Source organism: Meriones unguiculatus, chromosome 6 (genome assembly GCF_030254825.1).
Source record: "Meriones unguiculatus strain TT.TT164.6M chromosome 6, Bangor_MerUng_6.1, whole genome shotgun sequence".
NCBI classification, from domain to species: Eukaryota; Metazoa; Chordata; class Mammalia; order Rodentia; family Muridae; genus Meriones; species Meriones unguiculatus.
In genome coordinates, this window is record NC_083354.1 from 65,226,321 (window position 1) to 65,298,409 (window position 72,089).

The following is a 72,089-nucleotide window of genomic DNA, read 5'->3' on the forward strand; positions in this document are numbered from 1 at the left end:
AGTCAAAGTGGATCAAGGACCTCAACATAAAACCAGATACCCTAAATCAATTGGAAAAAAAGTGGGGAACAGCCTAGAACTCATTGGCATAGGAGACAACTTCCTGAACAGAACACCAACAGCACAGGCTCTAAGAGCAACAATTAATAAATGGGACCTCATGAAACTGAAAAGTTTCTGTAAAGCAAAGGATACCATCATCAAAACAAAACGACTGCGTACAGATTGAGAAAGTATCTTCACTAACCCTTTATCTGACAGAGGACTAATATCCAGTATATACAAAGAACTAAAGAAGCTGAAAAGCAGCAAACCAAGTAATCCAATTAAAAAATGGGGAACAGAACTAAACAGAGAATTCTTGACAGAGGAATATCGAATGGCAGAAAAACACTTAAAGAAATGCTCATCCTCATTAGCCATCAGGGAAATGCAAATCAAAACGACCCTGAGATATCACCTTACACCCATCAGAATGGCCAAGATGAAAAACTCAAGTGATAACACATGCTGGAGAGGTTGTGGAAAAAGGGGAACCCTCCTCCACTGCTGATGGGAATGTAAACTGGTACAACCACTCTGGAAAGCTATCTGGCGCTTTCTAAGACAAGTAGGAATAGTGCTTCCTCAAGACCCAGCTATACCACTGCTAGGTATATACCCAAAGTTTGTTCAAGTACACAAAAGGGATACTTGCTCAACCATGTTTATAGCAGCTTTATTTGTAATAGCCAGAACCTGGAAACAACCCAGATGTCCATCAACGGTGGAATGGGTACAGAAATTGTGGTATTTTTATACAATGGAATACTACTCAGCAATCAAAAAGGAGGAAATCATGAAATTTGCAGGCAAATGGTGGGATCTAGAAAAGATCATTCTGAGTGAAATATCCCAGAAGGAGAAAGACAAACATGGGATATACTCACTTATATAGACCTATAAGATATGATAAACATAATGAAATCTATACACCTAAAAAAGATAATCAATTGAGCGGACATGGGGTAAGATGTTCAATCCTCGTTTAGAAAGACAGATGGGATGTGCATTGAACATATGACAGGAGTCTACTGAGCGCATCTGAAAGACTCTAACTAGCAGTGTTTTCAAAGCAAAGACTCATGACCAAACCTTTGGCAGAGTACAGGGAATCATAAGAAAGAAGGGGAGTTAGTCTGATGGGGAAAGGATAGGAGCTCCACAAGGACCAAATATATCTGGGCACAGGGTCTTTTCTGAGACTGACATTCAACCAAGGACCATGTATGGATATAACCTAGAACCTCTACTCAGATGTAGCCTGTGGTAGCTCAGTAACCAATTGGTTTCCCAAAGTGAGGGGAACAGGGACTATTTCTAACAGGAACTCAATGACTGGCTCTTTGGTCTCCCCACCCCCGAAGGGAGGAGCAGTCCTGTTAGGCCACAGAGGAGGGCTTTGCAGCCATTCCTGAAGATACCTGATAAAACAGGATCAGATGAATGGGGAGGAGGTCTCCTCTATCAGTGGACTTGGAAAGGGGCACGGTGGAGATGAGGGAGGGAGGGAGGGACTGGGAGGGAATGAGGGATCGGGACACGGCTGGGATACAGAGTTAATAAAATGTAACTGATAAAAAAATAATAAAAAAAAGAAAAAAAATTAAAAATAAAAAAAAAGAATATAAGATGGAGCTGATTCCTAGTGGGGAGTATTTCTCACCCTGGTACTTCGCTAGTGGACTTCAGTGGGGTAAGTGTTTTTACTGTAGAGTCATTGCAAGTGCTTCCTGTGGTTAGCCACTAGAGTTCAGGCAGGCAGCTGGAGAGTCGGATTTGACCATATGTCCTGCAGGCACAACCAGACTGTTGTGCCTTCAGATTGTTTCTCCCAACCCATAACAAAGGAGACTGAGAGCTGTGGTAAAAATTTCCCTGATGCATCACCATCTATCATACCACTCAGTTACCTTAGCAATAATCTTAATGACTGCTACCCTTGATTCTGTCCTTTCTCTCAGCCCCACATTCATCATTCAAGTCCTGTTGCTCCTACTTTCCACATATCCACTTCACCCTCATATCATTGTTGTCTCCCATCTTGATAGTTTACAATACCTTCCTTACCTGTTTCCCTGTTCATTGGTTCCAGGTATGTAAAAGATGGCTTTATATATGTAAAACTTATTTTTTAAGATCAAGTTTTTTTAAATTTTTATTAATTACACTTTATTCATTTTGTATCCCCCCATACACCCCTCCCTCCTCCACTCCCGTTCCCACCCTCCCCCCCCTTTCTGCATGCATGCCCCTCCCCAAGTCTACTGATAGGGGAGGTCCTCCACTCCTTCTTTCTGATCTTAGTCTATCAGTTCTCATCAGAATTGGCTGCATTGTCAGGGTTCTAGGTTATCTCCATGAATAGTCCTTGGTTGGAGTCTCTGAGAAGTTCCCTGTGTTCAAATTTTCTTGTTCTGTTGCTCTCCTTGTGGAGTTCCTGTCCTCTCCAGCTCTTATATTTCCCACTTCTTACATAAAATTCCATTCACTCTGCCTGTCAGTTGGCTATCAGGCTCAGTATCTGCTTTCACAGTCTGCATGGCAGAGGCTTTCAGAGGCCCTCTGTGGCAGGTTCCTAGGTTGTTTCCTGTTTTCTTCTTCTGGCTTTCAGAGGCCCTCTGTAGCAGGTTCCTAGGTTGTTTCCTGTTTTCTTCTTCTTCGTATGTCCATCCTCTTTGCCTTTCAAGATGGTATTGAACATTTTAGTTAGGGTCCTCTCTTTTGTTTACTATGTTTAGATATACAGATTTTAGTGGGTTTACTCTATGTTGTATGTCTATATGAGTGAGTATATACTGTGTGTGTCTTTTTGCTTCTGGGACAACTCACTCAGGATGATCCTTTCCAGGTCCCACCATTTACCTGCAAATTTCATGATTTCCTTATTTTTCATTGCTGAGTAATACTCCATTGTATAGATGTACTACAATTTCTGCATCCATTCTTCAGTTGAGGGGTATCTGGGCTGTTTCCAGCTTCTGGGTATTACAAATAAAGCTGCTACAAACGTGGTTGTGCAAATGTCCTTTTTGTGTACTTGAGCCTTGTGGTAAGACCTACTGATTGTTTGGATTTCTTCAGTGTCTGTTGTTATGTCCCCCTTTTTGTTTCTGATTTTGCTGATTTGAATAGTTTCTCTCTGTCTTTAGTTAGTTTGGGTGAACGTTTGTCTGTCTTGTTGATTTTCACAAAGAACCAGCTCTTAGTTTTGTTGATTCCTTGAATTGTTTTATTTGTTTCTAATTTATTGATTTCAGCCCTGAGTTTGATTATTTTCAGTTATCTACTCCTCTTCAGTGTGTCTGCTTATCCCCCCCACCCTTGGGCTTTCAGGTGAGCCATTAATTTGCTTGTATAAGATGTTTCTCATTTCTTTTTGAAGGCACTTAGTGCTATGAATTTTCCTCTTAACACTGCTTTCATTGTGTCCCATAAGTTTGGGTATGTTGTACCTTCGTTTTCATTGAATTCTAGGAAGTTTTTAATTTCTTTTTTCCCTAACTCAGCTGTCATTGAGTAGTAGTTTCCATGTGTGTGTAGGCATTTTGCTATTTCTGTTTTTGTTGAGGTAAAGCTTTAGTCCATGGTAGTCAGATAGGGATTATTTCAATTTTCTTGTATCTGCTGAGGCTTACTCTGTGACCAACTATATGGTCTGTTTTGGAGAAGGTTCCATGAGGTGCTGAAAAGTTTGAATTTGGGTGAAAAGTTCTGTAGGCATCTATTATATCCATTGCATTTTGGAACTCTGTAAGTGCCTTTATATCCCTATTTAGCTTCTGTCTACATTATCTGTCCCTTGGTGAGAGTGGAGTTGTTGAAAGCGCCCACTATTAAGGTGTTGGAATTGATGTGGGATTTAAGCTTTAATAATGTTTCATTTACAAATGTAGGTGCTCTTGTATTTGAGTCATAGATGTTCAAACTGTGATGTTCTCCTGGTGGATTTTTCCTTTGATGAGAATGAAGTGCTCCTCCTCATCTTTTCTGATTAATTTTCGTTGAAAGTTTATTTTATTAGATATTAGGATAGATACCAGAGCTTGTTTTCTGGGTCCATTTGCTTGAAAAACATTTTTCCAGCCCTTTACTTTGAAGTAGTGTTTATATTTGTTACAGAGGTGTGTTTCTTGGATGCAGCAGAATGTTGGATCCTGTTTCCACAACCATTCTGTTAGTCTGTGTCTTTTTATTGGAGAGTTGAGTCCATTGATGTTGATAGATAATAGTGACCAATGAACGTTAGTTCTTTTTATTGTGGAGTTGGTGGTGTTATTGTGATTCATTGCTTCTTTTCTCTTAATTTTGTGTTATGGAGTTATCTATATACCGTGTTTTCCTGGGTGTAGTTGTTTTTGTTGGATTGGACTTTTCCTTCTAGTATCTTCTATAGGGTTGGGTTGCTTAAGTTTAGTTTTGTCATGGAATATTTTGTTTTCTCCATCTATGTTGATTGAAAGCTTTGCTGGCTATAGTAGTCTGGGTTGGCATTTGTGATTCCTTAAAGTCTGCATGACATCTGCCCAGCCCTTCTGGCTTTCATAGTTTCTGTTGAGAAGTCTTGTGTAATTCTGATAGGTGTTCCTTTGTACATTACTTGGCCTTTTTCCCTTGCTGCTTTTAATATTTTTTCTTTATTCTCTAGATTTAGTGTTTTGACTATGATGTGACAGGAGGAGTTTCTTTTCTGGTCTAGTCTATTTGGTGTTCTGTAGGTCCCTTGTATGTTTATGGACATCTCTATCTTTAAGTTGGGAAAATTTTCTTCTATGATTTTCTTGAAAATATTTTCTGGACCTTGGAGCCTGGGATCTTCTTTTTCATTTATTCCTATTATTCTTAGATTTTGTCTTTTCTTGATGTCCTTGACTTCTTGGAGGTTTTGTGTTTGGAACTTTTCTGATTTTACTTTTTCTTTGAGAGTAGTATGAATTTCTGCAAGTGTATCTTCAGCATCTGAGATTCTCTCTTCCATCTCTTGTATTCTATTGGTGATGCTTACCTTTGTGGTTCTTGATCTTTTCTCTAAGTTCTCTAGCTCCAGAGTTTTCTCTGTTTGTGTTTTCTTTATGATTCTAATTCTGTTTTCATGTCTTGCACCATTTCCTAAATCTCTTTGAATGTGTATTCCTGTCTTTCCATGATGGCCTCTATTTTTCTTTTTTTGCTTGTTTGTTTCCTCTCTGTATAACACTAATTGTGCCTCTATTTGTGCCTATATTTGTTTGGCTGTATTTGCTTGTATTTCTTTGAGAGCTTTGTCTGTTTCCTCTTTCTTTGCCTCCATTTGTGTGGCTATTTCTTTGAGAGATTTTATTGTTTCCTCTTGATGTGCCTCTAATAAGTGGCTAAGCATAGCTTTAAAATCATTTTTCTGTGTTTCCAATGAATTAAAATATCCATTGATTTTTGGGTTTGCTGGTGAAGCCATGATGTTCTGATTTTTGTTGGATGTGTTCTTACACCACTCTCTAGCTATCTGCTTATCCATAACCTTTGCTGTTTGTTCCTGGAATTTGTATTTCAGACTGGGTCCATCTTTCTCAGTTGTCTGGAGTATTCTTCAGGAAAGAGTGGTCCACTGGTTTGAGATCATGTGTTCGTGTTTCAGCTGTAGCTAAGGGAGGAAGGTCATAGGAGTGGTTGCACAAGTGCAGGCGAGCAAGTGCAGGAGTGTGCATGAAAGTGTGTCTTGAAGGACAGGGTGCTAGAGTGTGTAGATGCCTAGAATGTGGGGCTTAAGCACAGGAGGGGGTGTGGGTGCTGGCACTGTTTGTGGGTGCAATGCACATGCACAGGTTCCCTGAATACCTCAGTGGCCTATAGGCCTGTTGTACTGTCCTCCTGGTATTCAGATCTGTCTGAGCTCCAGGAATTATTTGCCTGGACTACACTGGTAGACCCACAGAACAAGGGCTTGAATGCTGAGAACACTGTCTCAAGAATTCCTTTGTTGCCCACATTGGGTGTGTGGGTGTGAGGGATCTGATGTCTGGCTACTACCATAATAGGACCCTGGATCTGGGGCTCTGCATGCATTCACTTTAAGGTGTATTCACTTGCTAGTAGCCTTAATTGGAAAACACAGTGGTTCCCCATTCTCTGCTCTCATATTTGGGCCTACAAGAGCAAGTGAGAGTGTAGGAGATTCATCAGCTCAGTGGTGTCCATGTTTTTTCTGCTGGGCAGGGAGATCCTTACTTGGGGTAGCCCCTTCAGTTGCCTCATTCATGTAGCATGGAGGCTCCTGTTAAGGCTAGTTGCCACTCTGCTGCCACTGCCACAAACCTGGCAGGCTGGTACAGCTGCCCACTGGGGGGCCCTAGAGGTGCGTACAGCTGCCAGCCACTGCTGCAGAACTGGGAGGCCGGTACAGTGGCCTGCTAGAATGTCCTGGGTACTGGGAGGCTGGTATAGCAGCCCACTGCAAGGCCTACACAGCCACCTGCTGCAGTCACCGAACTTGGAGGCAGGTACAGACTCCCGCTTGGGAGACCCTGGGAGGCCCATACAACTGCCTGCCACTGCCTGCTCCCTGCTTCCATTGTCTCAGTTACCAATCCAGGCTTGGAGCAGTGAATGCTGTGTGCCACCTCTGCTGAGGAGGCAGAAGGGAGGCCAGTCAAAGGGAAGTGTACAAGGGTTAAATATTTGCTGCTCTCAATCCCCAGAGACATCCCTGGACCTAAAAGTCTTAGATCACAGGTTTTCCACTCTCACCCAGGAAGAGTCAATGTCCATGTTCTGGCTTCAGTTGCCCCTCCACTCACCAATTTTGGAATTTCAGATCCTGTGCCTCTCAGACAGGGTGCTTGCTGGTTGCCGCCATCTTAGATCTGGGCCTGCCTATTTTTAAGCTTCATTTTATTTTATGTGTAGAAGTTTTTATGCATGTGTGTCTGTGTGTTTGTTTCTTGTATGCCTGGCTCGTACAGAGGCTAATAGAGTGTATGTGACTTACCACATGGATACTGGAAAATGAATCCGGTCCTCTGGAAGAACCTTGAATACTTTTGCTTAGCTGTTTCTCCATTCCCATCTGTCTAATTTTTTGAAATGTTATTTTACATTAATTTTGATAGTTTTTATCTATGTAGAAATTCATACATATCTTTTAGATTTTTTCAGCTTAGTGGAATATGTTTTAAACACTAACAATTCTGTGAAATTCATCTGTCATAATTATTCCCTTGTCCTATATTATAGTATCAATTTTGCCATTTATACTTTCTTTTGTTTAATTTATCTAAAGCTTTGTCAGTATTTTTTATATTTTGGAAGAATCAACTGTGTTTCATTGACTCTGTACTGGTTTTGTTGTTCTTTCTAGTTTGATAATTTCTATAATGATGTTACTAATTTTTTTCTAGCTATTGATTTTGGTATTTGGCTTTTTTTTTCTCCCAAGGCCAGGCCATAAGGTGAATCATTAGCTAAACTTTTAGAAATCTTTCTATTCTACATTTCTTCAAAGAATTTCTTCATTAAATTGTTAGTAGTTTATTCTCCATTAATTTATTAAAATCTAGAGTTTCTCTTATTCTTTATTAGTAGTCTTTACATAGTAGTCAGGAAGAATATAAGGAATTACTTCAATTTCCCCGTATTTGATAAGACTTTCTTCATGTCCTAATATATGATCTCTTTCAGAGAAAGTTCTAAGGAATGAGGACAAAGTGTATCCTTCACTGTTTGGATACCATGTTCTATATTTGTCTGTTGTCTTTTTATCTGTGATGTCATTTGATTCTGTTTATTTTCTATTTGGATGGCCTGTCTGTTGTTGAGACTAAGACTATCATGATGTATCTGCCAGCCTGTGGCTTTATATCCAATAGTTATTATTTTTTTTTTAGCACAACACAGTGGAACTATGTTTAGAATTGTAAAGTTTTCTCCAGGTTTATCCTCTTACTTACCAGGAAGTGACATTTACCATTACTTTCTAAATTTGATTTCAAGTCTATTTTGTCAGATTCAGAACAGCAACACTTGCTTATGTTTTTGCTCCATTTGCCTGAAGTTCCTTTTCCCCACACATTTCATGGTCAGGTAACACCTGTCTTTTTGATGAAATGCAACAAATATATTAACTCTACTTTTTGATCCAATCTACTAGTCTTTTGATTAAAAAATTGGCACCATTGCTATTTAGAGTTACTACTGAAGGGTATCTATTAATCCCCACCAATTTGATAATTTTCCAAGGAGAAAAATCATCAGAAAAACTTGATCGGTTTTTCTTTTGTTTCTTGTTTAATTATTGTGCCTTTTTGATCCCTTTTGTTTCTTGTTTAATTATTGTGCCTTTTTGATCCCTGGGTTCAAATACTCTTACCAGAAGCAACTTAGGAGAAAGAAAATGTTTATCTGGCTTACATTTTTAGGTCACAATTTACTTATGGGAGAAATCAAGAAAGAATCTTGAAAAGGAACTGAAGCAGAAACCATTACACAATTGTCTTTGATAACTCACTCATCGTCTCTTGCTCATATAGCTGTGGCTCACCTGCCTATAGTATGGTCTCTATGACATTAAACATCAATCAAGGCAATCATCCAAACACATGACTGCAGGAAAATCTGGTGGTGACTGATGGGGACAATTAATAAATGATGAGGCACACAACAGATTTTTTATGAAAGACATTTATTAGATAGAGATGAAGAGAGAGAAGGGAGAGCAGGACATGATGAGGGGAAGAGAGAGGGAGGGAGCCCCAACAGAAAAAGGGGAGAGGGCTAGGAGGGAAGAGAGCAAGAGGGGCTAAGAGAGAGCAAGAGACAAGAGAGAAGAAGCCTGCTAACGCTCCCATGCCCGCCCATTCCTTCAGATGATTCATGGCTGCAGCAATCCATGTTGATAATCCTGTGGCTAGTCCTGCGTCCACTCTGGTAGAATTTACTGTGACAATGGCCACTCTCAGCTGCTCCATCATAGTATCGAATTCTCCAGTCCAATTACCTAAAATATAGCTCGACAATTGTTTAGACAGATTTGCAGCACAGGAAAAATTCTCATGTTGTATGCTAGTGACACAAAGTCCAGCATACTTTCATTGACAGCCAGGTTAAGCGATTTGCCATAGGGTATCAATTGGTCTCCTTGGTTTGCCTGTGGTATATATGCAAGATTAGAGTCTCACAACAGTGTGATGCAGCCATGATCATTCAGGCCTTTACAGCCATTGAAGCAGGACATTCTCCCCAAGCATGGTTGGATACCATAAAAAGCTAAAATGATACGCTCAGGATGCGAGGCTAAGTACTGCACTCAGGGTCAGCCGCTTTCGACCCAGAGAAGAGCATGTCTGATTGCATGCGGGTTGATGCCCCAGGTCCCGCCTCTGAGAAAAAGGTATCAGACGGGTCTGATGCTCTTTGGGTGGATGACACCTAAATGAACATCGGTACAAAGTCCCAATTTATTTCTAATATCAGAGATCAGACCTCTACTCTTGCCTGATGTGTCTAAAACAAAAAGGGGGAACTGTAGAGAGCTGCAGAATGCTATGCCTTAAAGATGGAGCTGGTTTCCGCCTTCCACCTTCCAGATGGTGAGTGCTCTCTGTCACGAACAATTCCACATTTGGCTAAGGCTGAGGATCTGGCTTGCTTCCATGTATGTGGACCTATCTGCATTGCCCACGTGGCACGCCTGGTTTGGCTACCCAGAGGCTATTTAAGCTGTGGGCTGGCTTTCCCCAGGGTCCGAGGATTGTTCAAGGTTCCTGAATAAACTGCATTGAAAAAAAAAAAAGAGAGAGAGAAGAAGCCAAGAGAGAGACCACATGGCAGGCTGGTCCCTTTAAAGAGGAAGGTAAACACGCCTTCCAGGTGGGGCCACCTGGCCAGTGACACATGATGACATCATAGGTTGGTAGGCAATGCAGAAGCAGGTTCCTATATACTAACAGTGACAATCTCTCAACTGAGAGCAGCAGCCTGGGTTGGCAGTAGCTGTCTTCTTAGAACTTGAAATTCAGCATTGCACATTATCCTGCCTTTTGAAGTCTCAGTTGACAAAAAGAAAACTGTTATACCTTCATTTACACTTGGTGTTTCTCTCTTGCCAGCATCTATGTATTGTCTTTATTTTAATTATAATATTACAAAGATAGGTTCTTATCTGGTTTTCTCTAAGTAACGTCCTAAATTTCTCATGTATCTGAATTGGTATCTGTTCTGACAACAACAACAAAAAATCTTAAAGAAAAAAGGTTTTATTTTATTAACAACTCCGTGATAAAGCTTATTACTGAAGAGAATGCTTGGAAGGAAGTTAAAACCCACATTCGCAGTCAGTCACATACGGAGAGAGTAAACATGTAGACCTTGCATAATTTCCCTAAGCTAGCTTTCTCCTCATTTGTAGTGTTATGCACAACCACCACCCTGAATAGAGAATGGTGTTGCCCACAATGTGCTTCTTCCTCCTATCATATCAATGTACAGGACAATTCTTTTCAAAGAGATTCCCATAAGCCAGTTTGATTTAGATTTGATTGACTAAGACTTTTTCCAAGTTAATTATACATTATGTCAAGATGACAGTAAAGACTAAGCAACACAGCACCTCTTTTCCTAACTAAAGAAAATAATTTTTAAAATGTTTTCTATGCCTATGAACTTTAGATTTAGTCTTTTCATGAGTTATTGACATCTTGGAATTTCCACTTCTATCTTATTATTTTATATTTTTTTCTTGTTGAATTGTCCCAAGTCCATTGCCTTAATGCTGTGATATTTCTTTGAATTCATATAAAATATCTCAAAACTTTATTTAATACCTTCAGGAGAACCGACACTCTTTTCAAGAGTTACTATACCAACCTTTTACATACACATGCATCTTCACATAAAATTACACAAACAGAAACATAAAAATAAAGTAAATATTTAAAAATCATTGTATTACCATCAACTTGCAGTTCTTTGGAACACACAATTGTAAAATAAGCCATTCCTTTAATTGATCTTCAATATTTTTGTCCTGTTTCATCTACTTAGTTGAAGAAATAATGTTGTTTGACATTCATGGCACTGCTATCATCCATCTTTGTATGCATTTTCTTTAAATATATCTTATTAACCTTTTGATAATCTCATTCATTGTACTTTGATTATATTAATTTCCCTACCACCTTCCTCACATCTCCTTCTTTCATTCCATTGCTTCCAGCTTTGTGTCCTTGTTTTTTTAAGATTTATTTTTATTTTCTATGTAGGTGTGTTTGGCCTATGTGTTTGTCTGTATGTGCATCACAATGCTTATTATTATTATCATCATCATCATCAAATTTTTATTTTTTAATATTTTTAATATTAGTTACAGTTTATTAACTTTGTATCCCTGCTGTATTCTGCTCCCTCATTCCCTCCCAATCCCACTTTGCCTCCCTTATCTCCTCCCTGCCCCTTTCATCTGACCCTGGTTTATCAGGAATCTTCAGAACTGGCTGCAAAGCCCTCCTGTGTGGCCTAGTAGGACTGCTCCTCCCTGGGGGGTGGGGTAAAAAAGCCAGCCATTGAATTCATGTCAGAAATAGTCTCTGTTTCCCTTAGTAGGCAACCCACTTGGATACTGAGCTACCATGGGCTACATTCGAGCATTTATTCACTTTATATCTTGATTGAAGCCCCTTCCTTCAACTCCTCCTGGTCCCACCCTCCCTCATTCTTCCCCCTATCCCTATTGCCTAATCCACTGAAAGGGGAAGTTCTCCTCTCCTGACATCTAACCTTAACTTATCAAGTCTTATTAGGGCTGTCTGGATCCTCTTCCTCTGTGGACTGTGAGGGCCACATTGCCAGGGGTAAGTGATTAAAGAGCAAGCAACCAAGATCATGACGGAGGCAGCCCCTGCTCTTTTTACTGGAGAACCCACAGACAGACTGAGATGTCTATGGGCTACATCTGAGCAGTCAGCATGGGGCAGTCTAGGTACTCTACATGTATGGTCCTTTGTTGGTGCATCAGTCTCTGCAGGACTCCCTGGGTCTACTTATGGAGCTCCTATCCCTCCTCCTTGTTCTGTTCTCCCCCCTTCTTCCATAAAATTCCTGGTGCTCTGCACAAAGTTTGACTTTGTGTCTCAGCATCTGTCCCTCCCTTACTGGGTGGAGCTTTACAGAGGACCCTCTATAATGGGCTCCCATCCTATTCCTTCTCTTCCACCACTTCTGGTGTCTATTCTTTTTGACATTCTTCAATTTGTGGTCCTGAAAAAGTAGGCTGCCAGGTTCAATGGCACCTTAAGATAGCTGACCCAGCTGACCCCAGGTCCCTGGAAAATGCTTTCCACTCTGTGGATTCCAGAGGTGAACAGCCACACTTGGAGAAAAATGGCAAGCATTTTTACCTAACTTGCTGTTTTTTCTGGCTTCTGATTATGGGGTACCCTATCTGATGAACAGGGGAAATCTGAAGTAGTTGGTACACCCCTGTTTGCACACAGGTAGGGGAGGTGTCCCATAGCCCACTGGTTATTTATGACTATTTTTATTTCTGGTTAACTGAGTTTGGAGTCCTGTGGATTGTTTTGTGCTTGAAGATGTTTGATACCTTCCCGTCAACAGAATTTAAAAACATAGGGTGTTATGACATAAAATGCCAGTGCCGAGGCATGCCCCTGAGTAATTATGCCTGCAATTGACTTAATGTAAAAGAGGCTTATTGGGGAAGGAAAGGGAGCAAGACCTGGTGAAATGGTAGAAGCAGACAAGAGGATATGTTGACAGGCAGACAGATGGGAGCAGAGCCATTAGGGCAGAGAAATGGAAAGGGGAAGAAAAAGGAGCACACACTGAGGATGGAGAGAAATGCAATAGTACAGAGAGTTCTGGCATGGCCTGGGATCCTTTTTTCACCACACACGGCAAACTTGGCAGCAAAGGTAAGTGACAGCGTAACTTGCTGCTTGGTTCCCAAGGACAGGCCAGTGGAATTGCTTGTATGCTAATATTCCTCCATTTTGTTTAATTAAAAACTAGGAACTAGGAAGGAATAATGTAGCAGAAATGAGGATATTGTGTTTAAACTGCTGGCTACTTTCTGGGGTATCAAAATCTTTGTGGATCCTATGTAAATCTGTACGCTGGCCAACTCCTGGGAGAACTTTTACTTGCTGTCCATGATGTGGGCCCATGTGGGGTTAGGAAAATTCAGGTACAGTTAAAGGAGTCTGTGAGGCTGGCTAGAGTACTTGGGGCTAGCTGTTGTGAAGCTGTCCTGGATGCAGATTTTGAAGAAACACCTGGACTTGGAAGGATGCTGGAACAGATTAGACAGATAGATATTTAGATATGCAGATAGATGCACACATAGATAGAGACACAGATACAGGTATAGATACAGGTAAACATACGGTGCTGTTCTAACTGGATGTCTACATGTAGAAAAATACAAACATATCCATATTTATCACCTTGAACAAAACTCAACTCCAAGTGGATCAAAAACTGCAACCTAAAACCAGATACACTAAATCTAAAAGAAGAGAACAAGGGGAATTTCCTTGAACTCACTGGTACGAGAGACAGCTTCCTGAACAGAACACCAGTAGCTCAGGCACTAAGATCAAGAATTAATAAATTGGACTTCATGAAACTGAAAAGTATTTGCAATGCAAAGGACACTGTCAGTAGAATGAAACAGCAGCTTACAGAATGGGAAAATATTTTCACCAACCCTACATCCAAAAGAGGGATATTATCCAAAATATATATAGAACTCAAGAAATTAAACACCAACAAATCAAATAACCCAATTAAAAATGGGGTGCAGAAATAAACAGAGAATTTTCTACTGCGGAATCTCTAATGGCCAAGAAACACTTAAAGAAATATTCAGTGTCTTTCTTTTTCAGTGAAATGCAAATCAAAATGACTATGTTATTCCATCTTACAACTGTCAGAATGTCTAAGATCAAAAACTCCAGTGACAGCATATGCTGGTGAGGTTGTGGAGAAAGAACCACCCCTCACTGCTTTTGTACAACTTGTACAACCACTTTATAATCTATCTGGCATTTTCTCAGATAATTAGGAATAGATCTACTTAAAGACCCAGCTATACCACTCCTGGGCACATACAGAAAAGATTCAGTCATTATAAATCCTTGCCTACTCAGTACATGTGCTTTAATTCTCTTTCACTCCTGGAGTTTACCATGACTTCTTGGGCTCCTGTCACACATGTCTATGTCTCTCTGGCTCCTGAAGCCTGCGAACCCTCTTGGACACTCACCAGATGGACATTTCTCCACAACAACCCCTTGTTCCTCTTTGTAACCCATCCTTTCCCCAAAATCCTTAACCAGTCCACCTCTTCAAGTTTCTAACTGTGGTACCTATTAGCATACTAGACTCTAGAGCCTCTTAGTATCTGTTACAGAGACCATGCTGGCATTCTGGCTCCTCTTAGCTCTTCTCTCCCATCCCATTCCCCTAAACTGCTCCAGCCCATGTACTGCCCTTTACCTAGCCTCTGATTGCTTGCCCTAACTCTCTTGTCTGCCTCTGTCTTGGTCCTTGCCTCTACTCCCCCCCCCCCCCATCATGTGCTGACCTTTTTCTGCTGGTTATGCTCAGTGTATTACTTTCTCTTCCTGCTCTGGGATCTTCCAGGTGCCTCTGGCTGTATACTCCCTCATATCTTCAACAAAATTATTCCCTCAGCCATAAAAAAGAAAGACAATATTGCACTTATTCTCCTTTTTGCACATCTAGATGTAAGTATAAGTGTGTTTCTATGGCATTTAAATTGAGGGATGCTATGTTGGAGGAGAAAGTACTAACAAGAGGGGAAAGGACAGGCTTGATGAGTAAAGGAAAAATACTGAGTAGTTTACAATGATATGCATATATATAAAAATTTCATAATGAAACCCGTTATTTTCACACTTATTAAAAATTATCAAAAAAGAACAAAAAGCAAAATCCAAGTAGAAGATACTGTAGCAGACATGGAAGTTTATAAACTTTTTAGTCCATATGTTATTTGTATGAGGTTTTAAAGTCTTTATTAATACAATTTTCTGCCACAGTGTCACAGACAAAAACAAAAACAAAAACAAACAAACAAAAAACAACAACAAAATCTGATCCTCTGTCCAAAACAGCATAAATTGTGAAAATCCATGGTGCTATGAATGGGAGACTTAGATAAGTCTAGATTTTATGTCATATGTTAAAATTTTACAAAAGTTTAGATTATACCTAAATTTTTCTATAGTGTTTTTTAGACTGTTTTTAGACCAGGTGATGGTGGTGCACATCTCTAATATAAACCCTTGGGAATAAAGGCAAGTGAATCTCTTATTTCAAAGCCATCCTGGTTTACAGACTGAGTTCCAGGACAGCCAGAGAGAAACAGAGTCTCAAAAAAATAAAAGATCATTTTAATGCTGGAATTCCATGAAGTGAAATGGAGTTTGCTGATGAGACATAACAAACCCGAAATAAAAGAAGCAAACATTTGATGAGTCAGGAGTCCAAGATTCTGGGCAGGAGAGAAGACTCAGAAGTTAATAGCACTGCACTGCTAGGTGCAGGACCTAAGATCAGTTCCTAGGACCCAAAGAAGACAATACATAGAACTGCAGCTCCCTGGGAACCAGTGCAATCTTCTGGCCTCTGAAGGCACTACAAACAGAAATGTACACACACACACACACACACAAATACACACTACTACTATGACTATTACATAAAAAAAGAACTTTCACAATCCTTGAAGAGGATTTATTTCATGACTATACCCAGCCATTCACATTAACAATAGGAAAATGAACACTGGTATCCACACAAGATTTAAAAGTTTTGAGAACTTATTCCCATGGGAAGAGCCCCAGAGGGAAACTGGCCATCTTGTCTTAGTATACTTTATCGAAGGCTTCAGTTTGGGCTACGGTGAAGTGATTTTTCCAGTCCGCAGTTGTGCCTGGAGAATGGGAATTGGACACATAGATGGGTTAGTAATGGTCCTAACACTGCTTCTGCTCCTCCCTTTTCATGTTGTTACCATCTGCTTGACAAGGAACACACAGTTAATACAGTGGAACTACCAGTTCCGGAAGAACCGTCCTTATGCCTTGAGATCATATACATACAGACTTCTCCCTCTGTGGAAATTGTGTGGCATCTTTTCCTCACCCAACCTACAGCTAGACAACCTAAAAGCAGCATCTCTGGTTCTGCTTTTCTATGTTTCCAGAGTGTTTCTTCTTCCCGTGACACCTGCTTCTGTCCCACTACCCAACCACACAGTGCTCATCATCTCAGTGATCCAAAAGGACTTAAATTGTTCTTTCTATATTTCAGTGTTTACTTACAGAAGTTCTTCACAACAGGCAAGCAACTTTTAAATATTTTTTCTTTTCTGCTTTCTTTTTTTTTTTTCAATGCAGTTTATTCAGGAACCTTGAACAATCTTCTGACCCTGGGGAAAGCCAGCCCACAGCTTAAATAGCCTCTGGGTAGCCAACCCCAGCGTGCCATGTGGGCAATGCAGATAGGTCCACATACATGGAAGCAAGCCAGATCCTTGGCCTTAGCCAAATGTGGAGTTGTTTGCTTTCACTTATGCGTGTGTCTGTTCACACTGAGCGCAGCAGATTTATACAGTTGTGATCAGCATGTCAGCCATCTTTATTCTTCCAGAAGATGAAGGGGACCCTACCACTTCCAGCTGAGAACATGCCAGAATTCTTGTTTTTACATAGTCATGGTGTTTTGTGGTGCATGAAGATTTATATAATTTCACTCCCTATTCTTTGTAGCACTGTCCCATATGGTCATATGCTGTCTCTCATCACTCCATTCCAGTAGGTGTTTACTTTTGGCATTAGAGATGTCAGATTGTCTAACTTCTCACACTGTACTATTTTCCTTCACCCTGGAGGGGAGATGTCTTTCATATAATTAAATCTTTTTCTTGTGTCTCTTTATTGACACCACTGTAGCCATCTCTTTCTATCTGTCCTCCATGCACAACCCAGTGGCCCCATCCTTGCTTTCTTTAATTTCATAGCTGTGGCACTATGATTGTTCCATGCATTTCCTTTTTTAATATATTCATAAAATATGCATGTAATATATTTGAAAAGTAATTTGGTTCTTAAATTGTCAAACACTCCATTTCTCAAAGAGTGCCAGACATACAGGACAGGGACTGTCTCTGACAGGAACTGATTGGCCTGCTCATTGATCACCTCCCCCTGAGAGATGTGCAGACTTACCAGGCCACAGAGGAAATCAGTGCAGCCCGTCCTGATGAGACCTGATAGACTAGGATCAGAGGGAAGGGGAGGAGGACCTCCCTTATCAGTGGATGGAGACAGGGGCATGGGTGAGAAAGAAGGAAGAAGGGTAGGATTGGGAGGGGAGGAGGGAGGGAGGAACTGGGGGTTTACAAAGTGAATAAACTGTAATTAATAAAAAATAATTTAAAAAGAATATTCTCAGTGTGCAATTGTTGAATGTATTCATGGATAACTGAGGAAAGTGCTGGCATTGTTTGCTGATGAGGAAAAACTATTCTTTGAGATGTTACCCAGAATGACAGTAATGGAGATGGATTTGAATTTAAAATATTGACAACAGAAGACATTCTTTTCTGTATAACATTACTCTCTTTGTTATTTCTTTATTTTTTAACTTTTATTAGTTACACTTTATTTACTTTGTATCCCCCCATAAACCCCTCCCACCTCCCCTCCTAATCCCACCATCCATCCCCCTTCTTCATGCATGCCCCTCCCCAAGTCCACTGATAGGGGAGGTCACACTCTCCTTCCTTCTGGTCTTAGTCTATCAGATCTCATCAGGAGTGGCTGCATTGTCATCTTCTGTGGCCTGGTAAGGCTGCTCCCCCCTCAGGGGGAGGTGATGAAAGATCAGGCCAATCATTTATGTCAGAGGCAGTGCCACTTCCCATTACTATGGAACCCACTTGGACACTGAACTGCCTTGGGCTACATCTGTGCAGGGGTATTGGTTATCTCCATGCATGGTACTTGGTTGGAGTATGAGTTTCCGGAAAGACCTATGTGTTCAAATTTTCTGGTTCTGTTGCTCTCCTTGTGGAGTTTCTGTCCTCTCCAGATCTTACTATTTCCCACTTCTTTCATAAGATTCCATGCACTCTGCCCAACAGGTGGCCATAAGTCTCAGCAACTGCTTTGATAGTTTGCAGGGCAGAGCCTTTCAGAGGCCCTCTGTGGCAGGTTCCTAACTTGTTTCCTGTTTTCTTCTTCTTCTGATATCCATCCTCTTTGCCTTTCTGGATGGGGATTGAGCATTTTAGTCAGAGTCCTCCCTGTTGATTAGTTTCTTTAGATGTACAGATTTTAGTAGGTTTATCCTTTATTACATGACTATATGAGTGAGTATATACCATGTGTGTCTTTCTGTTTCTGGGACAGCTCACTCAGGATGATCCTTTCCATTTCCGACCATTTACCTGCAAATTTCATGATTTCCTTATTTTTCATTGCTGAGTAATATTCCATTGTGTAGATGTACCACAATTTCTGTAGCCATTCCTCAGTTGAGGGCCATCTTGGTTGTTTCCAGCTTCTGGCTATTACAAATAAGGCTGCTACAAACATGGTTGAGCAAATGTCCTTACTGTGTACTTGAGCCTCTTTTGGATATATGCCTAGGAGTGGTGTGGCTGGATCTTGAGGAAGTATTATTCCTAGTTGTCTGAGAATGTGCTGGATTGCTTTACAGAGTGGTTGTACAAGTTTGCATTCCCATCAGTAGTGGAGGAGGGTTCCCCTTTCTCCACAAACTCTCCAGAATGTGTTGTCACTTGAGTTTTTTATCTTAGCCATTCTGATAGGTGTAAGGTGAAATCTCAGGGTCGTTTTGGTTTGAATTTCCCTGATGGCTAATGAGGTTGAGCATTTCTTTAAGTGTTTCTCTGCCATTCAGTATTCCTCTATTGAGAATTCTCTGTTTAGTTCTGTTTCGCAGTTTTTTAAATTGGATTACTTGGTTTGTTACTTTTCAGCTTCTTTAGTTCTTTATATATACTGGATATTAGCCTTCTGTCAGATAAAGGGTTGGTGAAGATTCTTCCCCAATCTGTAGGCATAAGTTTTGTCTGATGATGGTGTCCTTTGCTTTACAGAAGCTTTTCAGTTTCATGAGGTCCCATTTATTGATTGTTGCTCTTACAGCCTGTGCTGTTGGTGTTCTGTTCAGGAAGTTGTCTCCTGTACCGATGAGTTCTAAGGTCCTCCCCACTTTTTCTTCTAACCGATTTAATGTGTCTGGTTTTATGTTGAGGTCTTTGATCCATTTGGACTTTAGTTTTGTGCAGGGTGATAAGTATGGATCTATTTGTATTTTTCTACATGCAGATATCCAGTTAGACCAGCACCATTTGTTGAAGATGCTATCTTTTTTCCATTGTATGGTTTTGGCATCTTTGTCAAAGATCAGGTGTCCATAAGTGTGTGGGTTTATTTCTGGGTCTTCTGTTCAGTACCATTGATCCACCATTCTGTTTCTATCCAGTACCATGCAGTTTTTATTACTGTTGCTCTATAGTACAGCTTGACATCAAGGATGAAGATAACTCTAGAAGGTCTTTTATTGTAGAGGATTATTTTAGCAATTCTGGGCTTCTTGTTATTCCATATGAAGTTGACAATTTTTCTTTCAAGGTCTGTAAATTGTCTTGTTGATTTGATGGGAATTGCATTGAATCTGTAGATTGCTTTTGGTAAGATGGTAATTTTTACTATATTAATCCTGCCAAGCCATGAGCATGGGAGATCTTTCATCTTCTGATATCTTCTTCTAATTCTTTCTTCAGAGACTTGAAATTTTTTTCATACAAGTCTTTGACTTGCTTGATTAGGGTTACACCAAGGTATTTTATGTCCTTTGTGGCTATTGTGGAGGGTGTTGTTTCCCTAATTCCTTTCTCAGCCCTTTTGTCTTTTGTATACAGGAGGGCTACTGATTATTTTTTAGTTAATTTTGTATCCAGCCACTTTGCTGAAGGTGTTTGTTACCTGTAGGTAGAATTTTTGGGGTCATTCAGGTATAATATCATATCATCTGCAAATAGTGATACTTTGACTTCTTCCTTTCCAGTTTGTATCCCCTTTGATCTTCTTCAACTGTCTTATTGCTCTAGCAAGGACTTCCCGAACTATGTTGAATAGATATGGAGTGAGTGGACAGCCTTGTCTTGTCCCTGATTTCAGTGGGATTGCTTTAAGTTTCTCTCCGTTTAGTTTGATGTTGGTTATAGGCTTGCTGTATATCGCCTTTACTATGTTTAGATATGTGCCTTGTGTCCCTGGTCTCTCGAATACATTAAACATGAATGGATGTTGGATTTTTGTCAAATGCTTTTTCAGCATCTAAGGAGATTCTCATGCGGTCTTTTTCTTTCAATTTGTTAATATGGCTGATCACTTTGATGGATTTCCATATGTTGAACCACCCCTGCATACCTGGGATGAAGCCTATTTGGTCATAGTGGATGATATCTTTGATGTGTTCTTGTATTCAGTTTGCTAGTATTTTGTTGAGTATTTTTCCATCAATGTTCATAAAACAGATTGGCCTGAAATTCTCTTTCTCTGTTGGGTCTTTGTGTGGAATAGTTTGAAGAGAACTGGAGTTAGCTCTTCTTTGAAAGTCTGGTAGAATTCTACACTGAAACCATCTGGTCCTGGGCTTTTTTTGGATGGGAGACTTTCAATGACCACTTCTATTTCCTTGGGAAATATAGGACTATTTAATTGATTTACCTGGTCTTGATTCAGTTTTGGTAAGTGAAATCAAGAAAATTGTCCATTTCATTTAGATTTTCAAATTTTGTGGCATATAGACTTTTGAAGTAAGTACTAATGATTGCTTGGATTTCTTCCTTGTCTGTGGTTATGTCCCCGTTTTCATTTCTGATATTGTTGATTTGGATGCTGTCTCTCTGCCTTTTAGTTAGCTTGGCTACGGGTTTGTCTATCTTGTTGATTTTCTCAATGAACCAAGTTTTGGTTTCATTGATTCTTTGAATTGTTTTATTTGTTTCTAATTGATTGATTTCAGCCCTGAGTTTGATTATTTCCAGCCATCTACTCCTTTTTGGTGTGTCTGCTTCTTCTTTTTCTAGGGTATTTAGGTGAGCCATTAAGTTGCTTGAATGAGCTGATTTTATGTGGCGAAAGGATTTTCTTTTCTGGTCTAATTTATTGCATATTATTTTGTATTTTTATTTGACTCTCCTTTAAGTTGGGAAAATTTTCTTCAACAATTTTGTTGAAAATATTTTCTGGGAATTGGAGGAGGGAATCTTCCTTTTCCTCTATTCTTATTATTCTTAGGTTTTGTCTTTTTATGTTGTCTTGAATTTCTTGTATGGTCTGTGTCAGGAATTTTTTAGATTTAACATTTTCTTTGATGGATCCATCTATTTCTTCAATTGAATCTTCCACACATGAGAGTCTTTCTTCCATTTCTTGTAGTCTATTTGTTATGCTTACCTCTGTAGTTCCTGTGTTCTTCCCTAAGTTCTTTCTCTCCACAATTTCCTCCATTTGTGTTTTCTTTAATTTTTCCAATTCTATCTTCAAATCTTGAGCCATTTTATTGATTTCCTTCACCTGTCTGACTGTATTTTCCTTCAATTCCTTCAGCTATTTGTTGAACAATCCTCTGTTTCTTTTATTTCTTTTAGTGATTTAAGTATTTCCTCTCTAAAGGCCACAAACTGTTTGGCTGCAACTTCCTGTATTTCTTTATGGATGGCCATAATCTGTTTGTTTTTAATCTTCCTCTATTTATTTATGGTTGGCCATAATCTGTTTGAGTTTATCTTCCTCTAGGTCTTTACACATTTTATTTGTTTTCTCTGTTATACTCTTCATGAGCATAGATGTTATGTCATCATCTTCTTCTTCTTCTTCTTCTTCTTCTTCTTCTTCTTCTTCTTCTTCTTCTTCTTTTGCTTTTCATTTTGCCATTTTTTTTCAATGCAGTTTATTCAGGAACCTTGAACAATCATCTGACCCTGGGGAAAGCCAGCCCATAGCTTAAATAGCCTCTGGGTAGCCAACCCCAGCGTGCCACGTGGGCAATGCAGATAGGTCCACATACATGGAAGCAAGCCAGATCCTTGGCCTTAGCCAAATGTGGAGTTGTTTGTGACAGAGAGCACTCACATCAGGAAGGCGGAAACCAGCTCCATCTTTAAGGTGCAGCATTACGCAGCTCTCTACAGTTCCCCCTTTTTGTTTTAGACACATCAGGCAAGAGTAGAGGTCTGATCTCTGATATTAGAAATAAATTGGGACTTTGTACCGATGTTCATTTAGTTGTCATCCACCCAAAGAGCATCAGACCCGTCTGATACCTTTTTCTCAGAGGCGGGACCTGGGGCATCAACCCGCATGCAATCAGACATGCTCTTCTCTGGGTCGAAAGCGGCTGACCCTGAGTGCAGTGCTTAGCCTCGCATCCTGAGCATAACATTTTAGCTTTTTATGGTAGCCAACCATGCTTGGGGAGACTCTCCTGCTTCAATGGCTGTAAAGGCCTGAATGGTCATGGCTGCATTACGCTGTTGTGAGACTCTAATCTTGCATATACACCACAGGCAAACCAAGGAGACCAACACCAGAAGGCCTGCTAACGCTCCCATGCCCGCCCATTCCTTCATATGGCTGCAGCAATCCATGATGATAATCCTGTGGCTAGTCCTGCGTCCACTCTGGTAGAATTTACCCTGACAATGGCCACTCTCAGCTGCTCCATCGTAGTATCAAATTCTCCAGTCCAATTACCTAAAATATAGCTAGACAATTGTTTAGACAGATTTGCAGCACAGGAAAAATTTTCATGTTATATGCTAGTGACTCAAAGTCCAGCATACTTTCATTGACAGCCAGGTTGAGCGATTTGCCATAGGGTATCAATTTGCTCCTGCATGAGGTCAATCTTCTGATTGAACACCATCAAGCCTCCTTTTAGTTGAGCATTAATTCCTTTTTGTACATCTAAGGCATGAGCTACATTGGCTAAAAGATTATTCAGGGTCTGAGCTGTCTGCACAGTATGACTCATGGCTAATGCTGCGGTGGTAGCTCTAACAGCCACCAATGAGATTCATTTTGCCATTTTTTTTAAATTTTAATTTAATTTTACTTTATTAATTACACTTTATTCACTTTGTATCCCCCATAAGCCCCTCCTTCCTCCCCTCCCAGTCCCACCCTCCCTCCCCTTTCTTCACACACGCCCCTCCCCAAGTCCATTAATAGGGGAGGTCCTCCTCTCCTTCCTTCTGATCTTAGTCTATCAGATCACATCAGGAGTGGCTACATTGTCGTCTTCTGTGGCCTGGTAAGGCTGCTCCCCCCTCAGGGGGAGGTGATCAAATAGCAGGCCAATCAGATTATGTCAGAGGCAGTCCCTCTTCCCATTACTATGTAACCCACTTGGACACTAAACTGCCACAGATTACATCTGTGCAGGGTTTCTAGGTTATCTCCATGCCTGGTATTTTTTTGGAGTATGAGTCTTTGGGAAGACCCCTGTGTTCAAATTTTCTGGTTCTGTTGCTCTCCTTGTGGGATTACTGTCCTCTCCAGATCTTACTATTTCCCACTTCCTTTTTTTATTTTTTATTAATTACAGTTTATTTACTTCGTATCCCCCATAAGCCCCTCCCTTCTCCCCTCCCAGCCCCACCCTCCCTCCCCTGTCTTCTCGCTTGCCCCTCCCAAGTCCACTGATAGGGGAGGTCACACTCTCCTTCCTTCTGATCTTAGTCTATCAGATCCCATCAGGAAGGCTGCATTGTCATCTTCTGTGGCCTGGTAGGGCTGCTCTCCCCTCAGGGGGAGGTTATCAAAGAACAGGCCTATCAGATTATGTCAGAGGCAGTCCCTCTTCTCATTACTATGGAACCCACTTGGATACTACGCTGTCATGGACTACATCTGTGCAGGGGTTCTAGGTTATCTCCATGCATGTTCCTTGGTTGGAATATGAGTCCCTGGGGAGACCCCTGTGTTCAAATTTTCTGGTTCTGTTGCTTTCCTTGTGGGGTTCCTGTCCTCTCCAGATTTTACTATTTCCCACTTCTTACTTAAGATTCCATGCACTTTGCCCATCAGTTGGCCTTAAGTCTCAATGTCTGCTTTGATAGGGCAGAAGAATTAAAATTAATTCTATAGGACAGAGCCTTCCAGAGGCCCTCTGTGGCAGGTTCCTAGGTTGTTTCCTGTTTTCTTTTTCTTCTGATGTCTTTCCTCTTTGCCTTTCAGGCTGGGGATTGAGCGTTTTAGTCAGTGTCTGCTCTCTTGATTAGTTTCTTTCGATGTTCAGGGTTTTCATAGGTTTATCCTATGTTATATGTCTATATGAGTGAGTATATACCATGTGTGTCTTTCTGCTTCTGGGACAGCTCACTCAGGATGATCCTTTCCATTTCCGACCATTTACCTGAAAATTTCATGATTTCCTTATTTTTCATTGCAGAGTAATACTCCATTGTGTAGATGTACCACAATTTCTGACTCCATTGGGTGTCCAGTGCTACTTACCCCTGGATAACTGGGTTTCTGGAGATGCCATATTACTTACTCTGCCTTTTGTTGGTTGAGCTTTTACTCTGGCCTCTACTCATTGGGCTATCTTAGGTGTTGGGTGTTAGTTTCTGGTGGTTCCTGGAATCCTGTGGTGGAGAGATCCCCTTGGCAGGAAGATGGTTTTTCCTGAAGAAAACTTCCTCAGCTTTTTGAGTATGGTCACTGTAGGGCCGGTTTTTTTGTTTGTTTGTTTGTTTGTTTTGTTTTTTGTTTTTTTCAGGAGTTGCCACAGCTCACCTCAGGCGTACAGACCTGAGTGGTAATTGTGGTCTTTGTTAGTCAAGAGGGCTCTCCTCTCACCCGGAGAAGTCCTGGAGACAGCTGCCCTGATTCTGGGTTTCTTGCTGTAAATTTAATGAGCTGTAACCTGGGTGTCCCACGGTTTGGTCAGTTTTGTTAGGGATAACTGGTTGCCCCTTGGAGAAGTATCTGGGGGTTGATCTTGGAGATCCCATGCTTCTGTAGGTCTGAGGTTGGGGCTCTGTGCCCCAGTACCCAAGTGGTAATCTGTGGCAGGTGAGTACTGCTCTCCTGGTAGCAGCAGGCTAGCTGGTGCACAGCAGCTCCCTGGGTTGGACTGGTGTGTGAGACCTTTTCTGGGGATATACTGGGTGGCCTAAGTCCACCCCTGTTTGCTTCCTTCCCTATGGGGGATTTCTCCTGACAGGGACTCCAAGTCTCTGATGCTCTGGGGGACACAGTTCTGTCTGTGATGAATAGTTGGTACACAGCAGATTTCTGGGCTGGCAGCACCCATGCCCACTGGTCTGTGGGACCTTTTCCAGGGATATACTGGATGACCTAATTGGGTCCCCATTTGCTTTCTTCCCTGTGGGGTTTTCTCCTGACAGGGGCTCCCAGTTTCTGGTGCCCTGGGGCGCCCAGCTCTGTCTTTGAGGGAGAGCTGGGTGTGCAGCAGTCTCTGTGCTCACTGCTGGAGCCCAGTTTAGTGATGGTGGCTCGCATCTGCCATTCTGCAAGACCTTTTCCAGGAAAAGACTGGGTGACCCAAGGCCAATCCCATTTCCTTCCTTCCCTGTGGGTTTTTTTTTAATCCCAACTAGGACTCCCATTCTCTGGTGTTTTTGTGCCCACCATTCAGCCTGGGAACGTGATCAGGACAAGCAGGTGTGCAGCTCTGGTCTGGTGACCTAGTGCCTGTAAGACCTGGGATCTCTTCGGGGTTCTGGCTGGGTGACCCGAGAGTGGACCAGATTGGTTCTCACACCATGGGGGTTTCCTGGGAAACATGATCGCTGTTGCTTTATGGCCCCAGAGTTCAGTCTTTTGGTTGCTGTACAGAAAATGTTGTCCTGCTCCTCAGATGCAGTGTTCTCCTGGCACCGCCATCTTCCCCCTTGACTCAACATTACTCTCTTTATGTATTATATAAGTTAATTTTAATTCTTCAGTGGGTATATTAAAGAAAATATACTGTTAATGGATATAAATAAAATTGTCATCAGTTAAGATGGGAACGTATCAATATCCATTGCTACTCTGAGGTCTCCTATCTTCTTCATTATTTGAAAATGTCTTTTTTTTCATTGTTTCTCTCAGCATGCCTGGGTCTTGATTAGCCAGAATAAATGCTGTGCTATCAAATTCTCAGAAAATTCAATATGACTTTCTACTGGAATAAATCAGTACATATGTGAGAACCACATCTTTGCATTTTTTTCTTTAGAACCACATGGAGTTCTAAGCCCATCTACATCAAAATCCTGTGCACCTACCAGGTGCACATTTCTCTATTCCTTCTTTCTAAAAGTCTCCACAAACTCGTGGGTGTCAGGTGACAGGATAACCATAACACATGGTTGTTTGACTACTTTTTAAAAGGAACTGACTCATAGTTCAGGATGCTGCTGTTCTCACATCAGGATGTTCTCCAGACCTTTCTAGGCTTTTCTTTTCATCCTGTGGATAGCAGGCTTCTCCCTCTGTCCTCAGGTCATCTTACCTGTGTGTCTCTGATTAATATCTTCTTAAGCCAAAACTGACATTGATTATTGTTGGGACATCAATCAATGTCCCAACACAACACTTTGTCCAGGAAACACCCACTACGAAGTAATTTAGTGCTAGAACTTCTGATGTTTGTCAGAAGATATTTACCACTAAAGGCCTTGATGGCGTCATTGTCTTTACAATCATCCTGTGGCTAACAGTGGATGAAGAAAGATGAAACATGTCATTCTGCATTTCCTGCAGTATCCAAACACAAATTTATAATGACTACAATTGTATGTGGGAAGTTAATTGCTTGGAGCTTAAAACCAGATAAATCCTGCCTAGGGATGATTGCATATTCCAGGTAAAGCTGATAAAGTCGCTATGCAGAAGCAACAAAAATTATTTCACTTGTCTTCTGAGAAGAGCAATTAAATAAAGGGAAAGCAAGTCTAGGAAACCCCTCCTGTCTAAGGCCAGTCTAACACTTAACACAGCTTTTTGATGCTTTATGATTTATGGAACTTGGTACCTAATGGTAAATAATAAAATTGATTTGAGAATTAATGTTTGATTTTCTCATACCTTGCTGATTATAAAATAACACCAATCTGATACTGGAATTTCAAAGACTAATATTAACCTTATGTACTTTTTTCAAAAGTGCTTATGTACAAATCCATTTCCACATCCTCTATAATAAAGTAAAGTAGCATGTGGGTAATGAAGACGGGCTTCCCCATCAGTGACCTGGTTTCCAATGAGACTCATAGCTGTGTGTCTGACCAGTATAAGGAAAATAATTTCCAAGTATAAAAGTTGTCTTCAAATGCAAAAAAAAACCCACCATATATGTAAAATATAATCATTAGGAAATTAAATTTCAAGAATTATAAAGTCAGATCAAATGTTTTGATAGAACTACAGTATAATATAATTACATGTATATATTTATGTATTCCCCCTATCATCTATGTTACATGACAAACACTATGTGCATTTGGAAGAGACTAAATCCAAGTGTGATTTCATCCTAGAAGAATCTTCTTGGAAAAGAGGAAATGAAAATAGTTCTCGTGGAATTGTGTCTTCAATTCTATTACATCTGCTCCAATTTGTCTTTGCCAAAATTCTCCTTGTCAGTTTCCATAGCCATTCTTTATTTTAAAAAAGCCATTTCATAGAACCCCTGCACAGATGTTGCCCATGGCAGTTCAGTGTCCAAGTGGGTTCCATAGTAATGGGAACAAGGACTGTCTTTGACATGAATTGATTGGCCTGCTCTTTGATCATACCCCCCTGAGGGGGGAGCAACCTTACGAGGCCACAGAGGAAGACAGTGCAGCTACTCCTGATGAGACCTGATAGACTAAGATCAGAAGGAAGGAGAGGAAGACCTCCCCTATCAGCGGACTTGTGGAGGAGCATGTGTGGAGAAGGGGGAGGGAAGGTATGATTGGGAGAGGAGTAGGGAGGGGGCCACTGGGGGATACAAAGTGAATAAAGTGTAATTAATTAAAATTAAAATTAAAAATGAAAAGAAAAAAAAAAGAAAGCCATTTCATTCCTTGAGGCTTTTAACAACAGCCTTTTAGATTCATACACTATTTTACCTCTGCCAAATTCAGACTTATTACAGGAAGCCAAAGAATAGGCCATTTCTCTTAGCTGAGACCTTCACTTATACTACTGAAAATTCTATCTCCATACAATCTAGAACCCAGGTCAAGAGATCAGCTGTGTCTTCTAGAGGTCTTGATCCTTAGTGTATAAATACCTGTTTTCTTGTGGTGAGTGGTGATAGGTCATTATGCTTAAATCAAGGGTATGCTTAAATCATTATGCTTAAATCATGAGCTCATCAAGGGTATTGAATTAAATGCATTTTAGTAACTGCTTTAACTGTATTTTCTCTATGTAAATATCTGATGTCCCTACATTCTTTTTTTTAAATTTTTCATCAATTACACTTTATTCATTCTGCATCCCCCCATAAGCCCCTCCCTCCTCCTTTCCCAATCCCACCCACCCTCCTCCCTCTGCTTGCATGCCACTCCCCAAGTCCACTGATAGGGGAGGTTCTCCTCTCCTTTCTGATCTTAGTCTATCAGTTCACATCAAAAGTGGCTGCATTGTCCTCTACTATGGCCTGGTAAGGCTGCTCCCCCCCAGGGGGAGGTGATCAAAGAGCAGGCCAATCAGATTATGTCAGAGGCAGTCCCTCTTCCCATTACTATGTAACCCAATTGGACTCTGAACTGCCCTGGGCTACATCTGTGCAGGGGTTCTGGGTTATCTCCATGAATAGTCCTTGGTTGGAGTATGAGTCTCTGGGAAGTTCCCTGTGTTCAAATTTTCTTGTTCTGTTGCTCTCCTTGTGGAAACCCTGTCCTCTCCAGCTCTTACTATTTCCCAGTTCTTACCTAAAATTCCATTCACTCTGCCCAACAGTTGCCCATCAGGCTCAGCATCTGCTTTCTTAGCACCTGATTCTCACACTCTGGAGCAGAGGAGGACTGGAGATTAAGGCTGGAGCATTTAAAGTATAGGGCAAAGAAAATTAAACCCATAACTCTCTACTTCCTTCACCCATACCCATGTTTGTATTCACTGTCAAATATTCAATGTTCGACCTTCAACTCTGAGTCCCATCTCATTTATTATTATCTAATGAGGTTTGGGTGAGATTCAAGGTATGATTCATTCTGGCAAAGTTACTTCTCAACTGCATAGCTGTAAAACTTCACCCACAATCTGCTTCCAGCAGAGAGGTGGCACAGACATCGATAACATGGAAATTCCTATTTCAGGAGAGACGATTCACGAAGCAAAGTGGCCAGGAGCCTAATGGAATCCAAACATAAGTTGGCAAATACCATCAGATTTCAACACTGGAGAATAATTTTCTTAGCTCTTATTGGGTTTCCTCTTGGGGAAAGCAATATTGACCGATTTGACATCTTTTCCAGCTGTTCATGTAATTTCTTTGGTTCTGTGGTTATCATACCAGGCACATCTTTGGTTTACTGCTCTAAATGTTTTGTTTTCAGAGTTGAGGTCTTCAAACCCTCATAGAAACATGACTAGTTTCATTTTCCATTGAAATTATTGTACATGACGCTCTGCAACCCCAAGATCATCTCCCAGAACAAATGATCTTTTTGGAGCCTGAAGCCCTCATCATTGCCATGGAAAAATTCCCTTATAAGGTCTCTGAGTGATGAGCAATGACTGCTGACACATTCCCAACATGTCTTAGAAGCTCATTGACACAACAAGCCCCGATATATATTGAATATGTTGATCTGACATATTGAATTTTTTTACCTTTTCTCATGAGCTTCAAATCATTAGTAATTATATCTTCTGGGATGAGACTATAATTGGACATGCTGTTTTCTTTCATGGCTTGGAAGGAGCTGTGCTTGAGAACCAGATCCAGCTCATCTGTCTCTAATTTCTTTCCTAGGAAGTCACAGATCTTCTCTATAGTTCTTCTTGGGTCCTAAAAGAAGAAGAAAGAAAAATGAGCATTTTTAGCAGAAAGCTTAGACAGATGCAGAAAATTAACTGTTGATGGATGAGAAAAGGAACATGAAGAAATGGCACCATCAAAAATGAGGATTAATAAAGAAATAGGCCACGGAGAGAGGCCATAAGTCACACACACACTTATCACTGTGGCTGATCTCTGGCCCCTAAAAGACAAGAGGTTGGAATTTCTTCTAGGGCAAAGAGGATATTAGCAATAGGGTCTCATATAACTCTGGCTAAACTTGAACTTGCTTTGCATAGGATGATGACCTTGAATTTCAGATTCCTCTGCTTCCATCCCAATAAGTACACTCAAATGCTTTTTACTTAAGGCAGGGCCTCACTATAAAGTCTGTCTTATGGGATGGAAGTTACTATTGAGGCCTGTCTACCTAGAGTCTACAGAGATCAGAGATGCATGCATCTGGCTTTTTCTCCCATGTGCTAGCATTGAAGTTACATAGAATAACCTGCCCTGAGATATTTAAAGAAACTTATAGAAATACAACTAGACAATGATCAAGGTAAATGAAAGAACTTTCACAATGACCTTGACAGAGATTAATGCTAATGCCAAAAAAAAAAAAAACAAAAACGATAATACTATTTCTGTAGGCTAACTGAGAATAATACAGCTTTTACAACAGTTTCATAAAAATGTTGTCAATACTTATTACTTGTGGTATTTCTGAGAGATTCTGTTTTGTTTTGAGTAAGGATCTCATGCTGTACCTCAGACAGACATAAAATTCCCAATCTTCCTGCCTCACATACCCAATTTTTGGAAGCTCATTTGTTAAGTTAAGCTACAACACTAGCTTAATCCTAGGTGATAGTCATACTAAAGCAAAATCTTTGAATACTGAACATTTTGCTTTGATTCCTAGCCCTTTCATGGAGGTCATAAAGTTTTGTTGGCTTAAAACTTTTTTTTATTCATTTCACCACACCTCCAGTTTATGTTTTGTATAAAGGCAATCAACTATGAGAATAATTGGAAAGAATGTGTTAAAAGGACAGAAAAGAGACTTTTGGGAATCCTTACTACTGTGCAGCAGAGATCATTAGGTAATGAATCTCCTAGGGAAAATTAAATTTTATAATGAGAAAATAAAAGATTTTACATATAGCCAAAAAGGTGTGATGAAAGGCTTTGCATTTTACATGTAAACTTTCTGTTTTCTGAAAGATAACAATATAAGGTCAAATTATTTTTTAAATTTTTTGCTATCATCATTTATTACAATTTATTCACTTTGTATCCCTGCTCTGTTCCCCACCCTCTTTCCCTCTTCTCTCCCTATACCTCTTCCCTAGTCCACTGATAGGTGAGGTCTTCCTTCCCTTCTGTTTGACCCTAGCCTATCAGATCTTATCAGGACAGATTGCATTGCTTTCCTCTATGGCATGGCAAGGCTGCACCTTACAGGGGGAGGTGATCAGAGAGACTGACACTTAATTCATGCCAGAGAAAGCCCCTGCTCCCCTTATTAAGGAACCTACATGGAGACAGAGTCTATGGACTACAGTTGAGTCAGGGTTTTAGGTCAAATTATTTTTGAATACTTTTACCTTTCTCTTTTTTTCTTACACTTTAATTTTTTTTCATGAAAATTTATTTTCCTCAATCTCCTCAGGGAAGAAGGTAGGCTGACAGCAAACCTTCACCTTTCCCTCTGATTCTTAAGATCCCATTCTCCAGTCTTACCCTTAGGTCTGCAGCAGAAAACTTGTGGCAGCACTCCCCATTTCTAGGGGATCCAAAGAACTTTACCTTCTAAAATCATTGGCTCCACTTGTATTATCACAGCTCCCAAGTTCAGCATTACCTGGGAACTTAAAGACCACTATGTCCAGGAAAACAGGTAAGATAACTACAGATCATCACCTCTCCCAATATTTCTCAAAGTCCAATCATCCAGTCTCATACTCGTCTGCAACAGAACATCTGCTGCAGCCTCCCTTCCATTCTTGCCCCCATCTTCAGTGGATCACAGGTATTCAATCCCCATATTTCCTTCTTCCCACTCATTAGTTTGTCCCAACCCTCAAATCTAGCTGCCTCTGAGAAGCCACATTCCATTCTGACCAGGAAAGCAACTAAGGTACAATTGCAACTCTCCCTCCATTCTTCATCTCCATTTTTTTAGTCTTATCCCCAGTTCTTTAGCAAATCTTCTGCTGTGGCCTCTCCTCACTATCTGGACCCAGTCCCAGAAGACAACTAGCAGATTCTGGTGGAACACTCTGATTTTTCCCCATGTAAAGTCCCACCATCAACTCTAGTCCCTATGCTTACTCCTAAGTCTTGGGTCCCAATACTAAGAACCACATTTGACCTTTTACCTCAGTGTAGTTCCTACAGGCTACACAAAACAACCACATTCTCCTAACAACCAGAGCAAAAACAGAAGTCAAGGTACACAACACTCATTCAAAAAAGACAAGGCCAGATATCAGCACATAAAAATTTTAATCTTTCCAATCTAGGATGTCTAAATGCGAGTGTAAAAACACAATCAATAGCAGCCTAGACTATAACAGAGCCTGGTGATCCTACCACAGCAGACCCTGAATATTCCAACATAGCTAAAGCACAAGGAATGTAAAGTCCTTAAGACAACTCATAAGAATATGATAGAGGTCCTATAAAAGTAAATGAATATATCCTTTAAAGATATCCTTGAAATAATAAAAATCAGTGGAAAGAAAATCCTGTCTCCAATTGAAAGTGGAAATAGAATCAGTGCAGAAAATCCAAATGGAAGGAAATCTTAAAACAAAAATTTTAGGAGTTCAAACAAGCATCTCAGAGGCAAGCTTCACCAACAAGTACAATAGATGGAAGAGAGACACTTAGGAATTGAGGACATGATAGAAGAAACAAATACAGTGGTCAAAGAAAATGTTAAATGTAAAAAATTCCTGGCATAAATATCCAGAAAATCTGGATACACTGGTAAAATAGATACAATAGATACACTGGTCAAAGAAAATGTTAAGTGTAAAAAAACTCCTGGCATAAATATCCAGAAAATCTGGAGCCCTATGAAAAAAATCAAATATAGAAATAATAAAAATAGATGATGAAGAAAAAACCCAGGTCAAAGGCACACAAAGAACATTTTCAACAAAATTATAGAAAAAAATATAACCTATAAAGAAGATGCCTATCAAAGTACAGAAAGTTTACAGAACACCAAACAGATTGGACTAGAAAAGAAAGTCATCTGAGTACATAATAATCAAAACACTAAATGTTTCAGAACAAGTTATGGAAGGATGGGTGAAGCCTAAGATGGGATAATCAGGTGGGAAGTGGGAAAGGAGAGGGTTTTGTGCAATAGAACACAGAAAAGACAGGAGAATTAGGAGGTATTTGAAGGGTAGTATGGAAACCTCAAGCAGTAGAAACTTCCTAAATTCTATGCATATATGAAGGTGATCAGAATGAAATCACCAAATAATGGAGGAGACAGGATCCTAACTGGCCATATGTTGTCACCAGAACATATTCCAGTACTAGGATTGGGTTACATCCAATTGAGTTGTTGGCCAAAAGGGTCCAAGGGGAGTCTCTGAACAACCCCGACTGTTGCTAAGACTATTAGGTTGCTCTCTACAAACTGACATCAGTGTCCCATTGCTAAAAACAGCACCTACCCAAGATGTCTACGCAGTGCCTACAGTAAACGGTCACCCCTACATCCTAGTGTCTGTGGTAGAGGAAGGCATTCTTCATGCTCCACAATGAGAAATATAAGCACCAAGGTAGACACAAATCCTTTGATCTACAATGGTGTGCTGCCTGCAAGATATGCTAGGTCAGTGGTGACTCAAAACTTTTGGGAGTAACCAACCAATAACTGATTTGACTTAAGTCCAGCTCCATGAGATATAACCCTTGCCATGCACTGCTTTGTTGACCAAGGACCTGAGATGACATAACTGTAGGATCTATGGAAAAAATGCTCTTAAAATAGTGAACTGACTCCTGGTGATATTCTGCTGTACACATAGAACAATGGCTTGTTTAAGCATCATCAGGGATGCTTCCTCTTGCAGCAAATGGGGACAAATATAGAAACCACAGGCAAATATACAGAGTGTGAGAAACCTTGGAACTCCCAGCATTAAATGGGGAGTTCCCATTCACTCCTTCTCTCCAGAGCTCAGAGAATCATGCAGAAGAGGAGGCTGAAAGAATGTAAAAGCAAGAACAGTAAGAAAACAAAGCTCTTTAATACAATAGTAGCAATGTTGATATGAACTCACAGAGACTGAAGCAGCATGCACAAGACCTGCATGGGTCTGTACCAGGTATTCTATGTATATATCATTGCTTCTACTTTAGTGTTTCGGTGAGATTCCTGAGTGAAATAATGTGTGGCTCTCTGATTCTTTTGTGTTCAGTTGGGCTTTTCATTTGTTGGTTTGTCTGGTCCAAGTTCCATGCGAAAGTTTTTGTTTTATAACATGATAAAACATGTTAGGATTTCTATTGCTGTGATGAGACATCCTGAACAAAGAAACTTGGGTAGTAAAGGGTTTATTTGGCTTACACCTACACAGCACTATTCATCACTGAAGCAGGTCAAAATAGGAACTCAAACAGAACAGGAATCTGGTGGCAGGAGCTGAGGCAATGGAGGGGCTACTGGCTTGTTCACTGAGGCATACTCAGCCTACCTTCTTGCAGAACCCAGTACCACCATCCCAGGACCACTCACAATGTCTGAGCCTTCCTCCATCAACAATTAATTAAGAATATGCCTTACAGTTTTTCCTGCAGCCACATTTTATGGATGCATTTTCTTAATTGATGTTCCCTTTTTCAGATGACTCTACTTGTGACAGGTTGACATAAAACTATCCAGCATGTCATTTTATATTTTATTTTATTATTTGGAATGTTTTGATGTCATACCAGATATGTTTTGAAGTAAACCTTAAAGATGGTGGGTCAGGAGATGCAGAGGATCTGAAAGGCCTTCAATACAGTCTGAATACGATTAAAATATATTCATATTTAAAAGTTGTTTTAATTAATAAAATGTAATAAAAGAGATTGCTAAAACAATAACAAATCACAACTCTCAGCATCCTTCCCCATGACATGTATCTTTTTCTATAGGTAATCACTGGCTGAAGGGCTGTGTGGTGCATATAAGAATGATGCTTACCTTTTTCAGGTCTTCATAGCTCAGTAACAGGAAATTGTCATATTCTCTAATGACCAGCCAGCCACAGATGTGCTCAAACCATGATCCAAATAAAACTGATTGGGGAGGAGGAAAGTATCAATTTCAAAACATGAAGTCTGCTCGCTTTTTTCACTTTTTTTTTTTTTTTGCAAACAGCTGACAGCTTTACGAAGAAAAGCTCAAACTATTCTATATTTACAGAATTCAACATGATGTTTGAGACACATAGAGATAGGGAACAGATTGAATCAAGCTTATTAACAAACTCATCACTTCACAGACTTACCACTGATGCCATAAGAAAAACATTCTGCTAGGAGGTTCCAAGAACAGGAGCATGTGCTGGGGGAAAGCTATCACACCAGTACAGAAATACAAAGGGGCTTAGGTGTGGGCTTTTTATTACCATTCTGTCTGGAGAACTATCTTAACCCCTTCTTTGTGAAAGCCCCTCCGAATGGTATCCACATATGATGCTTCAATATTTCTCAATAATGTTTTATTGAGATCCAAGCCTCCAACACACAGGTAATTGGAGATTACAAGAATAGCCTTCTGCCTTCATGCCAAATCTTTGTGTACATTCACAGTGCTACTGTGATGTGCTCTCCACAGTCTCAGTGTCTTCACTGTTCCTGCTCTGGTTGTGCTCTTTATGTCTCATCCTTCACTGCATACTTGCATTGTTCCCCATTACCTGAAAAACTGACTCTAGTCAGGAGAGAAGGCAAGAGTTCAGTCAGGGTCAGAGCAGTAGGAAACCAGAAGTCAAAGAATCTTAAGACTGAACTGAATGCTAGGCTAAATGACCTACAGAGAATTTGTAAAGGGGAAGTGAAATGTTCAACACATGACAAGAGTTATGTCACTTAAAGAGAATGAAATGTGGATTCAAGATGATGCTGTAGAAAGTGTTTTCCACACATGTGTGAGGACCTGAGTTTTAATCCTCAGAAACCATGTAAATCAAGGGATACAGTCTCTATCTGTCACCATAGTGCTCCATCCATGAGATATGGATGGAGACAGAAAAATTCACTGGGGTTTGGGACCAGCTAGTCACAGAGATGAACAAAGAGAAAAAGACATTGTTTCAAACAATGTAGAAAGCAAGGCTGAACACCTGTTGTTGTCTAATGACTTCTACACTGAACCTTGGTACAAGCATGCCCACCTTCACACATTTGTATTCATACCACCATAAATACATATGGCTACACATATCAAGAGAAAATTAAATCCAAGCCATATGATTAGGCACACATCTGTAATGCTGAAACTCAGGAGGTAGACACAAGAAATCCCCAAGTTCAATGTCATTTTCAGGTACTTGGTGAAATTCAGGCCCAGCCCTGACTCACCCAGACCATGTCTTCAAACAAATAAAAGAGCCAAAAGCATGTTAGGGAAGATACCAATAATAAGTCTATGACAAATATCTAGATGATAATTAACAGTGGTTCTGTCATGGAAGTGGTTAAAAATTGTTTGGAGATAAGAATTACAAAGGGCATGCCAACAAGTCTGATCCAGTCTTGCTGCATAGATAAGGATGGCATTGATCCACTTGTCTCCACCCCATGAGTTCTGGAATTAGAGGCTTCAACTTTCCTGCTGAGCCTGGATAATTGTTGTTTGTGATAATTTAATGTATATGTATGAAGTGGTGGTAACTAATTCTTGGATCCAACAAGAAATATCCACAAGATATATGTTAATGGGGAGTTATTTTCAAGAAACAGACAAATAAGCACCTGCCTACTTGTGAGCTGTACTGAGAACACATAAAGATTTTATGACAAAAATTAAAAGAATGGTATTTATTTGGTGTTGAAAAGAAAAATTCCTATCAATACAGCAGCCTATTGGCTAAAATCAATGAAGGGAATTCATGCATAGTACTATAAATGTGGTCATGAACCAATAGCTGGAGAGGTCATAGTCCCAAAGTAGGGTTCCTACTGTTGTTTTACTAAATGGTCATGTTGTTAAACTGCCTTGTAAGTATTTAAATGTTTGTGCATTTCTTTAACTTCGTCACAGAAGATTATTTTTTGCAGCTGACATTAGTTCATGAAGAGATTTATCAGTGATCAAAACACAGAGAAAAATTGTGAGTACTCAGTCATTAATGTGACTTCTATATGACCCCTCTACCAAAGGTTCAAGAAACATCATGGAACAGGGAGTAGAAAGAAGGTAAAAACTAGATGATGGGAGGGAGTTCTTTAAAACTGTTCTCTGTAAATCTTGCCCTCTGGTCATGACGTGGCTGTTGTGCAATGATATTATATCATCAGTGGTTCCTTATAAAAACCTGCATAAGATAAAGCCCGTTTTTAATTGCTGAGTAGTATTCCATTGTGTAAAAGTACCACAATTTCGGTATCCATTCCTCCATTGAGGGACATCTGGGTTGTTTCCAGGTTCTGGCTATTATGAATAAGCTGCTACAAACATGGTTGAACAAATGTCCTTTTTGTGTACTTGAGCATCTTTTGGATATATGCCTAGGAGTGGTATAGCTGAATCTTGAAGAATCACTTTCCTAATTGTCTGAGAAAGTGCCAGATTGATTTCCAGAGTGGTTGTACATTCCCACCAGCAGTGGAGGAGGGTTCCCCTTTCTCCACAACCTCTCCAGCATGTGTTGTCATTTGATTTTTTAATCTGTGCCATTCTGACAGGTGTAAGGTGGAATCTCAGGGTCATTTTTATTTGCATCTCTTTGATGGCTAAGGACGTTGAGCATCTCTCTAGGTGTTTCTCTGTCATTCTATATTCCTCTACAGAGAATTCTCTGTTTAGCACCTTACCCCATTTTTTAATTGGATTGCTTGATTTATTGCTTTTTAATTTCTTTTTAAGAGCACTGTTTGCTCTTACAGAGGATCTGAGTTGAGTTTCTAATACAAGCATGGTGACTCACTACTGTAACTTCAGTTCTGGAGGATATGATGTACTCTTGTCCTCTGCAGCTAATACATACATTGTTGCTCACATACATATATGCAGGTAAAAGGTACCTAGACATAAAAGAAAAACAAATCATTAAAAAAATGACTATACAGCTAGGTGTTGTGGCACATGATTTCAACCGCAGCACTTGGGAAGGTTGAGGCAGGCAAATCTCTGTGAATTCAAGGCCAGCCTGATTACAAAGAGAGTCCAAGACAGCCAAAGTTATACAGAGAAACTCTGTCTCAAACAACAACAACAACAACAAAGTTGGATAGTTATGGATTAAAAGGAGTATATGGGAGTAATGGGGGAGGGGATTAATATGATAAAAATACAATATATGAAATTATCAGAGTTAAAAATATATTCAAAGATACTTCATACAAAGACAGATGATAGAAATAGTGTGAACAGCAAAGAACATTATTTCAACCAAGTAGAGAGAAAGAATAGATGCATTGAAGATTAATGAAAAGAATGCCTCATTTTACAATTGTGTACATGGAGATTCAGAGAAAATGCAAGACCCAGATAACGGTAATTAATGAAATCATTCATAATGATTTATTTTATGTTTTTATTTTTGTATATACTTATCTTTTCTGAAATCTGTATTTTTAGGATTTTTGTCAAAATCAAGTACCTACAGTTGTGAACACATATCTTGGTTTTGAATTCCATTCATCTACATGTCTGTTTTTGTTTCAGTGCAATGCTGGTTTTGTTAGTATACCTTTGTAGCATAACATGAAACAAGATATTATGCTTTCCAAGATTGGTTTGATATTCTGTGGGATTTTGTATTGTTTCATATGACTTTATTATTGAACTTTTTCTTTGGAAATTTTATACATGTTAAAATTACATTCTGATTATTGAAACCCTTCACACTTTCTAATCTCCCTCTCATCTCTCATCTTTATTAAGCGACATTCACTAAATTTCTATTTTAAAACACTAATGTTTCCTACCATGTATCTTTTGATTGAAGAATTGACATTAATATTCAGTTTAAGTGTTGGTCTAGTTTGGTTTATGGTTTCTCTAAAAACATTCCCACAATAAGCAACTTAGGAAGAAGAGAGTATTTATGTGGCTTACATTTTCAGGTCATATTCTCCTGATCAGAGAGTCTTGGGCAGTATCTTGAGAAGGAATCGAGGCAAAAAAACACAGTTTACAAATCAGCTTGCTAATTGTCTGAGAAAGCACCAGATTGATTTCCAAAGTGGTTGTACAAGTTTACATTCCCACCAGCAATGGAGGAGCATTTGACTTTCTCCACAAACTCTCCAGCATGTGTTGTCACTTGAGATTTTGATCTTAGCCATCCTGATGGGTGTAAGGTGACATCTCAGGGTCATTTTGATTTGCATCTCCCTGATGGCTAAGGACATTGAACGGTTCTTTAAGTGTTTCTCTGCCATTCTATATTCCTCTAGTGCTTCCTCAAAATCCAGCTATTCCACTCCTAGGCATATATCCAAAATATGCTCAAATACACAACAAGGACATTTGTTCAACCATGTTTGTAGCAGCTTTATTCGCAATAGCCAGACCTGGAAACAACGCAGACATCCCTCAGTGGTGGAATGGATACAGAAACTGGTACATTTACACAATGGAATACTACCCAGCAATTTAAAAAAAAAAAAAAAAAGAAATCATGAAATTTGCAGGAAAATGGTGGGATCTAGAAAAGATCATCCTGAGTGTGGTATCCCTGAAGCAGAAAGACATACACGGTATATACTCACTTATAAGTGAATACTAGACCTATATGATAGAATAAACATATTAAAATCTGTACACTTAAAGAAGCTAAACAGAAGGAGGTCCCAGGGTAAGATGATCAATCCTCACTTAGGAAGACAAATGGGATGGATATTAGAAGTAGGAGAAAACAAGAAACAGGAAAGGAACCATAGAGGGCCTCAGAAAGACTCTACCTAGCAGTGTATCAGAGCAGATGCTAGGACTCATAACCAAACCTAGGGCAGAGTGCAGGGAATCATATGAAATAAGGGGGAGTTAGTAAGACCTGGAGAGATCAGGGGTGCCACAAGGACTAAATATATCTGGGCACAGGGGTCTTTTCTGAGACTGATTCTTCAACAAGGATCATGCATGGATATAACCTAGAACCCCTGCTCAGACATAGCCAATAGCAGCTCAGCATCCAAGTGGGTTTCTGTAGTAAGGGGAACACAGACTGTCTGTGACATGAACTTAGTGGCTGGCTTTTTGACACATACACCCCTCCCCCCCGAGGGAAGAGCAGCCTTGCTAGGCCACAGAGGAGGACTTTGCAGCCAGTCCTGATGAGACCTGATTAACTAGGGTCAGATGGAAGGGGAGGAGGACCGCCCCTATCAGTGGTTTTAGAGAGGGGCAGGGAGAAGATGAGGGAAGGAAGATGGGATTGGCAGGGAAGGGGCTACAACTGGGATGCAAAATAAATAACCTGTAATTTATATAAAAATTATTTAAAAAATCAGCTTGCTAATCAACTCACTGTCTCATTCCTGGTTAGTTTTCTTTTTTTTGTTGTTGTTAAGTCTTTATTAATTACGCTTTATTCACTTTGTAACCTCCCTGTGGTTCCCTCCCTTCTCCCGCCCCAATCCCTTCCTTCCTCTACCCTCTGCATGCATGCCTCTCCCCAAGTCCACTGATAGGGGAGGTCTTCTTTTCTTTTCTTCTGATCCTAGTCAATTAGGCCTCATCAAGAGTGGCTGCATTGTCTTCTTCTGTGGCCTGGTGATGCTGCTTCCCCCTCAGGGGAAGGTAATTAAAGAGCAGGCCAATCAGTTCATGTCATAGGCAGTCCCTCTTCCCATTACTATGGAACCCACTTGGATACTGAACTGCCATGGGCTACATCTGTGCAGGGGTCTTAGATTATCTCCATGCATGGTCCTTTGTTGGAGTATCAGTCTCAGGAAAGACCCCTGTGCTCAGATTTTTGGTTCTGTTGCTCTCCTTGAGGAGTTCCTGTCCTCTCCAGATCTTACTGTTTCCCACTTCTTTCCTAAGATTCTGTGCACTCTGCCCAAAGGTAAGTCTCAGCATCTGCACTGATAGTCTGCACAGCAGAACTTTTCAGAGGTCCTTTGTGTCACGCTCCTGACTTGTTCCCTCTGTTCTTCTTCTGATGTCCTTCCTCTTTGCCTTTCAGGATGGGGATTGAGCATTGTAGTCAGAGTCCTGCCTCTTGATTAGTTTCTTTAGATGTACAGATTTTAGTAGGTTTATCCTATATTACATGACTATATGAGTGAGTATAATACTGTTAATGTAATGCTTTAACTCCCTACCAGGACTTCTCTTCAATAATAAAATGTAACCTGGTGTTGTAAACAAAATAAACCAATTTTTCTTTAGAATAACTGCATTTTTTTTTTTTTTTTTTTTAGAATAGAGCCAATTCTAGCAGGCATTTAGGTCACTGCATTGACAAGACCAGAAAAAAAGATGAAGTATATATATACTTTCTGTTTCTGGGACAGCTCACTCAGGATGATCCTTTCCATTTCCCACCATTTACCTGCAAATTTCATGATTTCCTTATTTTTCATTGCTGAGTAATATTCCATTGTGTGGCTGTACCACAATTTCTGTATCCATTCCTCCACGGAGGGGCATATGGGCTGTTTCCAGGTTCTGGCTATTACAAATGAGGCTGCTACAAACATGGCTGAGCAAATGTCCTTATTGTACACTTGAGCTTCCTTTCGGTATATGCCTAGGAGTGGTATAGTTGGATCTTGAGGAAGCGCTATTCCTAGTTGTCTGAGGAAGCGCCAGATTGATTTCCAGAGTGGTTGTACAAGTTTACATTCCCATCAGCAGTGGAGGAGGGTTCCCCTTTCTCCACAACCTCTCCAGCATGTGTTGTCTCTTGAGTTCTTGATCTTAGCCATTCTGATGGGTTAAGGTGAAATCTTAAGTTCATTTTGATTTGCATTTCTCACCTTCATATGGAACAAGAAGAAACCCAGAATTGCTAAAACAATTCTCTACAGTAAAAGATCTTCAGGAGGTATCTCCATCCCTGATCTCAAATTGTATTATAGAGCAACAAGTCATAGCAACAGACTGGTGGATCAATGGAATCGAATAGAAGACCCTGACATAAATCCACACACTTATGGACACCTGGTTTTTGACAGAGATGCCGAAATCATTCAATGGAAAACAGACACCATCTTCAACAAACGGTGCTGGTCTAACTGGCTGTCTACATGTAGAAAAAATGCAAATAGATCTATACTTATCACCCTCCACAAAACTAAAGTCCAAGTGGATCAAAGACCTCAATATAAAACCAGACACACTAAACCTGTTAGAAGAAAAAGTTGGGAAAAGCCTTGAACTCATTGGCACAGGAGACAACTTCCTGAACAGAACACCAACAGCACAGGCTAAGAGCAACAATCAATAAATGGGACCTCATGAAACTGAAAAGCTTCTGTAAAGCAAAGGACACTGTCGTCAGAACAAAACAACTGCATACAGATTGGGAAAGGATCTTCACCAACCCTATATCTGACAGAGGACTAACATCCAGTATATGGAAAGAACTCAAGAAGTTAAACAGCAACAAATCAAGTAATCCAATTAAAAAAAATGGAGTACAGAGCTAAACTGAGAATTCTCAATAGAGGAATATTGAATGGCAGAGAAACAATTAAAGAAATGTTCAACATCCTTGGTTAATTTTCTTATGCAGCCTGGACCCATCTTCCTATGCTGTGGTCCTACTACCTCAATCATCAGTCAAGACAATCACCCTAATACATAGCCACAAGCCAATCTGATGGGTACAATATCTCAGCTGAGATTCTAAGATGACACTAGGTTGTATCAAGTTGACTGCTGAAGTTAACTTATGCTTTTTTTTGTGACTTTATGGATACATTTGGTTTTCTTTTCAGTTTGTTATAGAGAGCTGAACTGGTGATCATGAATTCATTTTTAACATATAAACCTTTCATATCTTCATCTTTTTTTCTGGTCTTGTCTATGCAGTGACCTAAATGCCTGCTAGAATTGGCTCTATTCTAAAAAAAAAATGCAGTTATTCTAAAGAAAAATTGGTTTATTTTGTTTACAACACCAGGTTACATTTTATTATTGAAGAGAAGTCCTGGTAGGGAGTTAAAGCATTACATTAACAGTCAAGAGCAGAAAAAGAATAAATATGTAGGCTGTTGCTTTCTTGCCTTCACCTACCTTTCCCCTCCCTTATATTTTTACTCCTGTATACTATGCATCCGCCTTTCCCCCTGCCTTGAGTAAGGAATAGTGCTGCCACATGTACTTCATCTTTCTACATCACCAATTAACAATCAGGACAATCTTTCAAAGACACACCCACATGCCAGTGTCATTTACATGAATCCTCAATTAAGACTCTCTTCCAAGGTGGTTATAGGTTATGTCTAGTTGACAGTAAAACTAAGCAACACAACATCTCTTTTCCTAACTATAGAAAATAATTTTAAAATGTTTTTATATCTGTGAAATTTAGGTGTAGTTTTTTCATGGAGTGATGGATTACTTGAACTTCTCAATTTTATCATTTTATTATTTTATCTTTGTTCTTGTTGGATTATCCTAAATCTGTCACCTTGCCTTCATGATGTAGTAATCCTTCTTTTTTCTTTTTAAAAACATCTTATTTTATTATTTTTTTTTACAATTTATTCACTTTGTATCCCAGTTATAGCCCCCTTCCTCATCTCCTCCCTTCCTTCCTCTTCCTCTCCTATCCCTCTTTCCTAGTATAGTGACTGGAGAAGTCCTCCTCCTCCACTGTCTGACCCTAGCCTATCAGTTTCAATCAGGACTGTTTTGGTCCTCTACTCAGCTATTAAAAATAAGGAAATCATGAAAATTACAGACAAATTGATGGAATTAGGAAAGATCATTCTGAATGAGATAACCCTATTGCTAATGACACCCCCATATTCTTGTTACAGGGCATAAAGAAAGCAAGCTGGGAAAGGGTTGGAGTATGCCTTCTTGCTGAATAGCCCTCATAGTACTAGAAGGTGTTTTGCAGGCTGCTTGTGCGAGATTGTCATATGAAGTTTTACTCAGCTGTGGACATGGTGATCTATTCTTCAACCAGCCTTACAAGATATGCTCATTGGTCAGTAATGGCAATTGTGTTTCAGGGGTAAATAGTAATTTTCTGAGTGTCATTGAGAAGAATTCACATCTGGTGGAGTCAAAATGGTCAAATGCCCATGCTGTCTAAGAAATAAGTCCTAGTACAGAAGCTATCACTGCTCATCTGCTAAATGGGCCTGATGTGCACATCAAACTGTTTTGTAAATAACCATGTTTCCCCTTATATATATCTGCTGTCAACTTGGTCAAAAAAGGTTTTTCTTGTAGTAGGCTATCATAATTTCAGAGACTCAAAACTAGACAAAGTGCTGAGAATAAGTGTTCTTTCAGTGCTCAGCCTAAATGATACATCTACATCTCCCAATACAGGCTTAGGAATCATCAAGGAAGAAGTTATGGGATGATGTAAGAGCCTAAAGATGGAATAGTGTAGAGAATTTTCTTCTAGACATACATGGCCACAGTGCTCTTAAACTCACAGTAGCTATGATTAGTAATCAAGGCCTACAAAAACAAAACAAAACAAAACAAAACAAAAAACAAAAACAAAAACTGGGCCCTTCCATATTCCATCTAGGAGAAAGGAGGTGTTACCAAACCCATGCCCTTTCCCTGAATATTTATAGGCAGTTAACAGCAGTTAGGGAGGCAGGAATTTGATACTCTTTCCTTCTAGGATCTATAGGCTGTCTGTGGTTGCTAGTGGAGGGAGATTTTTTTCAATAGAATAGCTACTGGTAAGGTACTGATGTTCCTGCAAATGACTCCTTTCTTTTGTTCTAATAAGCAAACCCACTGGTATTCAGTGAGTCAAAAACACACACATGAAGAAAAAAGGACCTGAAAGTAGAAAAGAAAGCTAGTTGGAAAGAGGAAAAATATCAGCAAGAGTTGGAACAGAACAGAGTTTACTGGGTTATTATTGCAATCAAAATACCTGCAAACATGTAGAAACTGTCATATTGAAACCTTTATTACATATAATTAATATATTTCAATAAACGTTAAATAAAAACAAAGCATAAAGAATTCCCTCCATGTGTCTATGAAAATATGTTCTGACAAATAATAAATTAGGATTTATAATATCTGGAAAGATATCTTAAGAAAATGGTGGATAGTCAGGTGAATGGTCATCATTGGAAGCCAATGACGAGAAGAATAAGAAAATCCACAAATGAGAAGCACTGTAGTAAGAAAATAGCATTTGTCATTTTTCTATTGCTGTGATGACACACCATAAACAAAGGCAACTTAAGGAAAAGAGAGCTTATTCTTGGCTTATGATTCTATAGGGATAAGAATCAAATGGGGGAAATGAGGCAATGGCAGCAAGTGGCAGGCAGGGCTACAGAAACAGGAAGCTGAGATTTCATCTCCTCATCTACAAGCAGGGAGTAGAGGCAGAAACAGGAAGCTGAGATTTCATTTCCTCATCTACAAGCAGGGAGTAGAGGGAGTAATCTAAAAGAGGCTTAAGGGTTTAACTTCTCATAGCCATTTTGAATAGAATATTTCCTCCAGCAAGGCTGTGCCTTTCATAATGGTTTTTCATAACCATTATGAAAAAGGGCAACCAACTAGGAACCAAGTGTTTAAATGTGGGAGCTATGCAGGGCATTTCATATTCAATCCACCACAAATGTCAATAGCATACATTAGTTGTAGAAAGACTAGATATTACAAATGGTGCCAAGATGGTGTGCCATGTGGGGCAGGCTGTGGCTGTGCCCTGTCTGTGGTGGACTTAATCAGCTTCAAACTGGTGATGAGTCTTGGGCCCACAGATTGGTTGAATGTAGAAGGATAAGATAGAGCCAAGTGAAAATACAGAAGATACTAAAAGACCAGTCATGTAGCAAAGCTAGATAACACACATGAAATTGTGTGTTTGAGCCCCAGCATCAAATGAATACAGCATGGCAGTAGGTTCTTGTAGTCCCAGAACTCAGGAGGTAGCTGAAGGAGGATCTGAGCTTCAAGGTTATCTCTTGTTCAAGGCCAGCCTAAACTTATCTCACCTTGATTTAAAAAAAAAAAAAAAAAAAAAAGCATCTCTAAGTTTCTTCCAAATCCTATGTATCTCAGAACATTCACTGTTTCCCTTGAGGAACCATTCAAAGTTCCCAGAGAGCCTGGAATCTTAATAAGGTTTGTCTTACTACAGAAAAAATAACCAGATACAAGAATATCTCTGGGATTTCTGATGAGATAGATCATCTTAAATGGAAAAACATAAATGAGAGTTAATACATACATTCCTCACCTTTTAAATGGCCCAATTTATATGAAATGTCAAGCAAAAATTTATGGGCTTTCTAAAAAACATTTATTTTTATTTGGACAAAACATATGTGTAAGTGCGAAAATTATGGTTGTAATATTTTTATAATTTTATTTGATTTTCAAAAATGTAATAGCCAAATGACTAAGGTCATTAATAGCATAAAAATAAAAAAAAACAGACTGTTTCAACAGTTCTAAAGATCACAATAATAATTGGTTATGCAATACCAAATGCCCAGCCCTTAAAATATACGTACAAGTAACATAGTACTGACTGAGAACGTTGGACTGAAGTATTTTGGAATATGTAGATACATATATATGTATATATGTAACATGAATTAATGAAAAAAAACATAAATTTGAAAGAGAGAAAAGATGGGTATATGGATAGGTTTGGAGGGAAGGAAGAAAGGGAAGATGACATATGTGACTATATTTTAATTATTATCTCAAAATATAAGAAAAATAAATTATAAAGTAATAATTTTTTCATAAAAAGGAACATTATATTTTCTACAAATTTTTCTGGAACTCATATTTATGCTTCATTACCCAAAGCCAAAATCCAGAAGACAAATGTATATAGATGAATGGTAACAACTTCATTGTAACATTTTTCATAGAGAATGTTTTTCGGTGTTTGTCTCTGTTGTTCAAGAATAAAGTATTTTTAAATCCCAATGTGGAAGGAATCCAGAGAACTTTCTTACTAACTAGGAGCTATGATAGATTAGAATCTTGATATCTCTTATCCCTTCTGGTGATCCTCTATCAGTTACAAGGGAGATTCCTGTGGCTACTGATCTTAATTGACAGCTAGACACTGTAATACTCTGTGGGTATAAATGATTTTTGAACCATCTCCATGATTAGAGCATCAGTGCCTGGTCAGTCTGCTTCCCTTATGAACAACTTTGCCTTGGGTGATTCACCCACAGGACATGGGGTATTTGTAGAATTAAGACTGACTAATCAACTTTGACTACAATAACACAGTAATATCCATGGTACACTATTGTTTAACCTCTGCTTGACCTGTATATGTAGTTCCTGAATGCTCCAGTGTGATAATTCACTTTTCCTCAAAAATCTGCCCAGGATCACTATATAGTGTTGGACATCCTGGTGTTCTAATATAGTCTGAGGAGGGGACACATCAGCATCCCCCAGTGCATAAGAATCCCAGCTTCACCTCCCCTAACCTACACAATCAGAGTGCATTTCAGCAAGATCTCCAGGGACTGCCAAGACTGAATTGTTCAAAAAGCATTTGGTCAAAAAAATCTTAACCACTAGACACTGACCTTGGGCTTGGAAGTGAAGATAGACTTGCAAAAAAGATGGATGGGCAGGTGGGAGCTGATGAATCGTGGTCCCTCCTTATTGATTAATTTATGATATCCCATTTCATTTTCTACCCATGGTGAGCCGTCCCAGATGGGCACAGATTGTCTCCATTCTTATCCCCTTCGGTCTGAATCAAGCAGACAATCTCAACCAGTTTGTATCTGAACAAATGATCATCACTCATTTGAAGAGAACTAGTGAAAAAGCCTCAACCAGAATATACAACATACAATTTACAGTGATGCTGTTTTAAGCACACAGACCTGCAGTGTTCACAAGGTCCACAGGGTGTAAGTACAAAGTATATTCATTCAGCACGTTCTCAAGGCTTCATCTTGAAAAACTAAAATTGTATAACCCAAATAAATACCAACTACCTACAGAATATCCCTTCAGCCCTGCGCCAACATCATTCTATATTCTGTTGTAATGAATTTGACTATCCCAGGTATTTCTCAGAGATGAGGTCATAGCATCTGTCCTTTGAGATTGGCTCATTTAATTTAATACAGTGCTATTGGCATACAGCCATGCTTCAGTGTGTGACTCGATACTTCTTTTTAAGTTGAATAAATCTCCTTGTGTGTATTTACCACATACACACTTGGATTTGTGTTTGTGTGCTCTTTTGTCAGTGGACGTTTCTCTAGCTTCCTTCTCTGGGCTGTTGACAGAATTTCTTCCTGTGTTCCCACAGCCTTTGGTTTTTCCATGTCATTGGTCTTTCAATATGAGAAGCCTAATACTTAAACAATGTACAGTGCTTCTTCCATCCAGCAAACACCACCCTCTAAGCCATTATGATACTTTTTTGTTTCTTTTTTTTTATTTTTTTTTATTTTTTTATTAATTACACTTTATTCACTTTGTATCCCACCATAAGCCCCTCCCTCCTCCTCTTGATCTCACCCTCCCTCCTCCTTCTTCACGCATGCCCCTCCCCAAGTTCACTGATAGGGGAGGTCCTCCTCTCCTTCCTTCTGATCTTAGTCTATCAGATCTCATCAGGAGTGGCTGCATTGTCATCTTCTGTGGCCTGGTAAGGCTGCTTCCCCCTCTGGGGGAGGTGAGCAAAGATCAGGCCAATCAGAGGCAGTCCTTCTTCCCATTATTATGTAACCCACTTGGACACTGAACTGCCATGGGCTACATCTGTGCAGGGGTTCTAGGTTATCTCCATGCATGTTACTTGGTTGGAATATGAGTCTCTGGGAAGACCCCTGTGTTCAAATTTCTGGTTCTGTTGCTCTCCTTGTGGAGTTCCTGTCCTCTCCAGATCTTACTATTTCCTACTTCTTACAAGTTTCTTTATTTTCGGTCTCTTTCCACTACCTGGACAAAGTCCAAGGTAACTCTTCTACCTGACACTGTCTTCTCCTACATATTCTCACATCCATGCTTTTATCTCTTCATGCTATTTTTTTTCTCAGAAATCTCCCTCTTCCCTACACACAGAGAGAACAATGCCGGATTCTGCATCAGTTTCTGCTGTCATTGCTCTGGTCTTTTAGCTGATCACCTCTGTCCACATGTAAGCCAGACTAGAGACTCTCATGCTCAGCTCTTCATGCCTACAAAGTTTTTTCACAACAGTTATATAGAGCACCTTGCTCATCACCCAAATGAATGGGAATGCAAGCCTTGACTTTTTCTCATACAATTCAAAATCATTCTCAATGATGGTCCTTACCTGACTTGGGGTAAGTCAGAATGATTGTGTCTTCTCTTACCAGAAACTTACTGCGAATCTCTTCTCTGACTTCTTTTTTATACCTTATGGCAGGTATAGAAACCAAATGTAGTCAGACATGGTAAAGAGATCTTTGTATGTGCTATTAGGATTAAAGCCTTTGCGACCTATACAGCTCATAGCCAACACTGAGAGGTAAAATTTATAATGCAGGCAAAAAAAATCATTAATAGTGCCTAGTTTCTTATGAAACTACCTATTGATAAGAAATCAATATTATAATCTGAAGTCAAAGGTCACTGAATTAAGCAATTTTGCACTTATGTAGAGTTCATTTTTGCAGCATTTGTGAGCCTGAGTTCATTTAATTTATCCATGGTACACTAAACCAGAAACTCAATAACAAGTAATAGGACATAGAAATGCAGCTTAATTTAAAATGTTTTCTAATACATTTTACCTTTCATGATGGCTTGAAATGTGCAGAAAAGTGACAGAGATTATACATCAGCTGCACTCTTCCACTCCTCCCACACTTTTCTTCTTCTCTCATGCCTCTCTCACTTTCCCATGTTGATGAGCTCTTCTTTAATTTTCATTACTTTTTATGTATGCACACACACACATATATATATACAACCTACTGGGTCCATTTAGTTCTTCTATGTGATTGTATCCTGAGGTGAGCAGTTGAGATTAGAAAACCAATGTGGATTTCATCTGCTGATACAGCTCTCTCTCTCTCTCTCTCTCTCTCTCTCTCTCTCTCTCTGTCTCTCTTTCCAGAATTGATATTATTTCCTCATTGAAGTAAGACTATGGAGTCCCTGGCCTTACTGGTGTGCTCAGTGATGTCACTATGCTGGTTGTTTGGTGACTGTGTTGTTGAGAATTCTTGGATCTACTTTTTTTTTTTTTTCCAATGCGGTTTATTTAGGAACCTTGAACAATCATCTGACCCTGGGGAAAGCCAGCCCACAGCTTAAATAGCCTCTGGGTAGCCAACCCCAGCGTGCCTCGTGGGCAATGCAGATAGGTCCACATACATGGAAGCAAGCCAGATCCTCGGCCTTAGCCAAATGTGGAGTTGTTCGTGACAGAGAGCACTCATCATCAGGAAGGTGGAAGGCGGAAACCAGCTCCATCTTTAAGGCATAGCATTCTGCAGCTCTCTACAGTTCCCCCTTTTTGTTTTAGACACATCAGGCAAGAGTAGAGGTCTGATCTCTGATATTAGAAATAAATTGGGACTTTGTACCGATGTTCATTTAGGTGTCATCCACCCAAAGAGCATCAGACCCGTCCGATACCTTTTTCTCAGAGGCGGGACCTGGGGCATCAACCCGCATGCAATCAGACATGCTCTTCTCTGGGTCGAAAGCGGCTGACCTTGAGTGCAGTGCTTAGCCTCGCATCCTGAGCATAACATTTTAGCTTTTTATGGTAGCCAACCATGCTTGGGGAGACTGTCCTGCTTCAATGGTGTAAAGGCCTGAATGGTCATGGCTGCATTACGCTGTTGTGAGACTCTAATCTTGCATATTCACCACAAGCAAACCAAGGAGACCAACACCAGAAGGCCTGCTAACGCTCCCATGCCCGCCCATTCCTTCATATGATTCATGGCTGCAGCAATCCATGATGATAATCCTGTGGCTAGTCCTGTGTCCACTCTGGTAGAATTTACCGTGACAATGGCCACTCTCAGCTGCTCCATCGTAATATCAAATTCTCCATTCCAATTACCTAAATATAGCTAGACAATTGTTTAGACAGATTTGCAGCACAGGAAAAATTTTCATGTTGTATGCTAGTGACTCAAAGTCCAGCATACTTTCATTGACAGCCAAGTTGAGCGATTTGCCATAGGGTATCAATTTGCTCCTGCACGAGGTCAATCTTCTGATTGAACACCATCAAGCCTCCTTTTAGTTGAGCATTAATTCCTTTTTGTACATCTAAGGCATGAGCTACATTGGCTAAAAGATTATTCAGGGTCTGAGCAGTCTGCACAGTATGACTCATGGCTAATGCTGCGGTGGTAGCTCCAACAGCTGCCAATGAGATGGCAGTAACAATGGTGGCTGTAGTTCCAAGATCCCTTTTCTGTCTGAAGAGAGTCATAGCGTGAGGGGCATCAACGGGCACAGGCACCCAGCGAGGTATGTGAGTAACCAGGGCATACCTAAATTCACTAGCATTCCAGCATTGGGCAAAAAAGCAAGTATCATTACCACAATTACTTGGCTCTATCTGGCTAATAATGAATAAAAATGGGGGATATAAACAAACAGGTGTGGGCTTATAGGAAATATTATGAGAAGCCTTAACCCCCTCGTTGGAACATCCTGCATCAGTTCTAGAACTAGCAGTGGTGGTGTCCGAGGTCTGAGTAGGTTCAGGAGACCATTGCCCCCAAGGGCGAGATGTGCTCCATGTAAATTGACTAACTCCATGTTTTCCTCCACTTTTGAAAGTCATTTAAGGTTCTTAAATTATTTTTTTCCTTTTTTTTAAATTTTTCATCAATTACACTTTATTCATTCTGCATCCCCCCATAAGCCCCTCCCTCCTCCTTTCCCAATCCCACTCTCCCTCCTCCCTCTGCATGCATGCCACTCCCCAAGTCTGTAGCAGCTTTATTTGTAATAGCCAGAATCTGGAAACAACCCAGATGCCCCTCAGCTGAAGAATGGATGCAGAAATTGTGGTACATCTACACAATGGAATATTACTCAGCAATGAAAAATAAGGAAATCATGAAATTTGCAGGTAAACGGTGGGATCTGGAAAGGATCATCCTGAGTGAGTTGTCCCAGAAGCAAAAAGACACACATGGTATATACTCACTCATATAGACATACAACATAGGACAAACCCACTAAAACCTGTGCATCTAAAGAAACTAAGCAAGAGAGAGGACCCTAACTAAATTGTCCAATCCCCATCTGGAAAGGCAAAGAGGATGGACATCAGAAGAAGAAGAAAACAGGAAACAACCTAGGAACCTACCACAGAGGGCCTCTGAAAGCCTCTGCCCTACAGACTATCAAAGCAGATGCCGAGCCTGATGGCCAACTGTTGGGCAGAATGAATGGAATTTTATGTAAGAACTGGGAGATAGTAAGAGCTGGAGAGGACAGGGTCTCCACTAGGAGAGGAACAGAACAAGAGAATTTGAACACAGGGAACTTCCCAGAGACTCATACTCCAACCAAGGACTATTCATAGAGATAACCCAGAACCCCTGCACAGATGTAGCCCAGGGCAGTTCAGAGTCCAATTGGGTTACATAGTAATGTGAAGAGGGACTGCCTCTGACATAATCTGATTGGCCTGCTCTTTGATCACCTCCCCCTGCGGGGGAGCAGCCTTACTAGGCCATAGTAGAGGACAATGCATCCACTTTTGATGTGAACTGATGGACTAAGATCAGAAAGGAGTGGATCTACTTTTATGCCATATCTAGGAGATATATTATATCAGCAGGCACCCTGGCTCTCTGGGGGGGTGGTGTTTCTGTATCTTTTGTCATTTTCTGTGAGTCTAAAGTTGAAGAAATTTATTGCAGATGTACCAGTTGGGGTTTGACAACTTACCACCAATTATTATTTGCATTTTGACAGTTGTGTATCTTTGTGAGAATCTCCACATGTTGCAAAAAGAAGCTACTTTGATAAGGGGTAGGTAGTGGGGGAGAATTGCATGACAGTTGTGGACATGATTTAGAAAACATCTGGAAATTAAACTGGTTTAGGAAACTGGAAGTACTGGATTCTCCTCTTGAATTTTTAACCTTTCCAGGCCCAAGTGCTTGTCTATGTTTACAGAACCAGATATGGCATCCCTCTTTTTGAGTAGGCCTTAGGTCCAACTGAATAGTTTTCCATCCCCCAAAGATATAGTTGGCACCAGTGTGCCACTGTAGATGTTTTGCCAGTTCTGTCATTCTTGTGGCTCCCAGGCTTCATATCTGGGTGTTCTGAGTGGTTGCTCCTCTCCCTTGGCAGATTGAATAGCATCTTCTCCTGTCTGAAAACCACTTCCCAGGGAATAAATTTCCAGGAAATCCTAGCTCAATGCCTCAAAATTCTGGATCTGAACAGGCTGGGTATTTGTGGATTCAGCAAGAGAATATCTTTTGTTTGTTTTGAAACTCAGAATACCATGTTTGGTTTTTATTTATTTAGTTTTGACAACACTCATGGACAGGATACTAGCCCTGAAAATTTTAGCAGAAAGATGTTAAAATTGCCTGAGAATTAAAGCCCTGTTACAAATGTACTTAAAGCCTCAAACTAAATAGCAATTAAATAAATAATTATTTTTTTTTCATATTTTTTTTCATTATACATCCTGATTGAATCGGCAACAGAATCTTACCTTCATGTTCTCGGAGGCTCTTGCACTCTCCTGACCTACCACTTAAGAGGAAGTTTCTAATTGATGATACTGGGGTTCTGTTATACTCTCCATGGCTCTTGAAGGGAACATTGTCATTCCAAGCAGCAACACATCTTTACACTACACATTTATATTACACACACATATGTATGCTATGTGTGATTTTAGATAAACATTGAATAATATGATTACCTATCTTTTTAATTTAAATTCATTTTTTATAATTTATTCACTTTACATCTCAAATGTAACACCTTCCTTCATCTCCTACCAGTCCTACCTTCCCTTTGTCTTCTCCCAATCCCCCTTCCCCAGTTCTCAGAAAGAGGGAACACTCTTCCCCTGTCATCTGACTCCAGCCCATCAAGTCTCATTTGGAATGCCTGCATCCTCTTCCTATGTGTCTTGGCAAGGTCACTTCCTTGCCAAGGTCATGGGGAAGTGATCAAAGAGTGGACAACAAATTCCATGTCAGAGACAGCTCCTGCTCATTTTACTAAGGAACCCACGTGGAGACTGAGCTGTCGGTGAGCTACATCTGAGCAGGTTCTGTCTAGGTTCTGTCCATGCATGGTCCTTGGTTGGTGCATCAGCCTCTTCAGGTTCCCTGGACCAAGATATGTTGGTTCTGTTGATTTGCTTGTGGAGCCCATGTTCTCTCCTGGTCTCTCTATCCCCTCACTCTTTTGTAAGACTTCCTGAACTCTGTCAATTATTTGGCTGTGAGCCTTAGCATCTGCTTTGATCCCCTGCTGGGTGGAGCCTTTCAGAGAACATTTATGGTAAGCTCCCACCCTTTTCCCTCTCTTCAATTGCTTCTAGTGTTTATTCTATTTGTCCTTCTAAATGAGATTAAGCATTATCCCTAGGGTTTTCCCTGTTATTTAGGTCCTCCTCCTTTAGGTCTGTGGATTATACTATGATTATTCTGTATTAAATAGCTAATATCCATTTGCAAGTTTATGCCATCCATGTCTTTCTGGTTCTGTGTTACCTTACTCAAGATGATCTTTCCTAGTTCTTTTGATTTGCCTGCAAATTTCATGATTTCTTTGTTTTTAATAGTTGAGTAATATTCCATTGTGTAAATGTACCACAATTTCTGTATCCATTCCTTTATTGAGGGACATCTGGGATGTTTCCAGATTCTGGCTATTATGAATAAAGCCACTACAAACATAGCTGAGCAAATGTCCTTGTTGTATGTTGGGCATCTTTTGGATATATGCCCAGGAGTGGTATAGCTGGGTCTTGAGGGTAATTCCTAATTCTCTGAGCAAGTGACAGATTGATTTCCAAAGTGGTTGTGTAAATTTTCTCACTAACCAGCAATGGAGGAGGGTTTCACTTCTTCCACACTCTCACCAGCATGTGTTGTCACTTGAACTTTTGATCCTAGCCATTCTGATGGGTGTAAGGTGGAATCTCAGAGTTGTTTTGACTAGCATTTCACTGATAACTAAGGACTTTAAGCATTTCTTTAAATGCTTCTCTACCATTTAATATTCCTCTGTTGAGAATTCTGTTTAGCTCTGTACCCCATTTTTAAATTGGATTATTTGGCTTGCTGGAGTTTAATTTCTTAAGTTCTTTATATATTCTGGATATTAGTCCTCTGTTGGAAGTAAAGTTGGTGAAGATCTTTTCCCAGTCTGTATGCTGTTGTTTTGTTCTGCTGAGAGTGTCCTTTGCTTTACAGAGCTTTTCAGGTTCATGAGGTTCCATTTATTGGTTGTTGATTTGAGAGCCTGAGCTGTTGGTGTTCTGTTCAGAGAGTTGTCTCCTGTGCTCTTCCCCACTTTTTCCTCCAACAGATTTAGTGTGTCTGGTTTTATGTTGAGGTCTTTGATCCACCTGACTTTAGTTTAGGGCTGGGTGAAACATATGGATCTATTTGCATTTTTTACATTAGACATCCAGTTAGACCAGTAACATTTGTTGAAAATGCTATATTATTTTTATATTATATGGTTTTGGCTCTGTGGGAAGCTGCTGGTCTGCCAGGCTGCTTTGTTATTTATATCTCAGTGGAAAGACATGTCTTCACCATGTGCTTCACCTGGAGTCAGTGATAAGCTGCCAAATCTATCTCCTTTTATTTGAGACAGCAGGTGGAATGTCTTGTCAAGTTCATACCTTGTGTGTGTGAGGATCAGAGAGACAGACGGTCCCTGTAAAGAAGTTTGACTTCTCTGTGAATTCATGCATTGTACTGAGGTGCTTTTGCTCTGACTTAAAAAGGGATTATTGCAATAAAGCAAGACAACTATTTTCTACTGGAGCACTCTCAGAAAGATCCCATATGTTGTGTATATGTATGTTAATTTTTCCTTCAATCCTCACTCCTGACTCAAGAACTGTTCAACTCTGCCAGCAGGCTCTGGCAGTTTGGTGCCCGAACAGGGACTTGAGATACAGGGAAGCAAAAAAGGAAACTGAAGGTGTTGGTAAACTTGGATCATAAAGTTGAAAAGGGTGCGGTGAATAAAATTCAAGAGTAAAAATGGGACAAGAGAGTAGCCTCATGGTTTGGTATGCAGTTGAATTAGAAATAGTGTGTATATGAAGCATGTAACTGAGAAAGTGGGACTTTCAGGGTTAGAGAGAAAGAGGAAAGAAAACTGAGAGGCTTCGAGATAAAATTAATAAAACCATCAGCTCCTCCAAAAGAGTTATATTTCCTACTAATGATAATAATTTCTGTTTGTTCGGTTTGAAATACCTGAAAATAACAGGATACAGAATGAGGAACTAGGAAAAAGAAGAGGTGCCATGCTAACTCTTGAACTTTGAATTTCCACCAACTGTCAGGTTCTTGGAATATAACCTTATAGTTTTCCTCAAGTGCCTGCTTTTTCAACAGTACATAAGATATTGAAGACATGTATGCTTGTGGGTGCTCGTACTCCACTTAACATTCATCAAATGTCCAAAAGCCTCCACCCCATCCACCCTCATAGGAGCCCTCCAGGCTCTAAATCTATCTACTGAATTTAAGCTCCACATCTAGCCACTTACATTGTCTCGTAGACAAAAATTATCTGTTTTATCTAGTGCGACTGTGAACAGCCTTACGACAGAGCACTGAACTCATGTTGAAATGTCCCAGACACGGATGTGAACTATACACCTGGAGAATTACTAAATCCGAGCTCTCCGTAGCCAGGAAAGTACAAACAATCCCAGAGTGAATTGTGCTGAGGGCGAGCCTCTGTCAGAACTACAAACATGGCGGACCCCAGAGCAAGGATTTCTGGGATTGTTTGTAGTCACGTAGCCGGGTCTCACTCTGTCTTCTGCTTTACCGAATCGAGGACGCGGAAATACAATTCCCAGAATGCTGTGCTCACTGCTTACACCCTCCCCCCAACCTCTGTATCCTTCCTTCGCTGGCAGCTTTGCCAGGACCCAGAAGTATCCCCCGAAGCCCGGTCCCGTCACCACAGCGCACGCAGCGTTTTTCCCGGTCCCGGTGTTCTGTAAATGTCCCCGTCCTGCGCCCCTTGCCGTCTTCAGGATCACGAGCCTGTTCGTTACGTCATCGCCCCCCTAGTAGCGGAAGTAAACACTTCCGGCTGCTGGAAGCAGCTTGTGTGCAGAAAAAATGTGCACTTTGAATTCTCCTGATCAGACGCAGTCCAGCCGGTCCCTGGTCCCTGGTCCCTGGAAAAGAGATCCTGGGGTCCCTGACCCTTTTTTTTAAAAAGTCATTTCGAGTCTCCCAGTCAAAGCAGGGCTGGTCTCGGGAAGGCAGAAAAGCCCTCATACGTATAATCTTTTTTAAAGATTAAAAAAACAAAAACGGAGGCTGGAGAAATGGCTCAGAGGTTAACAGCACTGCTCTTCCAGAGGTCCTGAGTTCAATTGGTGGTTCACAACCATCTGTAATGATGTAATGAGACCTGGTGCCCTCTCCTGGTGTACAGGCAGAACTCTGTAGAATGAATGAATGAACGAACGAATGAATCAATGAATGAATCAAAAAAGGAAAGCAAGAGAGAAAAAGAAAAGAAGGAAGGAGGGAGGGAGGGAGAGAAAGAAGGAATGGAGGGAGGATGACAGGGAGGAAGGGAGGGAGGGAGGGAGGGAGGGAGGGAGGGAGGGAGGGAGGGAGGGAGGGAGGGAGGGAGGAAGGAAGGAAGGAAGGAAGGAAGGAAAGGTCAGCCGGACTCAGTGGCGCACACCTGTCATCCCAACAGGCAGGGCTCTGTGATGCAGAAAAGCCCTCTCTCTTGCCTAGGTGCTTTGTCCCATCCCCAATGACCACACGGTGGCGCTCGACCCATCTGTCAAGGGATCTGGTACCCTGAGGTGGCACGCACGTGTCACTTAATAACTAGCTTTATATACATGATTTAATTTAATACTATGTATTTAATTTAATACTATGTATTTATTTCAATTTCATAAGAACAGACCAAGGAGTGATGCCAGAGCTGGCTGCCTCCTCTAGTCCTGTGGAGTCAGAGCCTAGAAGGACTCTGTGCTAGATCAAAAGCAGGGCCTGGGGCCACCCAACCTGTGTCCATCCTCTTGGGCTCTCCCCAATCAGATGGTAAGATTCTGTTGCTGAGGACAACACCTCCGCAAGTCAGCAGACACAAAGAATTCCAGCTGGTGCCTACGTAGAACCTTCACCCCCTATGGACTACTGTTCATGATACTGGAACATGTGCTGCTTGCCACCAGAAGAGAAAAGCACACATCAACCCAACCATACACTCTTAGCTCTCCAACAGTGACCTGCCTGCAAGATTTGCTGGTGCACTTGTGGCACAAACGTCATGGAAGTGACAAACTAATATCTGGTTGAGTTTCAGGAGGCCCATTCCATGAAAAGGAACCTTGAGCCAACACTGCTTGGGTGGCCAGTAACCGAGTGTAGAGTGTAGACAGGCTATGGACATAAGAGAAATCTAAATGCTTCAGTTCTGCTAAAGGAGCACAGCCATACTCAAAGATGCTCGGCAATCATCAGAAACTTCCTCCTGCAGCAGATGGGAACAAATACCCATGTCCTGTCAATGCACAGAGAGTGAGAGGCCTTGGAATCATTCCACCCTAAATGAGATGTCTCCAGCAAATCCCTCCACCAAGGGCTCAAGGAACTCTGTGTGCATAGTGTAAGCACCACAGGGGATGAGGGACATGAGGGAAACAAGGCCTTGTAAAAACAGCAAGACCAACAAACATATGAATGCATCCTGACCCACAAGCTAGCTTTACTTTCACTTTCCCCTGTCAAGGTTACCTCACCAGGCCACAGGGGAAGAGGATGCTCTCAGTCCTGATGCGACTGTGATATGCTGGTATGGGTGGGTGGGCACGGGGAAATAGGGGTGATCCCCTTCTCTGAGGAGCCAGGTAAGGGGTGACAGGGGAAACAGGCAGGGTAGGACCAGTAGGAGAGGAGAGAGGGATATATGACAGGGTTATAAAATAAATAAATAACAATTTAAAAATAAGGTAAGAAATAAGGGGGTTGGAGAGATGGCATGGAGCTTAAGAGCACCGGTTGCTCATCCAAAGGTCCTTAGTTCGATTCCCAGCACCCACGTGGCTGCTCATAACCAACTATAGTAGGATCTGTCGCCCTTTGCTGGTATGCAGGCAGAATACTGTATAAATAATAAAGAAATCTTTGAAAAAAATAGAACAACACCATGTATCATCTAATAATAAAGTTCCCTTCCCTCCAAAAAGAACACTATCTCTTTAAATAATAATAATAGTAATAAATAAAAAATTTAGTTTTCTCCAAGCGAGTTTCATTGGGGCAACAAACCAGACTAATGGGTGGGCCCCAAGAGCAGCAACAGATGGTAACAGAAAAACTCAAAGGCATATTTGTGGGTTGTCAAGCCTTTTCTTTCTTTTTCTTCATCTTCTTTTTTTTTTTTTTACATACATTTCCTTTGTGTGCATTATAGTTTCTGGTTTCATGCCATTATGGTATTTCTGTGTGAGTGAACATCTGTATTTCTGCACCCACATGTATCCCTGATGTTTTTTCTTTGCTTTTTATTAACAATAGACATGTCAGTCATTTTATTGAAGACGCTAGCCATTTCTGGAAAACTGAAGCCGGACAGTTTCTTCTTTATGAAATACAAAACTATGTATCCCTGAGATAAAGCCACTTCCCCAAACAAGTTATCAGCCCTGTGTTTTAGGATCCTCTTTTGGTGCAACTGGAGATCTCACATTTAATGGGGAGCTTATAGCATGGAACACTGCAAGAGCTGAGATGGCCATTCCATGCACCAAAAGGCAGGTTTTTAAAATTAGGGTGCATATGACACAATAGCATGGGAATTGCTACTCTAAACTTTACACATTGTATGGCTTCAGCAATGATTAATGATGGATTCAGGGATGAGTGGTAGAGAAATAGGGAAGAGCACTACATTGTGACACCATGGTCACTTCTTAACTTTCCCCATCTCCATTCCCAAGCAGTTTGAGTAAAAGTATTATTTTTCTACCCATCTGGTTGGAAATGTGCTGCTCTGAACAAAATACACAAGGAAAACAGCAGGCAGGTCTTTCTTTTTGTAGAACTTTCCAGAATTCTGGACCACAGTTCTGTGTACATACAAAATGAGGAGTCTGAAGGCAACACAGAAAAACTGGTCATGATACTGAACATCATTTAAAATAGTTTAGGCTAAATAAATGTAACCTATGGAAATTGTATTTATTTATGAGGAACATTGAAGTTTTAATGTGGGACTGTAGAATGGAGATTTAAACTTACCACACTTTCCAATACTAAATGTTCAACATCCCTTTATGGTGGCCAAACTATGACTCACTACTGCCTATCCTGTGTGAAATGTGTAGGACATTAACATGTTCTCTTCTGTGAGGCAGCAAGCCAAAACTCATTTTTATTGTATGAATTTTGGAACAGTTTGATTTTAAGACAAGAATCCAAATAAAATCAGAAATGAAAAGGGGGAATAACTCCAAAGGATCATTAGGTCTTATTTCAAAAGATTGTATTCCACAAATTTGGAAATGGAAAATTTCCTGATAGAAATTTCCTAAAGGAAATGGAAAATTTTCCTGATAGATTTCACTTACCAAAGTTAAATCAAGATCAGGTAAGCAGGTTAAACAGTCCTATAACCCCTAAGAAAATATAAGCAGTCATCAGATGTCTCCCAACATGTGTATATATATATATATATATATATATATATATATATATATATATATCCCACAACCAGATGGCTTTAGCATGGAATTCAAACAGGAGCTCATGCCAATACTTCTGAAACTATTCTACAAAATCAAAGAGAAGGAACATTGTCAAACTCATCCTATGAATCCACAGTCACACTGGTACCTAAACCACACAAGGACCCAACAAAGAAAGAAAAGTTCAAACTCATTTTCTTCATGGACTTTGATGCAAAAATACTCAAAAAGATACTGGCAAACCAAGACCACATCAAATGTATCATCTACCATGATCAAGTAGGCATCATCCCAGGGATGCAGGAATGGTTCAACATATTTAAATCCATAACTGTAATTTACTGAAAGGAAAAAAATAAGCATGTTCATCTCATTAGATGCAAAAAAAAAAAAAAGCCTTTGATAAAATCAAGCACCACTTCATGATAAAAATCCCTGTAAAGATCAGGGATACAAGGCCCATACATAATCATAATAAAGGTAACATACAACAAGCCAATAGCCAAAATCAAATTAAATGGGGAGAAACTCAAAGCAATTACACTAAAGTTAGGGACAATACAAGGCTGCCCACTCTTTTCATAGCTTTTCAGTGTAGTACTTTAAGTTCTAGCTAGAACAATTAGACAACTAAACTAGATCAAGGGGTCCAAAATGGAATGGAAGAAGTCAAAATATCCCTATTCACAGGTAATATACTAGTATATATAAGTGACCCAAAAATTTTACCAGAGATCTACAGTTGATAAACCCCTTCAGTAAACCGGATGCTATAAAATTAACTCATAAAATTAGTAGTTCGCATGACTATAAATGATAAATGGGCTGATAACAAAATTAGGGAAACAACATCCTTCACAATAGCCAGAAATAATATAATGTCTTGGTGTAACTAGCCAAGCAAGAGAAAGGTCTCTATGACAAGAACTTCATGTCTATGAAAAAAGAAACTCAAAAAGATATAAAAATATGGAAAGATTGCCTATGCTCATGGATCGGTATAATTAACATAGTAAAAAATGGCCATCCATTTTTACTAAAAGCAATCTACAGATTCAATGCAATTACTATCAAAATACCAACACAATTCTTCACAGACCTTGAAAGAACAATTCTCAATTTCATATGGAAAACCAAAACAAAAACAAACAAACAAACAAACAAACAGAATAGCTAAAACCTTTTTGTGTAATAAAAGAAATTTTGGAGTTATCTCCATCCCTGACTTCAAGTTGTACTACAGAGCAATAGTAATAAAATCTTATGGGACAAAATGAAAGCAGTGCTAAGAGGAAGTTCATAGCACAAAGTGCTGCCAGAAAGAAGTCTGAGGCATTTCATACGAGCAACTTAATGACACACCTAAAATTCCTAGGGAAAAAAAAAAGAAAAAAAAGACACATCCAAGAGGGGTAGACCACTGGAAATAATCAAACTCAGGGCTGTAATCAATGAAATAGAAACAAAGAAAACAGTTCAAATAATCAATGAGACCCAGAGCTGGTCCTTTGAGAAAATCAACAAGATAGACAAACCCTTAGGAAAACTAACTAAAAAGCAGAGAGAAACTATCCAAATCAGCAAAATCAGAAACAAAAAAGGGGATATAAGTACAGATACTGAGGAAATCTAAACAATCATTAGGTCTTACTACAAAAACCTATATGCCACAAAATTTGAAAATATAAACGAAATGGACAATTTTCTTGATAGATTCCATTTACCAAAATTAAATCAAGATCAGGTAAACAGATTAAATTGTCCTATAGGCCCCAAGGAAAGAGAAGCAGTCTCAAAAGTCTCCCTTACAAAAAACCCAGGTCCAGAGGATTTCAGCGCAGAATTTTACAGACCTTCAAAAAGAGCTAACTCCAATTCTCTTCAAACTATTCCACAAAATAGAAGCAGAATGAACATTACCAAACTCATTCTATGAGGCCACAGTCACCTTGATACCTAAACCTCACAACGACCTAACAAAAAAGAACTTCAGACCTATCTCTCTTATGAACATTGATACAAAAATACTCAATAAAATACTTGCAAACTGAAACCCAGAACACATAAAAGATATCCTCTACCATGACCAAGTAGGCTTCATCCCAGGCATGCAGGTTCAATATACAGAAATCCACCATTGTAATAAATCATATAAACAAACTAAAGGAGAAAAACCAAATGATCATCTCCTTAGATGCCAAAAAAGCATTTGACAAAATCCAACACCCATTCATGTTTAAAGTCTTGAAGAGATCAGGGATACAAGGCACATACCTAAACATAGTAAAGACAATATACAGCAAGCCTATAGCCAACATCAAACTCAATGGAGAGAAACTTAAACCCTTTTTAATTGTAACTTTTACTTTTAATTATAAGATGAAAATGTTTTATTGGCTTGATCACAGTAAATTACTTACTAATAATGTAAGATTCCCCTGCTTATGCCATGGTAGAAGCCAGTCTGTGTTTCTGTCTTTTTTAGATCCCATTTCAGTTTTGCTCAATAGCATTTTATGTAGGGCATGAGCCACTGCATACACTGCATTCCATGTGGAATAGTTGGGCTCAGAAGTAGTTATCACATCATTTATTTTATCCTTAGTCTTTAGGGAAATATTCACTGGACAGGGTTTACGATTTCCACATAGCGAAGCAGGAGGTGAACAATTAAAATTGTCAACCCAGAATTTAGAGAGGTAAACATCTCCAGGGTAATGGGAGGGTGTAAGGGCCTCAACAAAGTGCTTGAAGCCAGGGATAGTTCTCTTCTTTAAAAATGAGAAGCTTCCACTGAATAGATATATCACAACATACTTTTCATTTATTATAGACTCTAAGTATGGCGATTGTGGCTTTGCCAAGATCCACACCTTCTTTATTTTTAAAAAGATATGAATGTCTATACAGAACAGCAAGTCATCCATATCACCATAGAATAAATGCACATTTACTCGTGTATGTTGTTTCAAGTTCAGCAAACCATATCATGTTCTACACTAGACTTTCAATTATCTGGCTTTTTTTTTTTTTTGCTTTTTTTTTTTTTGGCTTTTAAGCCATACAGAGCACAGATATCTTCTGATACCATCTCTACTTTCAGGTCAGAGAGAAACTCCCATCCTCCCAGATCATCAGACACAATGAGCCCCACCCACTTCCAGCCAAAGTGGAGCAATAAAGACATCAACCCTTGGGTTAGAGCTGTCTTTAGTAGACATCTGGTAAAGGGATGGGAATGTATCTTTGTCACTAAGTATGCAATCAAACGGTCCATATGTGACCTGAAGAAGCAAAGAAAAAAAAGTGAATCTGAGTTTCAGGTATTTGAAATCATCACCCTGTGAGGAAGTGACTTCATTATTCACATATGAGGGTTAAAGGACTGAATATTGTTAAGGAGGATGTCTTCTTGTGATAATGGCTTGTTTCTCAATCATGTGGTGGAATACAGTCTTTTTCAAATACCATAGGCTCCAAAGTTACTAAGATGTCTGAAGCGGCCAATAAGTAAACAATAAGCTGTTCACTGGCTTTGAAAGGCATGATAGATCTCTGTTGTTGCAATAACAATGCAACAAAGCATCTGATGTAGAGAAAGACTGCAGAAAGCATTAACAGATACTTTCTAGTCACATAACACCATATTCCCGAGAACCTTCATCTTTAGGAAAGCAAATACGGAAAGAGACTAACAAAGGTTTTAGAGATTCAGTTTCCTAAGTTAAAATGGTGCAAGTTGTGAAGATTTGGAGCCACATTGCCAGGAGTTATTGCATTATCCCTCTTGATAGATTTGATAGAGACAAAAACTCAGACAGATATAACAAAAACTCAGATATAAATTATTGTCTTTTATTTTTTGTTACATTAGTTTAAAATACATTTACAAATTGTTTAACTGAGTGACAACAATAAGAGTTATCATGTGGGTTTTTTAATCTTGATTATTACTGACTCTTGTGTTCACCAAGTATTTTCTCTGTTTGTAGTAACACCTGCTGATAAATGCATTTCTTCAGTGTAGCCTGGCAAGGGTCAATTGTGGCAATCTATCTAAGTGGTTGGTCTCTGTGGGTGCTATTCTGAGATCTACTTTTCTGAATGAGTTCATTAATTCCTTGAAAGATTTTCATCAGTGATGGCCTTGAAGATTTTTCCAAATTTAGTTATATGTCCTGGACTTTCTTTTTCCATATGTCAGACATTGACAACTGTAGGAATTTTGAGATGTTCATATGCTAGATTGGGTAGATTGCTGTAGAATTTGACTTATGACCAAATGCAGACTGAGTATCCACAGTACATCATCCATTGTTTGGAGATAGAATCATGGATACTACTAAGTGATCTGCTTAGAAATTCCCAGAATTTACTGTGCATGCTTTTTACCACACTCTGTAAACTTTTAGCTATTACCATATCAAAGTAATTAGTTCATTGCTATTTGAAATCTGCCTACACTAAACATTATCCACTTCTCTGTTTTCTTTTGTTTGTTTTGTTATTATAATTGTTTTTGTTTTTGTCAGGTCTAACGTGATTGTGCTCAAAAATACATTCCTAACTTAATTGTGGGCCTTTGTAGAGCTCTGAAAGTGTTGCAGTTGAAGCAGAAAATTCTGGCTTGGTTCCTGAAATGACTCCTAGAGCCTTGTCTTGAATTTTGCATTTGTAGCTGGGATATACTCACTTCTTCCAGACAGCCACATTAGAGGGCCCTCTAAGGCTACTTTGTTAGAATTAAAGGCATGTAGATGTGGAAACCCAAGGTCATACTGGGAAGCATATTTGAGTCCTTATTGATATTTTCAATGGCAAAGTATAATGTCAGCAAATATTGATAGTTTTTCCATTTCAGTCTAAACCAGAAGAACAGAATGATGGGTATAGTCAGTACCCATCATTTCTGAGACTTTTTTCTCAGAAAGTCTTAATCAAAACTTAGAGGTCCTAGCCCTTGACTTTTCCTGTGACATGTAAATCTTGTATGAATAAGCCCCTGACAACTCAGAAACATCATGAATGGCTCCTAAACTCTCAGAATTGAACTGTATCTAATTTTTGGTGTATATTGTGTGCATAAAATGTCACGTGTTTGTATCCTATGAATAATGAATTCATAGGTGCTTATGATTTTTCTGTTTATGAAAGCACTGGGTTATGGAAGAGTCATTAAGTTGTTCACTAGGAATATAAGTAAGAGCTTCATATCCTTTATTTTATAATGATTCAATTTCATACTCACTTATGGAAATTTTAACAAGTTTATATGCACTCCTAGTGTTAAAGTGTCTCTTTGTGGTATAGACAAATGCCCTGACATCTATCTATAGATAGATCCCTTTGAATAAAAGCTAGCATCAGTTCTCAGTGCCCACAAGGTGGCCTTGGAAACATGTGTGGCTCCAGTTCATAAGATCCCTTCTGGCATCTTTGGGCACCAGGTACACTTGTGGTATTCACACATTTATAAGAAGATAAGCTCTCAAGTACATGAAATAAAAATAAATAAACATGTGCAAAATATTTTTGGGGGCTTGAAAAATGACTGAGATGTTACGACTATTTGCTGCTCTTTTGGATGACCATGATTCAAGTCATAGTAGCCAGTTTTAGGTTCCAACAATATGTGACACGAATCCTAGGGGATCTGTGTCCTCCAATGGCCCCTGAAGGAACAATGCACACAAGTGGTACACACACAAACATGTAGGCAAACACATGTAAACATAATGTAAAAATTAACATATCATTACAAAAATGTAAAAAGTAGTAACTAAATCAAAAGCATTTCTCTAAGATTGCATATAAAATGGATGAGTAGAGTTTCCTGGGTAAGTCGGTGAAAGAAAAAGTAAGTTAAACTAGTATATATAAGAGAGTAGTGAGGGGATTACATTAAGGCAGTAAAAAATAAATCACTGTAAGAGGATATGGAAATTTGGTGCAGGTAGGTGGGCTGAACTGTCTCACTCACAGCCTTCAGTGCATGGGTCCTCAGAAGCTTCTTTTAAAACCTGGGTGACCCTAATAGAGGTAGCTTAACAGAAATCATGAGTCTGAAGTCCACTCGATTCTACTGAAGAATAATTCTGCCTTAAGAACTGCCATCACCAGGAAAAAAATGCCATTTGGTTGTACTGTAATAATATGGTTAGATCCTATGTTACCAGAGAATCTGTTTGTCAAAACAGGCAATTAGGAAGAAGTGAGAGAAAGAGAATTAGTCTTCCCCAAGGATTATCCCATACTCAATATTGAATTGTATGAATGTATACATGTATCAGTGAGAACTCCTGGAAAGAAATGTGTCTACAAAGACTGGCTGTAAAAACTTCATTGATTGGAGAGAAACTTAAATCAGTCCCACTGAAATCAGGGACAAAGCAAGGCTTCCCATTGTCTTCATATCTCTTCAACATAGTACTTGAAGTCCTAGCTGGAGCAATAAGACAACTAAAAGAGATAAAGGGGATACAAATCAGAATGGAAGAAGTCAAAGTATCACTATTTGCAGATGATATAACAGTATACATGAGCGATCCCAAAAATTCAACCAGAGAACTCCTTCAACTGATAAACACCTTCAGCAAAGTGGCTGGATACAAAATTAACTCAAAAAATCAGAAGCCCTCCTGTATACCAAAGACAAAAGGGCCGTGAAAGAAAGTAGGGAAACAACACCCTTCACAATAACCAATAATAACATAAAGTACCTTGGTGTGACTCTAACCAAGCAAGTGAAAGACCTGTTTCAGAAAATCTTCAAGTCTCTGAAGGAAGAAATTGAAGAAGATATCAGAAGATGGAAAGATCTCCCTTGCTCATGGATTGGTAGGATTAAACATAGTGAAAATGGCCATCCTGCCAAAAGCAATCTACAGATTCAATGCAATTCCCATAAAAATACTGACACAATTATTTACAGAACTTGAAAGATTCTCAGCTTCATATGGAGAAACAAAAAACCCAGAATTTCCAAAATGATCCTGTACAATAACAGATCATCTGGAGTTATCTCCATCTCTGATCTCAAGCTGTACTACAGACCAATAGTAATAAAAACTGCATGGTATTGGCATAAAAACAGAAACAAGGATCAATGGAACAGAATAGAAGACCCAAAAATAAACCCACACATCTATGAATGCTGGGAACCAAAGCTATTTACTGAAGCCAAAGCCAAATAGTGAGCAAAGGTCATTTAGTGGAGACCTAAAGCTATTTAGTGAAAGAGTTACCTAGGACCGTAAATCATGAGTGATAGGTTTGTGAGGACATCTATTAATTTTAGAGCATCCATGAGATATCTTAAGAAAACATCCTTATGGTATCTTGCAGGTGCAATATTTAAGCCATGAAAGCACTCTTCCTATCTCCTGCAACAGTAATTTAGCCTTCCCCTTTTCCTGCCTTCTACCTATATAAGTTGGATAAAAATTTCTAATAAACGAGGCCTTGACCAGACAAACAGATGTGGCTTCATTCCTTGCATCTCTTGTTCTATCTCATTCCTTCCTCCCCCCTCTTTAGGAACCCATTGAAGTCCCGCAGGTCGGGACATTTCTGGCGCCCAATGTGACCTAAAGGTACGGAGGACTGGATGGAATGTCTTTCTTCAGTGGCCACAAAAATACATAGCATTCAGCATTTCCACCAGGAAACTAAAAAACTCCTGCATAAGAGATCTCCACAGAGCCGCCTGTCTGTGAGTTTGATCCGAGAGGTAAGTCAGAACGATGGATTATGGGACAAGAATTGAGTAAGCATGACTTATTCTTACAGGGACTCAAGGAGTCCCTCAAGATGCGAAGAGTAAGGGTTAAGAAAAAGGATTTAGTTAGCTTCTTTGTTTTTATTACTAATATTTGCCCCTGGTTTCCACAAGAAGGCACTATTGATGTAAAACGCTAGCAGAGAATTGGAAATTGTCTTAAAGAATTTTATGATTCTTGTGGTCCACTAAAGGTGACTGTCCAGGCATTTTCCTACTGGAATTTGATCAATGATATTCTTCAGGTGAGACATTCCCAACTGACTTGGCTGAGATAGTTTCTCAAACTGAAGAGTTCCTCAGAAATGTCTCTAGAGGCATTCCCAAATCTCTTGAATTAGGTAGGGACGAGACTACACTTCCCCAACTTTCCCGAGCTCCCTCTGTCGACTCTGTCTCCATACCTATGCCTGAACCAGAGACTCCAGTTCTAGTTCAGCCTGCAGCCCATTCTCTCTAACCCTTCCTTACAGCCCTCCACTCGCAGACACAGGATGGTTTCCCGGCTTTCCCGGCTTTCCCGGCTTTCCCGGCTTTCCCGGCTTTCCCGGCTTTCCCGGCTTTCCCGGCTTTCCCGGCTTTCCTGGCTTTCCCGGCTTTCCCGGCTTTCCCGGCTTTCCCGGCTTCAGCAGCTGCCCCTCGTTTACCGCCTCCATATATTAAAGCTCCTCCTTTCTGCGCACCAGCCTTACATTATGATTCTGACGTAGAAGATGCCGCTCAGCATGCTAAAACTAAACTCTGTCAGGAGGTCAAATCCCTCAGGGAACTGCTTCAAAAGAAAAGAGAGCATTTAACACTTCTTAAAGAACTGTGGGAATTGGATCTTGAATTGACCCAACCTCCTCCTGCAGCTGCCTCCCTCTCACCTGACAAAGAAAAAAGCTCCTAATACCCTGCAGGCTTTTCCTGTAACTCGCAGCAGAGTGCAGGCTCCTGCCCAATCTTCTGCTGAAGAGGTCCAGTCCACCTCAGGCCGTGTAGTTGAAGGAGAGGATGATGAAGAGAATCTCACCTCCGGGATAAGGCCCCTATAGGCGAAAATGAAATTTCTGCCACCTCAGATGGGGAGTGGGATGGAATATATGAACAGAAGTATCGCTGCCTTGGACTTATCTATATAAAAGAACTGAAAAATGCAGTCTCACAATATGGCCTGGTTGCTCCCTTCACACTGTCCATAACTGAAACTCTGAGTGACCAGTGGCTCACACCTAATGACTGGTATTTTTTGACTCGTGCTATATTATCTGGGGGTGATTTTGTCCTCTGGAAGTCAGATTTCACTGAATTTTGCAAGGAGACCGCACACTGTAACGCGGTGGCTGGCAGCACTTCCAAACACTGGACCTTGCAAAAATTACCAGGGCATAGCCCCTATGATATCAATGATCAACAAACCAAGTACCCTCTTGGTCTTCTTTCTCAAATACAAACTGCGGGACTCAAGGCTTGGAAACGGCTTCCCCCTAAGGGAGCTGTGACAACCTCCCTAGCTAAAATCCAGCAAGGACCAGACGAGCCCTATAGTAATTTCATCAGCCGTCTTACTGACACAGTGGAACGGCTTCTGGGCCTGTTAGGAAATATGGAAAATGTGGAGGTTACACGCGGGTCCACAAATCACACCACGAGATCGGTTCCACGCGAGAAGTTTATTAGGGGAAGGGGGTTACAGAGAGAGAGATAGAGGGGGAAAGAGAGAGAGAGAGAGAGAGAGAGACAGAGAGAGAGAGGAAAAGAGAGAGCGAGAGACAGAGAGAGGGACAGAGCCAGAGAGAGGAAGAGGAAGGAAGAGAGAGAGAGAGAGAGAGAGAGGGGAGGGCCCCAGTTCTCTTATAGGGTGACCCAGGGACATGCACAGGTATCTTTAGGTGTCTTTACAACTGCCTGATAACTGGTCTATCAGGTCCCTTGAAGCTGGCCATAGAAGTGCCTGCTTACTGATCCCAACATTCCTCCCTTTTTCTATAATTAAAAATAGGGAGCTTGGGCTGCCTTTTATAAGGTAACTTAAAGTATATAAATTTAGCCTCATTGGAAGTAGTTCTTGGTTGTCATGCAAGAGGTTGAGAGAGAGGGGAATTATAGCAACAAATGGTCAGGTTGTAAGGTTAAGAATAAGAGAAGTCTCTGCCCTGGAAAATTTAGGGCAGAGGGTTTAGGGTAGAGGGTTGTCAACAGAGAGAGTTGCCAGCCATGCAAGGCAGCGGGTAGGGGCTGGGGAACACTGGAAGAACCTGGAGCTGCTTGTCCTGGTCCTGAAGCACACCACTTCAGCCTTTTGTTAACAACAGGATAACGGGCGTAGATTCTCTTCTGGCTACTTCCTGCTGACACTGGGGGCGATGTAGGGAGGTCAAAAGGCTGAAGTGTCGACCAAGTCCAGGAAGAATAGGCTGCTTTGATGCTTTTTCAGATCTGTGAGAACACCCATGGCTGGGAGGGAAGGTGCAGGTCCAGCTTGTTGAAAGTCTGTAAGGTCAGAGCCGAACACCTGTATCTTGTTGGAAGTCTGTGAGGTCAGAGCTGAACACCTGTAGCTGCTTTGGCACTGTTGTGGCTGTAGGAGACATCTGTGTCTGGCAGAACACTGAAATACAGAGAAAATCCTGTAGGTAGGCATTGAAAGGTTTGGATCGATGAGGTTTGTACATGGGAACCTCTGTCTACCTGGACGGGACTTTATTTACCCAATCACTGGCAATATTAAAGAAGGCTTTGTTTTTGATCTGTCATTGAGGTGAGGTTTGGTTACAGGAGCGTGTAAACTTAGAGGCCCTGGTGCCAGCTGGCACTAGGTGTAGAAACCTGAAATTCTGATTATATCAAGCTCTGTGCAGGTGTCAGCTCAGCTCATTCCATTGATGTAGCCATTGGAGCTGCATTCCAGGGCCTAACTCACGGCTCCCTCCCTAAAGCTTGCTTTA

The 72,089-nt window shown here is 40.1% G+C and overlaps 1 pseudogene; it reads right to left on the reverse strand.

Annotated features, from left to right (window-relative positions):
• Window positions 1-15,872: 15,872 nt before the first annotated feature.
• On the reverse strand, window positions 15,873-49,895 carry LOC110540761 (bile salt sulfotransferase 2-like; annotated as a pseudogene).
• Window positions 49,896-72,089: the final 22,194 nt, after the last annotated feature.